The 50,611-nt window shown below is 35.8% G+C and overlaps 5 protein-coding genes and 1 non-coding gene across 7 annotated transcripts; 2 read left to right on the top strand and 4 right to left on the bottom strand.

Moving 5' to 3' along the window:
- Positions 1 to 217: 217 nt before the first annotated feature.
- LOC133863391 (protein FAR1-RELATED SEQUENCE 1-like) lies at positions 218 to 5,268 on the top strand. Its single transcript, XM_062299333.1, has 2 exons — positions 218 to 982; positions 5,083 to 5,268. Exons 1-2 carry the CDS (start codon positions 218 to 220, stop codon positions 5,266 to 5,268), a joined length of 951 nt encoding a protein of 316 aa, XP_062155317.1.
- A 952-nt stretch (positions 5,269 to 6,220) lies between these two features.
- Positions 6,221 to 8,257, bottom strand: LOC133864543 (uncharacterized). Its single transcript, XM_062300914.1, has 4 exons — positions 8,094 to 8,257; positions 7,804 to 7,871; positions 7,554 to 7,659; positions 6,221 to 6,876 (listed from the first exon to the last, which is right to left on the bottom strand). Exons 1-4 carry the CDS (start codon positions 8,188 to 8,190, stop codon positions 6,725 to 6,727), a joined length of 423 nt encoding a protein of 140 aa, XP_062156898.1. The 5' UTR covers positions 8,191 to 8,257; the 3' UTR covers positions 6,221 to 6,724.
- A 7,833-nt stretch (positions 8,258 to 16,090) lies between these two features.
- LOC133865070 (U12 minor spliceosomal RNA) lies at positions 16,091 to 16,242 on the bottom strand. The gene has a single exon (XR_009899606.1). It is a non-coding gene; the product is annotated as a U12 minor spliceosomal RNA (small nuclear RNA).
- Positions 16,243 to 17,144: 902 nt separating this feature from the next.
- LOC133863465 (probable sulfate transporter 4.2) lies at positions 17,145 to 29,416 on the bottom strand. Of its 2 annotated transcripts, none has more exons than XM_062299398.1 (17): positions 28,966 to 29,416; positions 27,856 to 27,904; positions 26,581 to 26,782; positions 25,879 to 26,047; positions 24,742 to 24,807; positions 24,554 to 24,661; positions 23,890 to 23,997; positions 23,727 to 23,792; positions 22,037 to 22,097; positions 20,363 to 20,490; positions 20,044 to 20,085; positions 19,757 to 19,873; positions 19,336 to 19,387; positions 18,584 to 18,722; positions 18,335 to 18,423; positions 17,879 to 17,955; positions 17,145 to 17,770 (listed from the first exon to the last, which is right to left on the bottom strand). In XM_062299398.1, the coding sequence occupies exons 1-17, from the start codon at positions 29,281 to 29,283 to the stop codon at positions 17,450 to 17,452; spliced, it is 2,112 nt and encodes a 703-aa protein (XP_062155382.1). In that variant the 5' UTR covers positions 29,284 to 29,416; the 3' UTR covers positions 17,145 to 17,449. The 2 variants fall into 2 exon arrangements, with proteins under 2 accessions (XP_062155382.1, XP_062155383.1); XM_062299399.1 differs by having other exon boundaries at positions 26,581 to 26,786; positions 28,966 to 29,042.
- Positions 29,417 to 32,210: 2,794 nt separating this feature from the next.
- On the bottom strand, positions 32,211 to 36,652 carry LOC133862347 (metal tolerance protein 11). The gene is made up of 6 exons (XM_062298132.1): positions 36,257 to 36,652; positions 35,269 to 35,378; positions 34,922 to 35,167; positions 33,713 to 33,793; positions 33,319 to 33,552; positions 32,211 to 32,765 (listed from the first exon to the last, which is right to left on the bottom strand). Exons 1-6 carry the CDS (start codon positions 36,420 to 36,422, stop codon positions 32,418 to 32,420), a joined length of 1,185 nt encoding a protein of 394 aa, XP_062154116.1. The 5' UTR covers positions 36,423 to 36,652; the 3' UTR covers positions 32,211 to 32,417.
- A 3,490-nt stretch (positions 36,653 to 40,142) lies between these two features.
- Positions 40,143 to 48,060, top strand: LOC133862346 (beta-hexosaminidase 1). The gene is made up of 15 exons (XM_062298131.1): positions 40,143 to 40,622; positions 40,701 to 40,784; positions 40,998 to 41,033; positions 41,262 to 41,373; positions 41,482 to 41,552; positions 41,695 to 41,825; positions 42,300 to 42,316; positions 42,530 to 42,578; positions 43,148 to 43,248; positions 43,640 to 43,699; positions 44,446 to 44,479; positions 46,317 to 46,415; positions 46,732 to 46,791; positions 46,883 to 47,133; positions 47,600 to 48,060. Exons 1-15 carry the CDS (start codon positions 40,260 to 40,262, stop codon positions 47,773 to 47,775), a joined length of 1,644 nt encoding a protein of 547 aa, XP_062154115.1. The 5' UTR covers positions 40,143 to 40,259; the 3' UTR covers positions 47,776 to 48,060.
- The last annotated feature ends 2,551 nt before the right edge of the window (positions 48,061 to 50,611 follow it).

The raw sequence follows: 50,611 nt of genomic DNA on the forward strand, positions 1-50,611 counted from the left end.
ATTATTGAGGAGTTATCATCTTCACTATAATGCATGGTTGCGTGAATTATATAGTGAAAGGACATTTTGGGTGCCAGCATACATGAAAGATACATTTTGGACAAGAATGAATATCACACAGCGAAGTGAAAGTATTAATGCATTTTTTAATGGTTACGTGCACTCACATACCACATTGAAAGAATTTGTTGATCAATTTAATAAGGCTTTAAAGAAAATGGTCGAGAATGAGACATGTGCTGATTTCGATTCTTTTAATCGCATGATCTCATGTATAAGCCCATTGCCTTTGGAGAAGCAGTTTCAAGATGTTTACACAAATGCAAAGTTCAAAGAAGTTCATGAGCAGTTTGGAAAACTTATGACTTGTAATAACTCTCTTATCAAAAGTGAAGGTGCGATTTCTACCTATGAAGTTATTGAATTCATTGTCTCTGTTGAAAGCCACATGATAGAAAAAACATTTCTTGTTTACTTGAATGAAGATGAATTAGAAGTGAAGTGTACTTGTACGTTATTTGAATTAAGAGGCATCTTATATAGGCATTCTATTTCTGTGTTAGTGACAAAGAAAGTGAGAACGTTGCCATCAAGATATTTTCTTGACAGATGGAGGAAGGATATAAAGCGAGAGTACTCTATGAATAAGAGTAGTTTTGATGCTGTTGATGATAATCCTAATGCCCAAATGCATGACAAGATTATAAATAATTTGGAAGAATTAGTATCGCTCGCATCAGGAAGCGTAGAACGTTGCATGGATGTGATGTATAATATTGATAAGTTAAAAGAGAAATTTCGTGAATTAAACCTTGCGCCAAGTCACTCTTCTCATAGCATTTCAATTGCTGTCGCATCTTCTAGTTGTAATGAAGTCATTAAAAGTGATAAGATGCTTAGTCCTATTAAGGTTAAACGTAAAGGGAAGCCACCAACAACGAAAAAGGTGCCCGTTATTGAGAAAGTGCCCAATAAATCCCAAGTATTAAGCAAGCCATTGATAGACAACAATGGCAAACAGAAAAGACAAAAAAATCAGGTTGCTAAATTTTTTCCCCCTCTTCTACTTAAAAATATGTGCATTTCCCCTCATAGATTTCTCTTGCATTACGCTCTAAACACATTTAGACAACCATTTTTAGTTGTAGGCTTTCAAAGCAACAGAAGATCAAGACAACATATACCAAACTTCATGCCTTCTGCAGCTCACAATCATATAATTCATACTCAGGTGATTAACTAACATATCTTTATTTATCAATTGATAGTTGATAATTATGTGATATTTCACGTACTTATTTAGCGTTTGTTTATGCAAGATTTTATCGCTTCAGCATCGACATTGGCTCAAACCTTGAGTGGTCACCATGATTTGTATTCTTTCTCAGGTATAGTTTACATGTATTTTTTAATTCTTTGTGCTGGCATTCCATTTATGTGGTTTAAATATTAGAATTTCATATGCCTACAATTAGGGAAACAAATCATGGAACCTTTGTAATGTGTACATTTGTTGAATTTGCCGGTTGATCTAACAAATGGGTTATCCATATTAGTAAGCCAACACAAATACAAAAAGGCTTTCACTACAGCCATGCAAAGATGTAATGTATCAATTGTGAACTGGCTATGCTCCCAGGTAAAGTTGTCTAATCTAATTAAGTTTAGAATGATGTGACTGTATTGTGTTAGATATTAAAGATTATATTTTTAGGTTGATCTACAACGGGTCTTGACTATGGATCCTCTCCCTTTGAGCCAAGTAGTATTGTTCAACTTGTTGCGGCAATTACCCTATTGTATCAATAACAACCTAGCCCAAATAGTTGCTTGGTTGACATACGTTGCTAATGCCATAATTCCAAGTAACCCGGTGATTGCTTTACATGTGTGGCCAATCTTCAATAAAGTTTATGCCATACTCAACTATCAAAGTTTCCTGCCTACAATTATCGATGCTGAGGGCTTAAGTATTCATCTTCTAATTCAAGCCATTACTTTCCACATTGGGTTTGAGAGTTTGAATTGTATATTTGGTTGATGAATGTTGATAGGTTGAATTGCATATTTTTGAATCTTTTTTGTGAAGAGTTTTTGAAAGGTTCAGCACTAAATTTCATTTATGAAACTACAGTTTGTATCTTATCTGTTTCTGTTGATGAAACAACCTGGTGCTTAAATTGGTTAAGAAATATTGTATATAAATTGATGAAAATGAAATAGGAAAAAACAAGGGAAGATGTTACTTCATAAATGTTTGGTGAATCCCCTATTATTTTGAACTTGGATAATGTCTGGTTATCTTATGCATTTGTTGAATGTATGAAAAACAACCGGCATTGTCAAACATGATACTCTGTTCCGATAAAATCCTATAAAGAACCTCATTTTTTATTCATTTTTTCACACATCAAATGCACCAAAAATAGGAATTGATGGGTTACTAAACAACAACAACAAACGAGAATCAAAGTAAATAACCTCAAATTAGAAGTTGTTAACATGGACATTCAAGAGCAAATATAACTTAATAGGACATTGAAGAATTATATGAACACTAATCCCAAAATTTCTGTTGAAATCGATACAAGTCAATACAAAGTTGAGCACGGACGTTAATACATGTCTTCAACTACTATAGTTGCGCACACAGTAATGCAACTTTAACAAAACCAATTTAACTGAATTATTTTTCGTAAGTTCATTTTTCTGGCCCTCTGATTTGGCCTTGAACATTTTCTCTAGAGCTTTCCAAAGAGTTCGAGAAGTGGAGTGGCCAATCACTTGACTGAGTACAGTCTCAGTCAAGAAAGAGAGCAGGACAATGAGGATCATTTGATCCCGCTTCCGCCATTGTTGATAAGCTGGATTTGGAACTAGACTTGATCACGGGCCAGATATTGTTTTTGGTGATGGTGGGATACTGCCATCCACATAACCCAAAAGATCTTGGCTTTCCAGATAAGGTATTGCCTGGAGGTGCCACACCAAATAATTTGTTAGTATGTGCTTTGTTTGGATAGAATGTTGAAGAGAAACAATAGAAGAGGTGGAAGCTGATGGTGCGGATGGTGGAGCAGCAGGCCGGTGGTGCTGTTGGTGTGGGAGCAGGAGCAAGCAGCGAGTGGTACTGTTGATGTGGAAGTAGGGGCAGCGGGTGGTGCTGTTCTTGTATTTTGTTTCTATAAATTTTTCAAGTCTAGCAATTTTGGCCCGAGTTCTTTATTCCGGGTCTTTTAAATGTTCCATTAATTTTTTTTTTTCGTAAGTAGACATTTTGTTATCAGCCTACCCAAAAAAATCACAATCACCAACGTTCGACATTGCTTCCCTCAGAAAGTTAGCCCCATATTTGGTTGATGGATTGCTCACATTGAGTCGGTGGATTATATAAATGTTATATATGTGCTAAGTTACACATTAATTTCTTAATTAAAACTCTAATCATAAATTAATTAGTGTTTTTAAAATGATAAGCATAAATATACTGCTAGTACTTTTTTTGTTCCTGACATCTAGATTCCAAAATAATAGAATTCTTCACTCTTTTTTGGCCGCTAAACTTTAGATTGATATGCTCATATAGCTTAGAAGCCATACATACAATGTATACATGATACATAATTGGGATGCACATGCACCCATGCATGCTCTCCTCCTCCCATATGCAACATATTTCACCGCAAGTTTGAAATTATTTGAAGTGAAGTTGATGGTATAAGTACTGATTTGAGACCCCTGCCTCATACACAACCGCTAAACATCACCCTCACTCGCCAAGAAAAAAGTTCATGCCCGCGATGAAGGCCGCTTAAGTAGTCCCCACTAATTTATTCGCTTCATTCGATCACATGCACGTGATTCTAAGTGTCTCTTTATCAAATTCGATCACAAACCCTTTTTTTAAAAATAAAAAATAAAATAAAAATCACAAACCAATCCCAAACTTCATTCAAATATCAAGAAGATAATTGATTTTTTATTGGGATAACTTTACAAAAGGGTATCGAAGTATACGCCGTTTTGAGATAAAGGTAACGAACTAGCAAACATCTCAAACTATGGTATCCATATTTTCAAACGTCTTACTTAAAGGTACTCCGTTAGGATTTGCTGTTAAATCTTAACGAAGTACCCAAAATACCATTTTTTTTTTTTTTAGGAAAAAAAGAAAAAAAAATGCTAGAATTTAAGTGTTGATCAAAATTTAACGGAATTTGCAAAAATACCCATACCTGAATCTTTGAAAATTCTTATAAATTTTCTTTTTTTAAAAAAAAAAAATATAGTGGTATTTTGAGAATTTTGATAGGATTTAACAGCAAATCCTAACCTTTAAGTGAGACGTTTGAAAACGTGAATACCCCAGTTTGAGACGTTTGCTAGTTCAATACTTTTATCTCAAAACGGCGTATAATTCGATACCCTTTTGTGAAATTAATTATCTATTTTTTATTTTATTTATTATTCTGCTAGTGCTATTCTTCTTCTATATATTCTCTCATATTAAAATTTAACCAGAAAATACAATTAACCCCTTCAAAGTTTGGCCACTTTTTTAATTTTGTCTCCAATGTTTAAAACTTTTCAATGTGCTCCCAATGAAGTTTCCAAATTTGTCAATGTGGCTAATCTGTTAGTGATTTCCGTCTGTTTTGACGAAAATGGCCTCACGTGCTCCGTACATGATTTTTTTTATACAAGCTTCTCCATTTTACCCTCAAGCGGCAAGAACGCAAAGCTATTCCTCGGCAGCCTTTACCGCGCCGGGGATGAAATTGACCCAGGTGCTGGCTCAATCGAGAGCAATCCTCACAATAACATCCACTTATGGTGCGGTGATAAAAACATGCCTAATTCAGAGGACATGGGCAACTTTTACTCTGCCGGTAGAGGTCCAATCTTTTTCTTTCACCACTCCAACGTGGACCGTATGGTATACGCTGGGAGGGAAACAAACAGATTTCACAAACCTATATTGGTTAAACGCTAACTTCATCTTCTATGATGATAATGCTCAGCCTGTTCGTGTTTATGTCAATGACTGCCTTGACTCTACTAATCTGCATTATGTCTATCAAGATGTGGATATTCCATGGCTGGAATCCGGCCGACTCCTCGCAAATCCAAGCTCAAGAGAGTAGTGATGCTTTTTCCTTCAGGACGTGGGGTGTAGCACTTGCGGCTGAAAAGCCTGCAAGCATTGCGTTTCCGGTCGTTTTGGACAAGGTGATAAGCACTGTGGGTAAAATGGAGAAGCTTGCATGAAAAAATCACGTACGGAGCACGTGAGACCCTTTCCATCAGAGCAGACGAAATTCACTAAATGATTGGCCTCATTGACAAGTTTGGAAACTTCATTGGGGCACATTGCAAAGTTTTAAACATTGGAAGCAAAATTGAAAAAGTGGTCAAACTTTGAGGGGATTAATTGTATTTTCTCCTTAAATCTATATGACTCACATAAGACTTACGTGTGGAGATACAGATCTGATTGTTAATTTTTAAAATAGAAAGATCAGAAAATGACCCAAGTGTACTAAACATGCACATCTACATTACTCTCTTGTATAAAAAATTGAAAAAGAATAACAATACTTGGGGCATGTTTGGCAAGTGAGTGAACATAACAGAATAGTGGGAAAAGAATTTTTGAGTTGGTAAAAAGTGACAGATGTGATATAAAGTAAAAATAATTTATATAGAAAAGTGAAAAAGTTTTGTATTATAGTGAATTTTTTTATTTGAATAATAATAAAAAATTATTGATGTGATATAAAAAGTGAAAAAAGTAAGAATATTTTGATGTTGATTGTTTTAGGAAAATGTGAATAAAGTAGGGAAAAAGACACACGTACTACTCTGTTTTGGTTTGTGTGCTGCCAAACACTGCCTTAAGCCGTTAAGCGCAGGCTAAAAAAAAAAAAAAAAAAAAAAAAAAAAAATCATTTTTCCTTAAATCCAAAAAAATAAAAGGAAAAAAAGGGTAAACCAAAGATTCCCATTTCCCAAAATTAAAAAACAAACCTAAAACTCTAGGAAAAAAAAATAAAACAATGAAAAAAAGTGTACAACTGCAAAATGAATGGAACAAAAAAAGAAATTAAAATTTATATAGTATATTTCTTAATAGAGAAAAAATTAAGCAACCAAATTAATTCATAAATTTAATTATTTAATAAATGACATAATAATTAATACCACATGACTAGTAGGCTAATTTGTAAAGAAATTATAATTAAAGGTGTAATTCCTTTAGCATAATATATATATATGCCACATGGATCATAATAACAAATGGGAAGTAATCCTTGTACAATATATTTTACACAACATACTCACATGGAGTGGAACCATATGATAGATCTCACTCAGATAAGTCTCACACCCTAATTGATCAGTTAACTAAATCACAATGTTCCCGATTTATTTACCCAGAGATTAGATAATACAGTAACGCGGCGTCTTCTGATTCGTCACTGCAAGCGAATTATTTGGGGGTGGGGGGGGAGGCCGGGGACTGCTAAATACTCCGTGATCTTCCGTATAAATTGATATAATATGCATGGGGGAGTTGAGGACCAGGCGCGGTAACAAACAAGTACTGATCACTCTAATACCTTTGTGTTTGGCTCTATGTAAAGAGTTTTTAAGGTACTGCAACCAGCTGGCTGGCTACCAACCAGAACACAAAGGGAAGGATATATCGTTTTCATATGGCATGTCAGTCGTCGGAATCCTTGGTCGACGAATCCGATATCATCTTCTGGATCATTCGGCTTGTCTCTTCCTCCGACATTCGGTCGTCTGCTTTGCTCTTAGACTCAGCATAGGCCTCAAAGAATTCCTTGTTTTCTTTCTCCAGTTCATTCCACACTGCATAGTGCAGATGTATATATATTATTGATGCATGCATTATTGGCTGTAACGTCATCATTTTTCCAGTACTACATTAATCTTATCTCCGTGTCCGTGTGTGTGTGTGTGTGTGAGTTATATATATTAACGTTATCATTTTTCCAGCACAAACCGAGCTACGTTAGTTGCTTCTGCTCAGAACAAGTTTTTACAAACCAAAACCTAGAGCAAAGCCCAATCTGGTTAGATAGGCTCATCAGATGATCTAAAGTATGGTCACTTCGTATATTCATTTTTGTTGGGACAAATTTCAAATCCGTGTGGCGTGTAAAACACTCCCTCCACACAGATTGGATAAAACTTCGACTTTGTCTACCGGCATAGCCTCAAAAAAATTGTTTGTACTCAAAGGTCACTAAGATATATATTTGACTGAAGTTTGAGATCGATCGTGCAAACCATTAGTTCAAGATCATTCAAGAGATAAATATGCCAAGCTAATTAAATCCCTATTTTTGGGATCTTGTCAAATTTCGAAACAAGCTTAAGCATTTACAACTCAACTAATTATCAAGCTTGTTCTTTTCGCTACCCTCTCTGTCTGTCTGTCTCTTACGTGTGTGTGTTGTTTGTGAGCTTGTGATGACTAGACGGGCAGGAAACCAATAAGATCGAGAGAGTTAAAAGAAACAAACCAGTGGAGGTGATGACAGGTTTGATGTTTGCATGTTTTGAAAGGGCTTCCATGCACTCTTCTTTAGTCATATGGAAGATCAGACACTTCTCTATCAGGTGCTGCACCTATACATACAAGTAGTTCCGATCATCACCAACAACAATAACAAAAACAAAAGCTCAATCAATTAACATACTGCAACGGTCGAAAATATGACTGAAATCAGACACAACGATCGAGCTAAAAAGTTTTATATATATCTCAGTTACCATGTGTATGTATGAAGCACTAGAAGAGTCCCCCATGATCCTATAATCTCTGATCTTGATCAGCAAGACTATATATATATATATATGTAACCAAGAGAAATACAGGAAGCGGTTAATATATATGATCGGAGATTAATCTGAGAAAGAGAGAATAGGTGCAACATGATCGAAGCAGCATAATATAGTATGTAAAAGTAGAAGGGGTGGTGGGAGGGAGTGGGGCCAGGAGTCCCACGTGGGAGATAGATGATAATTGGTTGGGAGGAGATTAGAGGAGATTTGTAACTGACCATTTTTTTGTCTTGTAGGATTGCCATTAGGCTGCATCTTCCACGTGATAAGTGGGTCATACCAACTACAAATCCTCCTAAATGACAAACCCACCATCACCCCTCTCGATCATCACAAAGCACCACACACTAGCAATTAAACGGATCGGATCGGATGTTTCTCGGTCTTTCCATTGAAATTTGAAAAACGAAGGGCCGGGTTTGGTGATCATTGATCAATTCAATTCCTATGCTTTCGAACTCGATCGCCTTCTCTCAGTTTCTCCAAAGAGCACCTGATCAATGTAATCAACTCGATCGCTAGCTCGCTGTCTTGTCTAGCTTTACGAAAAGGGCCAGAGCTTAATTTGTGTCCACTCTAGGATCTCAATTCTGCTACTTTTGATGGCTCTATCTTCTCTCGGATTTCTTCTTGTCAGCTAGCTAATTAACTTTACTTCTATTCAATTATTAATTCTTCGCCTTATTAATGACTTAAGTAAGGCTCAATTTGGAGGACAAGGATCACCGGAGAGAACCGGTTAGTTTAAGGAGAGGGGTACACTTGTTATTTTACTTCTTTTTAGACAAATTTGCCCCTTCATTTCAACTAACCGGCTCCTCTCCTGTTTAAATGAACCGGAGAGGATTCAAATTCCAATTTGAAGCACTCTTAGTTACAGGGGTTGACAGAATTTTCTTTCAAATTAGGTTAGATGAAATTCTTCTAATTTAATCTATAAAATTGTCATGTATTCTTTAATACATGATAAGCAAATGTTTTTTTAATAGCACTTGAAAATAAACTTGCTTTTTTAATAGTGGTGTACCCGAGGATAACCCACTCACGGCCCAAACTGGAGGCCAATATGGTCCATCATAGGTTAAGTCAAACCCGATCCAGCCTAATTGTAACGTCGACCCCAACTTTTGTACAAGTCATATATATATAGTGGAATTGTACGTCTAAATTTCACGTAGCATCTTCATAAACTCTTTTATATAAGTCATATATATAGCGAAATAATATATCTAAATTTCATGTAGCACTCTCATACACTCGCCAAAGAAGAAAATCTAGTATATATAAATTTTTCTTTTCTTTTTAAAACTTTTTCACAACCTTTAATTTTCACAAAGCTACACTTTTGACAAAATCATATTTTCCTTCCAAACCTCGTTATTTTTTTAAAATTCTTTTTCTTTTAAATTTGTTTTTCATTGAACACATATAAATCACATCATGGTAAAATAGTTTCATATTTGCATTCAAATATTCAAGGCTCAATATCACCAATAAAAACATATATATAATAAGCATTTGTAAAATATTCAAGTGCAAGGTCAATAAGTTTATACTCCCTAACTTTGGTTTATCTCCTGAACTATAGTCTCCAAGTGTGTTCCCTGCAATTACATTTCTCTATTAGCCTCTAGTCTCAACTAATAACTCTATGGTTTATTGGACTAAATCTTAAACGGGTGTCATAATTTTGTTTCTAAGTAGCACGTCCGGACGGCCCACCCAATGGGCTACTGAACAAGGCATTCTTCCTCATATATAATACATCTTGTGCGAACAAGATTTCCAAATGAAGCCCTCTATGCTAACCTTAGTCTGAACAAGTTATTTAACGAGGCTTACTGTTCTCTGTTTACCACGTAGCTCATCTGGGCAGATTATGAACAAGTTCGAACGAGAATTGTGTTGAGTTCCAAAATTCTCCATGACTTTACTAGTTCTAGCTCTTCCATAATTATTCTTTATCTCCGTGCAATATTTATATATCACACAAGCGTGTAAAAACATCATTTTTTTATGTGGAACTTTTCCATTTTAGAGAAAACCCTAGTTTTTTCTTTTAATAATCAAACTATATCCTCCACATTTGAGCACACCATACAGTACCCTTAATTATCCCAACACTTCGATAACAAATACACTACCAATAATTTTAATTAATTACTTGAGTATCTCCTCTGATATAAGTATTGCTATATATTACGATTTTATTCTACTTTACTGATATAATATTATCAATCAATCATTATTTTTTTTTAAAATAAAATAAAATAATGACAAATAAGCAGCAACACGCCAATAAAATGAAATGTGATAAAAGTGTGATGAGAAGGATTCTTCTTTAACCTATAGTTTGTTCTTAAGTGCATCAGCTTTTGTGTTCGTTCTTGACAGTTTTGTCTTGTTTCTTGTAGTTCAGCATACAGACCGTCAACATATTTCCTCTGAAAATAAAAATAATAAAAAGAGAACAAAGAAGAAAGAAGAAAGAACAATTAGGCTCTAGTGGGCACAATATATAGACCCGGATACATCCAGAAAAATGAATTAATTGTTGGATATTTTCGTCTACTGCACACTATAAAAACACTAATACTGGACCCCTAGCCTACACACTATACAACGTTATATATTATCATACGCGAGCCAGTGCAGGAACCTCCATGCAAGATGAACCCTAATAATATAACTATATTATTGGAGTGAAATAATCTTTGAAATGACCAATGAAAAAATTGTTATTTTATCACGTGGCCTTTGGATCGATCACAACAATGTTATAATTACATTACATGACAACATATTTATCATGTGATCGATCTCATTTTCATCATTAAATCATATATCCAACATCGTTAAATCCACTAGGGAAAGAAATTTTCTGTGTGGTCTATGGAACACGTTTCTGTTGTTACCATGCACATGCAATAATGATGGATAATACGAAATCTAAAAAAGAGAAAATTGAGATAGATTTACGTGCTACGTCCACAAGAATGCGACTATATATATTTTACTATATGATTTAAGGTTACAACATAAAATACTTATAATTAAGAAAACTCAACATGCATGCATGTATACAGATGTATTTTGAAAAACTCCTAATTGTCAGAGCTCCGCTCATCTTCAATAACCGGCCTCTATACTAATATATTGTATTACTCTTTATGCCTACGAGAATATAAACAACTTTTTTCATCAGTTTCCTAATAATCACAAAATGTAGATCGAGAGCATGCATGTGCGCACCTCAGAGGTGCACATGTAAATGTAACGAATGGTGCCGCAACAATTCAGCCGGTTTTGGCTTGTCAACACATGCACGTACACAGCGATGGCCATGATCAGATATCATTCTAGATTGAGCTTGATGGCGTGTCAGATTATGATTGGTTTACAATCACAGAAAGTGTAAGGGGCTTTACCGGCCACCATCTTTTATACATTGAATATGAAAGGTCATTGGTTTACCGTACAATAGAAAAAGATGCATATTGCTCCAAGGGTAACGGGACAAAAGAAATCAGATCGATCGAAGTAGCTAGCTATTTGTGAAGCACGCTCGCTGGCGTTAAGATTGTCTTTGACAGCTGTGTGATCAATTATATATGATCCAAAAGCTCGCTCATATCAAAGACGTACGTACTATCAGTCTATCACGTCCCAGGCCCCCCTCAAAAAACAAAAAACCTATCACGATTCACAAGGATGTTACAAAACTTACACCTCATTCGATTCCAGTCATTTTTACTTTTCAAAATTTACTAGGTGGGTTTACAGAAATGGAGTACGGAAAAATGAGAATCATTTCTCAACAAATCAAATCAAAAAAGTATTTTGGTTTGTTTGGTAAAGAGTCTTGAGATGAAAAATAAAATAAAATTGATTGATGTGATATAAAGTAGAAAAGAATTTGTTGGGAATAATTCCATTCAGACCGGCCCATATAAAGAATCATGGGCATTCAAGTCAATACCGACTTAAGAAGGATTGACAGTAGAACTCCCGGGAGATAGATACTAAGTAGCTGAGACTAGGGGTGGGCAAAAACCCGCCCACCCGCACCAACTGGCATCCCCCACCCCGCCCCACCCCGCCCCACCCCGCCCTGCAAATACTGGTTTTTAAGTATTTTTTTGCGGATACGAGTTGGATTTTGTCCAACCCATGCGGGGCTGGGCGGGTTACAGCTTGGGGTTTTAAAAAACCCCGCCTCGCCCCGCAAGTTAAAAAAAAAAAAAAAAAAAAACAAAACAAAAGAGACCTAACTTCTAGTCTTCTAGACCCTTCATTTTCTACTTTTCTAACCTAGCGCCTCCAGCCTCCAAGACTTTCATTTCTCATCTTCTCTTCGTTTTCTAACCTAGCGCCGCACGAAGATCTAGCCTCCAAAACTCTTCGTTTTCCCCTTGTTCTTCACCGGTTCACCCTGCCGCCGCTCTTCATCCTCGTTTTTCCCTTGTTAGTGATCTTTGAAGCCATAGCTGTGTCGTGCATCTAATTGTGAGCGTCGAGCGGCTTCGTCCAGTACCAAAATTTTATTCCGTTGTTTTGTTTCTTGTTTCAATGGGTATATGGGTTTTGTTAATTGCCATGATTTGGGTTTTGTTGATTGCCAGGATTTGGTTTTGTTTCTTGTTTTCGTCTCTTCATCTACTTCGCCCAAACCCGCCCCGCACCGCACCACACGGATCTAACTCATCTTTTACGGTTCACGGGTGGCATTTTCCAAAACCGCAGTGTTGCGAGGCAAGGGCAAAAATGGTAGAAATTCGCCCCGCCCCACCCCATGCACACCACTAGCCAAGATAGCAGGACTCCCGGACAAGTCCTATCCCGAGAGATAGACACCAAGCAACTATTCCCGAGAATACGCAACAGAAAGTAAATCCAGATTGAGTCCCGGGAATATAGACAACCAGGGATTGATAGTCAACTCAGTTAGCCAAGGCCCGAGACAAGCAAGTTCCAAGAAATCAGGTATTAGTTATCCCATGAAATCCAGATTAGGACTCTACTCCAAGTTGAATTAGAGTATGAATCATAATCCGATCAGCAATCCGATCCCCAGTAGAATCGGGATAAGACTCCTAGTCCAAGTCCAGTTTGATCAGTAGTCCTATTCCCGGTAGAATCGGGATAGGACTCCTAGTCCAATCTGATTCTGGATTTTCTTGGATCAGATCAGATTATATGTCTACTAAAGGATTAAAGTCCAAGTAAAACTCTGATTACACTCCTAAATCAAGGAGCAGTTGATTTCCATTTTTTACCTTTTTGCCTATAAATAGGCTCATACCTCAGATATAAACTCAGACTGAACTCTTGTGCATTAAGCAAAATTTTTCTCACATAAGCTAATTTAGGCATCAGAGCAAGACTCCTAAAGCGTGAAGAACGTGCAATTCATACCGTATCGAAAACTGTACCAACAAAGTTTAATTTAATTTTTTTGTAAAAAAAAAAATAAAGAAAATTATTTAGTAAGGTGTGCAAATGAAGTTAACTTTTCTTAGAAAAAAAAAAAATTAGTTTGCTAAACGTAGCCGTCATAGATGCAAATTATAAAGATATTCACACAGAATAACACGACTACAATTTGAGTTACTCACGTCTGTTATCTATCACCTTAAATAAATTAATCAATTTATAATTTGAGCTTCTCAAATTATTTATAAAGTTTAATCTCACGTAGTAAAAAATTAATGTAGAACTTAACACACATAAACACATTTATAATCTGCTAATTTTTTGGGAATTAATATGAACAATTCATCTACCCAATATATATGAGACTAAATTTTTGGGATATTACAATATTGTGACACCTGGGTGGATAGCTTGCCCACATTGAACGAGTGAGAGCTAAGTCCGACATTGCTTCTCTCAAAAAGTTAGTCCTATATTTGAGGATGGATTGCCAACATTTAGTTGGTGAATTATATAGATGTTGCATGGGTGCTAAGTACGTTGCACATGAATTTGTCATTGCAATGTCAATGATAAATTGGAAGGACACTGCAAAAATTAAAAGATAAAAAGAAAACATTACAAATTTATTCTTAGTTAGAAGGGTTAAGTATAAATTCCCCCAAACACAATATTTTTGTCTCTCAATGACACAGTCAATGTGCTCCAGTCATCTCCTTCATCATCTTTATTTTTATTTCTGTAAATCATGTATTACATGACAAAAACAAGGAGGTAGGGAAAACATAGATCCACATTTTGCAGGGGAGGATTAGCCTATCCTATCCGTGTTGATGCATGCTGCCGACTCAGCTGGGATATTTGCCTTCGCTCCATGCAACAAAACCTCAAATTCCAAATCTTGGAAGAATAATGCTAGACTCACAACTTTTTGCTTGTTAACACGTGATTGTCATATGGTTAAATACTTGCGAGAAGACAACATACAAATTACAATTATCAAAATTGCAGATAATTCAATTGAGTAATGTTAGAAACCGAGTTTGTATCACATAACTATCTATCTCACAATGCTGAGGTGGTAGTTCTAACCGATCCTTATTTTTTATTTTTTAAAAAATAATAATAATGACTGATCTAAGGATTAGTTGAATTGCCATATTAATATTATGGGATAGTTATTGAATAATGATTTGATTTCTAGTATTACTCACTGGAATTATAGAGAATCTTAACCCACTTGCTCCACATGTGTAGACAAAAGTGTCGACTTTCTTTTCAGTCCATATATGGTACAGAGAGTTTGGGTTTGATACGCAATTAATGTAGAGTAAATGGACCACCTAAATGATATGATCAACCAAGTGGGTGTGCTTATTATGATCAACTAAAATGTGAATGGCTAGGTCAGATATTCTATCCGTTTGGGTGTGCTGATGATCGACCAAGTGGTTTCTCTTAGCTTTGAAACCTCTGTTCTTCATTCTTTTCATCACATGAACCACGTTGATCAAAAAGGTTGCCAAATAAGACGGGGGGACATTTTAAAGGACAGCAAAAGTAGGGGTGAGCAAATTATCCGATTACCGAAAACTCACCAACCGCCTTCGACTGCTAACGTAAAATAAAAAAAATCGTAAATCAGAATAAAAAAATTTACCAATTTAATAGTTGGTCGGTAATCGGGTAAAAGGATATTTATGTCAGGTTTCGACCAGACCCGACATTAAGCAAAACAGTGTCGTTTGACGCGTTATCAAAAATACCCTAAAATAACAACTAAAACGACACCATTTAGCAAGCTTATATATACGAATTTTTCTCACTTTTCAAACCCTAGAATCATCTCTACCGTTTCCCACTCTCAGTCTCTTAGTCTCTCACATTCGCCGATCTCCCTCCCTCTCCAATACCTGCTGCTGCTCACGCCTCGCACATTTGCTGCCCTCCTATTCCGCAAGCCTCCACTGTCCACATGTACCATGAGATCCACGATGCCACGTCCGGTCTGTGCAGCAAGAAGCCAAGAACTAAGAAGATCATGATTCACAAGGACCACGAGCCAAATAGCCAATCCTGTTGATTTGGTACCTGGGTTTATTTTTTTTCTTTGATTTATATATATTTTGATTTGTGGGTTTGATTATTGTTGAGTTTGAGAGTTTTGAGTTATTGTGGTTTCACTGGTTTGTAACGTTTGTTCAACTTTGTTGGAAACTTGAAAGTTTAGGCTGAAATCTTGTGATTCTTGTTGAATCTATGGTTGAATTTCCGATTTATCCAACCGAACATTATAGCTTTTTTCCTTTTTTTTCTTCGAATTATTCGATTTTTTTGAAATTATTCCTTGATAGAATGAAGTCGGGTAACCTAACTTCACCGACAAGCACAGTCGGGAATCGAAAACACCATTTCCGACCCCAACGCCCACCTGTAAGCAAAAGGATGAACAACGCAGTTGATTGGAAGGTTGAAAGGTAGAAATTGAATAACGCAAAGAAAGGGACAAAAATTACAGCACATGCCCTTTTTTCAGATCTCCTTTATGTCACTCCTGTCCGATAAACAAGAAAAATCCAATACGCACAACATAATAGATTTGGCTATTTTGCAGAAGGAATATATACCCATGGCCCACAACCTGAGGTTTATAAAGTTAACCAAGTGACCGTTACGGTCCCACATCGATCAAGTGGGATTTTTTCCAGGCACAAATTATTGGAAATTTCCGAAAATGATGCAACAAAAGATTTGGGAAACGAGTATTGGGGGATGGGTAATTGGGAGGCCCGCACAAGCGAGTTCTGCAAAGTAAGCAGCGTCAGCGCTTGGCCAGCCTATCACCCCTCCATAAATTCTTGCGCATGTTACTGTGGGCGCTGCGAGCGGCTCCCACCGCGCGCTTTGTTTTCCTTACTCATTAGTTTAAGGCAATTTGTTTAGTCCCACTGAAGTCCTATTTATATGGCTCCACCTTGACGAGGTTTTGGTGAATTTTCGATGTGGGACAATTTGGAGCTGGCGGTTGCAAGGAGTCAGGACAGAGCAGCCCACGTGCTCAATGAAATTTAAACAACACCAAGGATTATGATTTGTTTGAAACGTCAGAAGTGACTTTGTTAATGTATTTTAAGACTATTTTTGTTTAAAAAAAGTATTATGACGTGACATAACATAAATGTCAAATCAGCTTATGTATTTTCAAAGATATTTTGTTTGTTTTGAAAAGCGTTTTTGGTTGTTTGTTAAAATTTTTGTTTTGATAACCAAATAAATAAAGAGTATAACAAACGGGCCGCTATATTTTCTTGTTAATTAAAATGTTTAGTTCCACTTACAAAAACTTGTTTACAAAATGTTCAGTCTAGTGAAGGGCCAAATAATCAAGTCGGTATCATTTTTCAAGGACGAAATGCTTGAAACACAGTAATGATCTCTCCCATTTCGATTTAACCTCATTATTTTGAGTACGCTTCGGATCATCTTGACAATCATTTCAGTCCAAGTTTTCATTATTATGCAATTTTTTTTGCTAGTATAAAACCGTGTGGCATAAAATATGGTATAATCATCGTTTCACTTAATTGCCTCTAATCTAAGAAGCAATAGGATCTAGTAAGCTTCAAACAAAAAAAAAAATTGAAGAAAAAAAAATGGGGAAAATGCTTTAAATACTACAACTTTTACTATAATTTTTCTACACAATTCATAATTACTAGCAAAATTTTTACTTAACCATTTAAAATTTGTGGATTACCATACCAGTTTATCAGAAAACTTGTAGTAAAAACTGCAGTACCCTAATAGCACTAAAAAATTGATGAATTCAGGATCCATGACTTAATGTGGCTTTAAAATATGAAGCAAATCACGCTTATTTCAACTGTGACTAATATACAGAAGCAGATACAGATGGGGAAGGGAAGGGACATAAGTAGCCTCATTGCATACAAGAAACACAAGTAGCTACATAACCTACCTACCCTTTGAACCTCATACAAACAAATTGTTTGTATAAATTACATTGCAAATGAGCCTAATTACAAGAAACAATCTAAAAATTTGACATATATATCTAGTGGAAGCACTGCCTCGCAAAAAATAATGGTATTATTGTATTTGTTGAATAATGAAGCAATTCTCAAGATTTCCGAGACAACAATGGCTCCAATTGAGGGTCGGTGTCCTTGGAAGTTAGTGATGTTTGGTTGCCCGACTCCAGGTCGGTAATAGACAAATCTTCCCCTCTCTGTTTCAATAACCTCTGAAACAAACTCAGTTTTTTATCTTCAGGAGAAGGATCTGGTGTCTTAGACGTTTGTTTTAAGCTCTGAACATGCTGAAGACAAACTTGAACAGCGTCATGCACTCTCACAAAATACCACTCCTTACCAATCAACTCTACAATACCAGATCTAGATAAGGTAAGCAGAACTTCTCTGTTTGGATTGGAAATGGCAATCTGCAAAGAACCCGGACATATCCAATAACATCATAGTTAGGGTTTCGAGAGATTCGAAGTGTTCAAAAACAAAAACATTTATTGACTGCATTGAAACGGCCGCTCAACCTGGATGTCCCGTAATTTGTACTCCTGATGCAACTCTTTTAAAGCTTGTACGGCACTGGAGTCTATATATGTTACAGCTGCAACAAAGATGAAATAACATTTCAAATCTAAAAGATTGGATAATTATTGGAACCTAATGTGGAGGAACCATATAAGTAAATTTGGCAGGTACAATGAAAGAACAACAGACCTAATAGAAACTGAATATTTATGGATGATACCAGCTGAACCATGTAAAGTAAAATATCATTTAGAAAAAGCTTAGAGCTTCACTAAATCAAAATAAATATGTTGTGCATAAACCATTTGAAACTGCTTTTACACTCAGCAGTGGATCTTCCTTGCTTTTGATAAAGAGTTGAGAAATGTAACCATTTCTTATTTGTTAGGATAATATGGAATATTTCTAAGGACTTGACAGCAGATATGACTCCAAAGCAGATGATAAAGACTTACGTGCCATCTCTATAATCACGAAATAAATTCTTTCAACTTCTGGTCCACGACTAGTAGATCTATCAACATCAACTTCATATTCCCGTAGCCTGACAGACAACATATGGATGACTAAAATTTTTTTTTTTTTTTATTGGGAACTTGGCAAGTACAACTCAACTGTGTATATTAGCAATATTAATTAACATGAGTAAAATGGGAAAACCACTATTTTCGGATTAGATCAATACAAGGAAGCTTGAATCTCACCTGTCTTTCATGTAACTTGTGTTTGCGAAATATATGGGAGCATCAATTCGAACAATCACAATTCCATTGTATGTATATGCTTCTGGATACTGTTGAATGTTTCTATAAACAGTGGTGCCTGGAAGACGCCCCAAGACAGCTGGAGTACACCCCAAATTAACAATTAGAAGATATAGGTACTAGAATACCCTGAAGTATTCAAAACTGAAGCTAAATATGATTGCAAAGAGAAACTATGCCATTACTGTGCTCCAAGCTTTTATTTCTATCCCAAACCCACCAAGGAAAGCAAACTTTCTAATACCAAAGCCAACTAAGGAATATGCATTTTAACCAGCAAAGACGGAAGTGGTTCCGAAATCTGGTTTATCAAAGTTTATAACATTCGGTCATGTAAACTTAAGACACCACCAAAAAGAATGAGAAACCGGATTACTGCAGCTGATACAAAAAGATAATGAAAGATGACAACAATTAATTTTTTTGTTTAAGTAATTGAAATATCATTAAAAGCGTAAGGCGCCCCATGTACACAGAAAGTATATAAGAGAAGCCGCCTAGGTAGAAGGGGCAAAAGAACAAGGAATTCATAAAAACTAATCACTAAAGGAGACTATGATGAATACAGGCTTCTCAATTATCACTCGAAGTTTTAAACATGAAGCAAGCACATGCATAATATGGTGTAATACAGAGAGCACTATGGAACATTTAAAATATGCTTAGACCTTGTGATAAATGCAGCCACTTACCAATATGTGGATTTGCTGATTCATAGATAACAAAAGCAAGGGAAACACCAACCTACAATTTGAAAATCACATTATAATTGAAACAATGAGTTTCTTACAGGTTATCATTGGCAGTCATGCAACCTGGATATAGTCGGTCTTTATTAACTTTAAATGCTTACAGTTGCGAATGCTTGGGCATGAAGAGTTTGAACAAAAAAAAATCTTTTTTATAAGATAGAGTTCAAAAAAGAATTTCAAAAAATATGTAATGAGATTCAGGCTACTATCAGATGCAATATTCTAAAAGCTTCTTCGGATGCCATCTTTAGTTTAAAGAAAAACTCCAAAAAAGTGTTGCACAAAGCTTTCAAATGTATTGCACTGCTTAATATCTGACTCTAACTACAAACTAATATAGCAAACTGCTTCAGGTTCTCACCCCAATAAGGACACCGATCTCAATACCAAGGAACAGTGTTGTAATGCAAGTAATGGTCCAAAGAAGAAAATCTTTCTTATCTACTCGCCATAAAAATATTGCCTCGTTGTAATCCACCTGGAATGATACATCCAAAAGAAAAAGGTAAAAAGTTGTGATCTGAACATGGTGATTACCAGTCCTAGTCTGATGAATGTCAACTTATATACCTTGCAAATTTAATTGTCTAGCTATAACAGCAAGTTGATGATGTAAACATCCTTGGTATGGAATTATATAATACTCACCAGACCCATTACAGCAGAGACTACGATGGCGGCAAGAGCACACTGAGATGGAAGGGACCACAAATCTCCCAGTTAGCATTACAATAATTGCACTCCTTAAAGTTTGAAATGTAAAAGTGGATAAAACAAGAGAACAACAAAAGCAAAAAACAGTAGTAAAGGTATCATATCATGTTTTATAAAATGTCCAACTTCCTAGGCCTTGGGTTCCATAAAAAAAGTACCTATAATCTAAACTATGCTGTTCAAACCAGGAATCGATAAGAAGAACAGACTGCAGCCTAACTGAGAAAAGAAATGCATTAAAGTGGAAACACACCTGTGGTATGTATTCAAACAATGGAGTCAAGAATAAAAGAGCACAGCCCATTATGATCCCAGTAACAATTCCAGATAAGCCAGTTTTTGCTCCACTTTCATGATTCACAGCAGACCTAGAAAAGGAACCTGCATGGAACATTCAAAAGAGATTAATCAAGTTGTTTAGGTAGGTATTTATAGTAAAAACTTTTGTGATAAACAAAATTATAAAGAATGAAAGGAAAGAATGAAAATTATTGAGAAGGTTGAAAAACGGTTGGCTAGTTGGAAAAGGTTATACCTATTTAAGGGAGGGAGAGTGACCCTTATCAAGAGTACACTCTCCAACTTACCTACGTACTACATGTTTCTGTTCCCTATTCCGGTGAGTGTTGCTTCTCATATTGAGAAGTTGCAATGCGATTTTCTTTGGGGTGGCATGGGTGAAGCTTTTAAATACCATTTGGTGAGTTGGGAGAAGGTTTGTACTCCAATTTCGAATGGGGGGCTTGGCATTAGGAAGTTGGTTTAGTTTAATCGCGCATTGCTAGGTAAATGGTTATGGCGATATGGCATGGATAGGGATGCTTGGTGGAGAGTCCCGAGAGGTTGCTGGGGCGTTTGGAGTAGGGTTGTGGAAGTTTATAAGGAAAGGTTGGGAGAGTTTCTCCAAACTCCTTAGATTTGAGGTGGGGGAAGGGAGTAGGATCAGATTTTGGCATGACTTGTGGTGTGGAGATTCAATTCTGAAAGAAGTGTTCCCTGATCTCTTTGGCATTGCTCGGGTGAAGGATGCCTCAGTGGCTGATAATTTGGAGAGTTTGGGCGGGTCCATTCAATGGAACGTGAGCTTTATTAGATAGGCTCATGATTGGGAAGTCGATGTTTTTGCCTCCTCCTTCCAGATGCTGGGCTCCACCAAGGTGAATATGGAGAGGGCAGATTGTCTTAAATGGGTCCCAGCCAAGAAAGGTGTGTTCAGGGTGAAGTCATTTTTTGGTTCTATGATGTGTGCTGGAGGTACTCGGTTCCCATGGAAGTGTGTGTGGCGATCTCAGGCTCCCCCGAGGGCAGCTTTCTTCACTTGGTCTACAGCTCTAGGCAGAATTTTAACCTTGGACAATCTTAGGAAGAGGAACATAATTGTTGTGGATAGATGCTGTCTTTGCAAGCGGGATGGGGAATCAGTGGACCATATTCTTCTGCATTGCGATCTGGCCTCAGCTCTATGGAACAACATTTTCTCACGCTTTGGTATTGCGTGGGTCATGCCTAGGAGTGTGCTTGACTTAATTGCTTGTTGGTGGAAGTCTGGGAGATCTGGGAGCGCTACTTCTTGGAAGATGGTGCCTATTTGTATTTTTTGGTGTATTTGGAGAAAAAGAAACCTTAGGTGTTTTGAGAATCTAGAAAGCTCCCTAGAGGAGGTGCTAGAGTTGTTTCTCCATACTTTGTATGTTTGGTCGATGGCTTATTTGTACCATTTATCTATCAGTTTTGCTGAATTTCTTACTTCTTTTTCGCTTTCTAGTTAGGTGTTTCCTGTTGTATACTTCTAGTGTACGTAGGGGCGCCTTACGCTTTCAATAAAACTTTCATTACTTATCAAAAAAAAATTTCTGTCCAACACTCATAGTTAATTATGAATCATGGACTCGTGTTTGAAGCTCTTAAAACCTCACATAAGTATAACCTGTGGTAGGATATGCTGAAAAGAATGCACCCATAATGTTGGATACTCCAAGACCGAACAACTGTTTAAAACATATAGAAGATTCATTAGATATTTATTTGCTCAAAATAACAATTACATAATGTCCAATTGCTAAAATTGCTAATTACCACCACAAAAGACCAAATCACAACCCAGTTCCTTTTTCTTTTTTGAGTAATGCTACACATCATCCCCTTGTCCTCCTTTTATCCTTCCAAATTTGATGTGGCTCTTAAAATCACCATTGAATTTATGATAGATTATTATTGAATTTTGATCTAATGGTGATTTTAAGAGCCACATCAATTTTGGGAGGATAAAAAGTGGACAAGAGGATGATGTCTAGCATTACTCTTCTTTTTTTCCTCAGTGCAGAATATAGCATTCTCTTTTAAAATAAATGATCGTGTTTAATACGTAAACTTTCATAACAGTGAAAATACAAAGTTCATATCTTTCTCATCTTTTATTAGATGCATGGTGCATTTCTAGGTATAAAAATGAGTCACAAATGGTAAATATATAGCAAATTGATACCTGAAGCACCATATATGATTTTTATGACACCAGTTTCTGTAAAGCCAAACTAGTTCACTCAACTGAACCTCCCATTTTAATTTACTGGGGAGAAAAGGAACAAAAACAAAAATAAATGGGAGACTCTTCTCTGTAGTAAAAGATGCAGAAAATAACAAAAACTTATTCTTTTATGAGAAAGAGAGGTTCATCAGCACAATTAAGAGACCAGGTATTCAGTCCATCAAACCCACTCATGACAAATATAAAAATTGCTGAAACTTCAGTCCCTCATCCAATGAAGTCATTCCTTTTACACTCCAACCTAATGATGACATTCACTACATGAAGCTAAGGGCTATGGCAAGGAACACACATAAACAATGGAAACTGATGACAAAAATCTAAGAAACAAACATGCCAGGAAATTTCAGCTTTAACTATAAGGTGCTTAAGTTTTCCTTTTAATTTTTTGTATGATGCAGCCTAGAACTTATCACCACATTATATGAACTCAATGAAAACATTTCGAAAGAAACTGGAAACCAAATGAATATAAATACAGATCTTGAGAGTCCCAATTCCCACACAGCTATGGAAGTCTTATTTTTAGGTTCAGTAGCAAAATGGAACATGTTGTTGACATTATTCTTGTAAAATGAGTATCTGTTTAGGTTTTAGTAGTCAAAACTTCATTTCCATAAACCAATGAAATTATTCAACCACATGAAGCATGGCAAGGAACATGCTTAAAAACAGGAATTGATCACTAAGATTAAATGAAAGGCAAGCTTCCAAAAGTTGAGATTTGACTCCTAGTTGTTCCAAATGATACAGTCAAAAAGTTTGATCTCATGATATTCATACAAATATCAGCTGATTTGAGATCAATAAACAGTCTGAAAAATGAACAAAAATGTCTTGATTTTGAACATCCCATTCCCCATCTAAGCACTTATGAAAGAGAAATTAAGAATATTGGTCTACCCACAAAGTGCTGCAAGTAGATGAAACCCCACAGGGAAAATAAGATTTGCTATAAATGGCTAGCGGGTAGAAGGGAGGGGGGGGGGGGGGGGGGGGGGGGTGTTAGCTCTCTGTGTGTGTGTGTGTGTTTAAAAGACATGCACGGTTATGTTTTTCAAAAGCATACCTCTTGATTTGAATCCAACTCGTACCCATTCTTCGCTGCTAATGCTTTTGCAATTCCCACAGATTCCTAGAGTTCAAGATGTAACATGATTGGATTGGTAACTATAGTTAATGTCAAACTAAGAAAAATTTACAAGATAAAAAATCTAGACAACTTCTCTTACCAATATAGCTACACCAGTGATGAGAAATGCAGTTGGAATCAAAGACGTTACATACCCAAAACCTTTAGGTATAGAAAATTTTGGGAGGCCCTGAGGTATATCTCCTACCTAAAACAACGCCAAGAATCCTTTATCAGTTTTGTGAACGAATTAGTGGCCTAAGTTATATACAATTTGTTTTCGCGAAAGAACATTAAGACAGCTAAAAGGAAACATAAAAAATAAATAAATAAAAAAGAACAATTGACCAACATTTTGATGTGAAGCTTTCTGTCTTTGACATTAATAGCAAATCAATCTTAAGACAGGGTTCCGCATTAGACCATGATACAACTTCTTCAATATGTTGAGGTAGTGAAGGATATGGAGGATATTTTTTATTAGGAATAAAGACATTTGAAGTGCTAATAATCTAGTCAAATTACAACTGGATCCAAATTATGTAGATGACAATTTCAGGGAACAGATTAGTTTTTTTTTAAAAAAAAAAAGAAAAAAAATTAGATTCACGATTGCTAATTTAGGGCTGATATCATATGAGCAAGCATGAACAAGTCTTAAATTCATTATTCCAGATGCATAAAACTAGAAACATCATTTCCATGACCATATTACTAGATCCAATACCAAATAATTTAGAGTGTTTAATATATGCCATTCTCACCAAAGTTATGGAAGATGGATGAAATATTTTCACGAAAGTTGTACCCAAAACGACTCCTGTGAGGGGACCTGCAACTCTCAGGAATCGCAAGTACTTCCTTGATTTTCCCTATATGTGAAATATCAAAATCATAACTAGATTCCAGGTGAAGACAGATATCCCTTCAAAACAAAAACAAATACTCATACCAGGTGCTTCATGACCAGAAGTATTGCAAGAATAATGGATCCCATTAGAAAAGGGGGCCATGAAAACTACAAAAGGAAAAACTTCCTGTGGTTAAAAAAGGGAATTTATAAGCGAATATAAAATAAAAGGCAACACAGACGATGTTAAACTGAATACCTTGGTATGAAAATATTCAGTTATGCATATTAAAGGGCTTATTGAATGCTAAAACCATGACCAGTTAGGTACTAGAGCAGAGTAAGTTGGCAAATTACTTGTGCAAAAAAACCATAACGTGAACTGCACCCATTTTCCCAATCTTTTAAATTCACTTTGGCATTATTTTAGTGTAATTCCATGTTTCAGATCAACTTGTATGACTTCTAACGTTGAAAACTAGGTTTGATGGGATTAGTGTTATATCCAAGCTTTAATCCTAAAAGCCTCCACATTTCATCTTAGCCTTAGGTACAAAATGTTTACAACCTCAAAATTTCTGACAGGTTCATATTAGTTACTAGCCACTGACTGCAATGGGTCCTCTTCAATCAAACTTTGTCTCTAACCTAGTATATTCGGTAGTTGCGTATAAATGCAGAAAAGGTACTGAAAAAAAAAATTCTGAATCATTCCCCATAGAATATGATGACAAAACCAACATAAATTTGACTACACTCAACTGATTCAGAAATCCAGGAGAAGATTGAATATATCTACAAATTATAGTATGTGCAAAACTATGTTACATGCATAACTGTCAGATTCCAAGAGTTTTCTGATCCCTCAAAAGAAATTACCAAAGAGTGGCCCAATCTCAACACACAAGTGCAGATATAGACTGTCCTGTATCACTGTAGGGGTAACAACATGTGAAAGAGATACTTTCCAAAAGGATTTCACTTGGTTACCATGGCTAGACACATTACAAATAGAAAGAAAATAATCAACAAGATTGCACTCAATAGAACACACAACCTAAAAATTTTCTTCGAAGTCAGATATCAACTTGTTATTGCAAACCAAGCTCATAAAAAAAGTATATCGCGTTTAGTAGTGAATCAAATAAATGGGCAAAATCAAACACATTTCCATAGAAACGGCAAATATATAACTAGATAATATGTGAAGGATATACCACTTGGGCATGCAAAGCATACCCCATCTGCTCCAGCTATGATGCTCTTAATCAATGGCACAATCTTGCTACTCCGTACTATATCATATCCCAAAAAGTATTTTGCTTGAGATAGTGCAATCACAATGGCTGAAGCAGTTGTAAAGCCAGAAATTACAGAGTGGCTGATGAAACGAAGAAGCCACCCGAGCCTTAAAGTTCAAAGAATAGATTGCAAAAATTATAAAAGGCATAAAGAAAATCACAGAACATACTTATCAAAATGAATAAAAAAAAATCAAGGATTAACTTAAAAAATTAAAACTATTCATTTTTAGGAAAAACTAAAAGTCAATGGCCAAGGTTAGGATCCATGTAAATTTTCAAAATTTGCCCACTCTTCAAAATGAAGACAAGCTAGATGCTAAGTGGCTGGTTCACATGTAATAATACAGAACAGTTTTTATCATCTACCTAACACGAATGCTCTATACCTCCAAAAGTTTCTCTTTGTGAGATAGAAGACTGTCATTATACAGCTTAAGAATAACTTTTCAAAGATATCATACCCACACAATCCAAGGATCAATATTGGTGCGTAAGATATATTGTTCTATCCCCACAACACTTTGCATGATTCAACCTGCTGAGGTTTTTAAGGTATAACAACAATAAAGTCTATAAAAAAGAAAACGATTTGCAAGCTTTAACAATTTCTGTGAAGAGAAAAGATAAGCAGAAGAACCTCAAGAGCCCCATTATGCATTCCAATATCCCGACCATAAGCGCCAATAATATTGCAAGTTCTGTGTATAGCTCATCAGATGAATCAGAAATTTCACTTAAGACATTGGAGACCAGGAGAGAAACCAATGCTACAGGACCAACTGCAAGCTGACGAGAGGACCCAAATATGGCGTACACAAATAAAGGCACAAAACCAGAGTCTGCCTTGCAAAATCAGAAGTTATAACACCAAAATTAAATAAGCAGATATGATAAAGAAATGAGGAAAAGAATGAGCATTTACGTAAGTAGAAAAGGTAAAATACAGGATAAAGGTTTTTTTTAAAAAATAAAATAAAAGAAAAAGAAAACAATACAGTAGCATTTTAGCCAAATTTTCGGTACATAGCACACAGTTCTATCATTGAACCACTACTACTTCAGCATACGCCCCAACAAGGCAACAACCAAAAAGAATTGTTAGATGAAGATTGAAGACAATTTCTTGGAACTCAGTATGCCTTTTCTTTTCTTTTCTAATTTTTTTCAAAACTCTTTTCCTTGTTCTTTTTGCTGCTTCTAGTTAAGTGCTTCTTCCTGTATATTTCATGTGTACTTAGGGGTGCATTTACGCTTTTAATGATATTTGCCGATTACTTATAAAAAATAAAATTCAAAACTCAGTCAAACATATCATAGGTAGTTTTCAGTGTCTCCTAGAAACTTGCAAATGTAAATTTAAGAATTTTTATTCCTATATCAGGTAGAAAGTATAGTAGAGCCAAATCACATATAAAATAATGAAATTCAAAACTCCACATTTTTAACAGAAAGAAAGTTACTGAATTTTCAATAATAAGATACTCAACTCCACTCAACTAAGCCTAAATCGCAATTGAAAAAGGCTAGCTACATCCAATTGGATCAGCTACACGGATCTTTTTCACCATTCACTCCATAAATATCATGCTCACTCTCACATTAGTAAAAATCAGCTCAGTTTGCTAATGCTTTTTAGAGGTCTTCTATTTGTTTCTAACTTGAAAAAGTGTTCTAACGTGAGTCACGTGACATAAAGGTAACAGTAATTTTAAGTGTTTTTAGTTGTTTGTTAATGTTTTTGTTTTGAAAAGAAAAAATAAATGGGAGAAAGAAAGAGTATTATCAAACAATGACGGAGAGAGTTGAATTCTCTATCATAATACAATAATAATTATCAAAATGGATCAAAGCAATATCTCTACAAATGAAATCCAGAAACTTTAATAACATAATAATCTGGCATTGAACTTACAAAGCCCATATATTGGTTCAAGCCCAGCTAACTTTGCATAAGACATCGCCTGGTCATTCACAACAAATAGTCAAAATACTGAACTTGCATCCAATTTAATTACACATCCAATCCATGTAATTAAAATATCTAACTCAACCAATACTACACCAATAAGGTATCTCTAATATGACACAGTACAATCAACTAGCGTAGATGCTTCATGTGTTCAAGCAGAGTACAAAAACAGTAACCAATTGACATCAAAGCGATGACAGTTTTTCTACACCATAATTGGCTTAGAACTTACAGTCATTGGAATTTTCAACATGGGTCTGTAATAGTAAATAAACAGTAAATCAAAACATAATTTTCACGGAAAAGAAAGAAATAATGTATCGAATCATCAATAGTTAAGCAAATGGCCCAAACCTATCATATCAAAACAAAGAAAAATCGGACTATCCATAAATACGAACTTTTAGTAATTTCAACTTTAATTATGGCAACTGGGCTATGACCTCGCAAGATCACCGACTAGAATTGTAGAAATCAGTCCAATCATCAAAAAGTTAAGTGCTTAATTCTATTCTGCCTCCCGTTCAGTAACCATAAACACGTGAAGGAAAGCGTTGAAAATCCGCAAAAGAAAAAGCAAAAAATTCAAAAGAAAATGGACATTTTCAAGTACTCCGTTTGGTACCTCAGAAATCGCAGGAAAAAAAGGAAGAATTCAGTATTTAATGTCGATAAATTTTATTATTCACAAGCAAATGAAGAAGATATTTTTTAAAGGAAAAAAATCCACTCGATTAATTGATCGTAAAACAACAGTCCAGCTTTGTTGAGCTGAGTCCTGTAGCTTTCGGAAACAGAAACAACATAAATTCAATAAAAAAATTTATACCAGAGGGGGAAAAAAAACAGTCCGTTTTGTTGCTGAGAAAGAAGTAAAACTATCAATGTAAAAGAACATCAATTTCTTTCGGAAACCAGTGGCCGTAATTGACTCCGGTTTTATAAACACTGTACATAATTCTCGAAAACTTTCTCTTCCTTACTTTTAGTTTCTTTTCTCCAGAAACCAAGCAAAAGAAGAAAAATGAATGAAATGGAGGAGGGTAGGATCACCTGCGGGACGAGCATAATACCGACGGTGATGCCGGCCATGAGATCGATCTGGAAGTACTCCCTCCATCTGTAGGTATTAATCCAGCGGTAGCAGGGGAGGAAGAGCCCGATCCACTGGGGCCAGGTCAAGCGCCGGAGCTTCAACGTCCACCTGGAGAAGAGACCGCTGGGATAAGAGCCGGAAAAGGAGGAGGAAGACGACTCCGTGTCGGGATGCTGCAAGTGGATGATCTTGACTGGCCGGGTCGAGCTCGCCATGGAGGAGTCCGATTCGGAGATGTTCGGAGCGCTGGGGGACGCGTACGTTGTTATCTCCATGCGCCCGGCAGTCCACTTGGGTCACAATAATATAACCATCCCCCCTCCGTTCCGTGGCTCGGGCCGCAGCTTCCTTTTTGGGTGCCCGAGGATGGTCAACCTTTATGATCAAAACGACAAAGCTCGCTTTCCCACATGGGAAGTAGAAATCCACAGCTTATTTGGTAACCCATCCAAACAATTTCAATTCCCATTTCACTTCTCCCAAAAAAATCAAATCAAAAACATTTCTACTTTTTTACATTTTTTACATCACATCAATAATTTTTTATTACTATTCAAATAAAAAAACTCACTATAAAACAAAACTTTTTTACTTTTCTATAAAACATTCTCAAATTCTATATCACATCGATCATTTATTACTACTATTCAAATAAAACATCCCGTTTTCCGCGACTTACCGAACAGCTTCGATTCGGAATAGTCCAAGTAGAAATTCTTAACTGAGTTAATATTACCAAAAAATTGAAAAGGGAAAGAGAGTGGGAAAGTACATTAGAACGTAGGTGGACGGAGTTTGGGTCAGATTCACGACGATAAGGTGATCTGACTCTGACACAATTCGGATGCGTATACGCCATTTGTGATTTGTGTTTGACTCACTATCCAGCTATTATTAACAGCAAATCACGTGCATATCATACCTTAAAGCCTTAAGGAATAAGGAGTATCTCTCCTATAATTGGATCTCCCCTCTTTACCGGAATCTGAATTCCCGAGTTTTTTGGTGGAAATTCTTCCAACTCTCTTAAATTTTACAGGGGATGTGAGAAGGGTTTGTGGAGCCCTTTGCTTTGGACCCTGAACTTCCCCTCAGATAATTTTTGTCTTTTTGTTTTTTACCACATAATGGCCATGAGTTCCCCCATCTTTTTTTAATTTTTTTTTTTTTTTACAGTTCCCCATCTTAAATCATCATTTGTGCTCTGCTTATTCTAAAAACTTAAATGGATAAAAAATAACACTTTTTCATATAACTTTTTCTCAATAAATGAGGCCTAAAATATAAAATATTTAATTAAAATTAGGTAATTACAAACGCAAAATTTGAACTCAAAATATTTGCTCTGATACCATGTTAAATCATCATTTAATTAATTAATATTCTATTAAAAGTATGTTTGAAATTGCGATTTCGTAAATAAAAAGTGTGATTTTAAACTAAATCGCAAAACATAAATCGGCGTAAAAAATTTATTTTTTCAAATCATAGGTAAGTGTTTTTTTTGAAAACGTAAAATTTTAATAATTAATTTGTAATTTTAAAAGTTAAACTGTGATTTTGTCAAACGCTTAACTGCGTTTTTTTAAATCAATTTTTTAAATTGCACATTTTAAAATCGTTATTTTAAATCGTACTTTTTAAAATCGAAAACCAAACTGATGAATGCTCTAAAAGAAGCAAAAGCTTGCTTTGAGAACTTACCTTGGAGCGGAAGAGTTGTGAGGTTTTAAAAAACAATCAAGATCTAAAAACTGAGAAGTAATTCTATATATCATGAGAATTAGAATTACCAAGGCTAACGGCTGAACGGCAGAGACAGGTGGTCGGCACGTGCCATGGCCATAAAAAAAAAATCCTGAAAAAAATAGCACTTACAAAGAAAAAGATAAAAAGAAAAAAAGAAAAGATCGAGAAAAGGTAGTTGGCCATTCCCCCAAACTAATTTAATATTGTCAAAATTATATTATTTCCATTTGTTTCAATTAGTGTTGTAATAATTATGTTGTCCTAATTTATTTTATACTCTATTTGTTTCAGCATAAAATATTTTTTGAAAAATATTTTCGACATTTTTCAATATTCGGTGGGAGCGAAAATAATGGTCAACGACTTTATGAAAATTATTTTCAGCTTGACTGTAAAAATCTCTTTAATTTTTGTAAGTACGTTTGTAGAAATCCGCTACCGCCGCACTTTGGAGTTTGTTGGTAGCCCAACTTTACAGTCGAAGATCCCTGAATTTTGGTACCCGATTGCCGGAATCCAGCGACAGCGGCCAGACATCGCCGGATTCCGTTTTACGCCGTTAGTGATTTTTTCGAACGAACAAAACGCCAAAAAAAAAAAATTCAAGAAAATTATCTTTTCTGAAAATTGATTTCGTTAAAAATATTTTACGACCAAAAACATTTTACGTCAAAACAAACGAAGCATTAGTTAAACGACTTTAACCAATTTTGTAATCTTTAGTGTAGGGAACTAGGAAGGAAACTTTTCTAAGCTCTTAAAGAAAAACAATTTAAGGAAGATTGACTAGGATAAGGAGATTGCTTGTAGAACGAATTTTTGTTTGAAAATGTCAAGAAAGTATATTTTTGTGTACGTGGGTACATTTCTAGGAACTATATCAAACCTCTTGTGAATAAAAATGTTTATTTAATTCATTTAGACTTGCGTGTTCTTTATTATAAAAGGAATGATTTATGAGGCTGAACAATTTGCAAAATATAATCCACAGGAAAAGCAAAGAAAAATAGAGGGAGGGGGAAAGAGTTAACAGAGATGAAAAATTTTCTCTCTTTCGTCAGTTATTCCGTTTGTTATGGGAAAATATTCTTGCACAATGTTGTGTTGTGCAAGAATCACTTCTCGTGTTTGTTATACGTACCAAAATGTTAGGGCATCTATTTATTGGTTCTTGTTCAACTTTTTCTATATATTGATCCAACCCCGCAGACTCAAAAGTACAAAACCTGGCTCAGTATCGAGTAGCTGGGTGTGATGACATTCAAGTGCAATAACCTACTTCCCCAACAATCAATGGGCTTTTAGTCTTATAGTACTTATCTTTTAGAGGGGAAGAATTGATTTGGGGGTTAACCCATGTTTAGATGTTTAAAATTGGGTTATTCTAACATTTTATCCAAAAAAAAAAAAAAAAAATGTTTATTCTAGGTTGCCTCATAAAAAGTTGGAAAAGTTTAGCAATTTGCTCAGACATTTTACTACTACAACTATCAAATGTTGTTCCGAAATATAGACATTTCGACACAAGTCTTACAGCTTCAGATTGTTCTCAATAGGAATTAATATCACATTCAAATAGGAGCAAGAGCGTGTAGAGTGGGGAAAAAAGAACAAGAAACAACAGTATGATAGATATAGCATCTGACTTTACTTTTTTGGACTATGAGTGTGCCCGAGTATGCTCAGGTTTGTGTGTGTACTCGTAATCCAGATGTACAAAGGCGCGCTCAATCTCAGGCAGGAGCTCAAGCTTTTCCTGCAAGGATTCCCCAATGTCATGCGCCTCTTGCAAAGGCATGGCTGCCGGCAAAACTATGTCAACCTCCACAAAGTAGTGCGACCCAAAGGTGTAAGCCCGGACCGTATCAATATGTCTTATGGCCTTGTGGTGATTCCAAGAGAGGTACGTGAGTTTCTGTAGATATTCTGGAGCAGCTGATCTTCCCACAAGGGAGTTCACATTTTCCAACACTGTCATTGACCATGTACGGATGGTGTACAAAGCCAGCTGCAGCAAGTCCAAAGTAATATATGTAAGTGCAACAGTGCTGAGGGGGAGAGAGAGAGAGAGAGAGAGAGAGAAGAAAAATGAAATGCCAGCAGCACCACAACGCTTCAAACTATATCAGCATTTGATGGATCCAAAAGTCTTCAGGGTGTCAATTGACAAATAAATCAGAAGCTTATCACCATATTACTAAACACATTTGTTTAAAAGGATTAGAAATGCCATGTTATTGGTCAAAAAAGAGAGAAGCATAGGGGCATAAAAACATATGCAGAATTGCCAAGGTGCATATACTTGGACAGACTGTTTCTTGAGAGCACTAAGACAGCCTTTTATCTATTCCCTAAAATCCTATGACTAAAGTTGTAGAAGATTGGTAACTCCAATCAAGAACCAATATATGGGGACCTCTATAGCTGTTATATGCAAAAAGAAATGATATGAACATTTCCTTCAGCATAGATGCAACTATAACTCCATACACTGAACATATAAGAAGGAACAAAAATTAAAAAATTAAGAGAGAGATAGAGATAGAGAGAGAGTCCCTTACAATGATAGCTCCAACAGGGTCCATCCAACCATCAATATACTTTGCAAGGAGAGCAGCAATGAGTCCAATGATGTTGGTGATAACATCAAAAAAGTGATCTTGGGCATAAGCTTTGACAATCTCATTAGTGAAAGAGCGACAATACATAACCAAAGCGAGTTTTACCAGAGTCACAGAAAGCATAATGCCAACAAGCCATTGCTCCTGCTTGTTGGTCAAGTTGAATTCCATGTCCTAGGAAGCACATAAATATTGAGAAGCAACATTAGAGACAGTTTGTGCTCTCGAGACACAAATATATCCAGTAATTCCAAGAATCTTAATAAAAATAGAGAAACAACTCCATGAAAAATGGAACTTTAACACATCAGGAAGTCAACTAGCACCCACTTACATCAGATAATAGTGTGCGCACTGACTCCAAGATAATCTGCAGTCCAAGAGTCGCCATGACAGAGGCAAATACGAGGATTCCCTGCAAATTATTGTTGAGATGTATCAAACTCTATGATTGTAGTATAAATGCAAGTCACAGCAAAACTTTTTTCTTTTTCTTTTTTTTTTTTAAGGGGGGGGGGGGGGGGAGATTGAGCACCAATAATTTTATTTCAACTTCGAAACAAGAAAGCATATCATGAAAGGAGTTCTTTTTCCTGTTACAGAAAGCAATAAAGAGTTCCAAAGAGAGATTGTTTAAAATAGGAGGAACAATATAAAATGACAGGGGTATGGGACTGCTGTTTTTAATGCTTCAAAAGAGCATTATAAGAAGAGATAACTATCACCAATTAGTAACTGAGTATTAGTTCATACTGCATGGTTCAGTACCACATGACAAAAACAAATTAGGGAGCTGTGCAAGGAGGAGACAATATTTAAGTATGGACCCAGAATATAGGCACACATGTAAGAACACTTGCAACGACTAAGTTTATTTTAGTAGAACATGAACTTCTATGATTTCATAAGTATTTGACACACTTTGACTCATCATAAAATAGTTAACTTTCCCTTCCTTCCAGTGATAATATCACAAAAGAACACCACTTTTGCATTAGGCGATGTCCATTCAAACACATACAAGTCAAGTAATATTCATTTACAGTTGGTGAATGCAACTCTAAAACTTGATCTCGCCAATTATCAGTCATGGATCATTTCACAGAATCCATTTATGATTTGGAGAGAATGGATTAAGAATATCAAACTCAAAATAGTGCCACTTTGAGACCTGTCCACATCCTTCCACAAAATTGGTAATGCAATTGGAAAATAAGTTTAGGACAAGTTTGAATTGGTAGTGCTGGTAGAAATGGGTTCACATACTCGGATTAAGAATAACCGTAAGAGGGCATGCATGAGAAAATTGGTTATTGGTCATCTAATATGGGAACATTTTTGAATTACAGTGATATAAAACCAAGCAGAAAAATAATTTGACAAAGACAAGGTGACAATGCATATCAAGCAGGCAACACTATACATGCATGTACAAGTATAACAATTTAGCATAAACTTGAGTTCCATCAATACTACAATTATCACATGTAAACTTGAGCAAATAAATTAGACTATCACGCAGACTAATTGAAGGATGACTGACCAATGGCTGCATACGTTTCTTCCCAATAGGATACTGATATGGGCTTGGAGTTTGCATGGAGAATGCAGTAAACCAAAGGATGAAGCCAGACAGAAGATCAAGAAGCGAGTCCAGTGTGGATGCAATGATGGCTAAGGAACCACTTCGGACAGAAGCATAGACTTTAGCGGCAAAGAGAAACATGTTTGCAACATTTGATATTCTAATGGCAAATGTTTCACTCTTAGCTAACTTTTCTTGCTCTTCCTGGAACCATAACAATAGCACCATTTCAGTTTTAAGTCCACATCCCCCCCAAAAAAAAACCTTAAAACTTAAGCATTTGGCAATGCAATGTTGTTATGAACCTTTGACAGCGGAGGAATAAAACCACGCTCTGCTAAGGCATCCATTTCATTAAATCCCTCGAGCATTTCTACCTGCTGCTGATAGTACTCGGCCACATTATCTTCTGGACCTGCAGCCATAAAGCAAAATGATTGAGATGGGGTTCCTGCGATATATCTCAAAAGTTGGTTGTGTGTTATATAATTCCTAGCATCTACCTCTCCTACTACTATTTAAAAGTAACCAGTGACAAACATAGGCCATGCAATTCACAACTTCTAAATCCTTTACTCAAAAATTAGTGACTTCAAAAATGCACAATGATTTTGAGGGAAACCATTCTTCAAATTCTATCATGCTGAACTTCTAGTTAATCTCTTGAACCTATAACACAAAAATGTTTTCGGTCCTTCAACCTTATCAGCTTATAAGATACCATCTACAAGTCAAATTTCTTTCTTGTCTTAATCTGTGAATAAACTATCAAACATTTCTAGACATACACACATACAAAAATGAGAAGCGCAGCGAAACTTACAATCTCAACCATCCGGAAAGAACCCGAGACAGCCAAGCAGCCAACTACAGAGCTCAGAACACCCAAAAAGAATTTCAAATCTTCTTCAATCATATACGATTCCACACATTTCTCTGCCACTTTCAATTACTCTTTTTTACGGCCAGTTCACAGAGCAAACTCAGAATTTGACCTAATAAAACAACTAGTACCACACAAAATGAATGGCAAAGCATAGCAAACTGAAGCTCAAAACACTCACACCCCTTACTCCCCACCCAACAACCACTAGTTCATACGCATTTAAACGTACACTGAAACACTAAAAATAAATAAATTCTCAATGCCTGACAACTAAAATTAAAGCAAAAAAACAAAGCGAAAGATACAACAATCTCACTAAACATAACTATTACCAAAACTTTTGCTATTTCAGACCAAAAGCGAGATATAATTAAGAAATCATCAACCAAAAGTGACAGTAAAATCACCTAACACCCCAAGACAGTCGTGGAGGCCACGAGGAGGCTTCTTCTCCTTGTACTCCGAGGACACCTGGAATCCATCGAAGTTCAACCGCCACGACCGGTCAGTGCTGCTAGGCTGAGCTAACAGCAACTGCTCCTCGTCGTTCTCGGGCGCCACTGGTTCCGCCATATTCCGGTCACCCGAGAGTTGGGGGCAGTGTTTGGAAATTGAATGGTAACGAAAGGCTTTTCCGTGAAGACTTGTAGAGCACTGTTGTGGCTGCTACGGTTGGAGCGATATGAACCAGGGGAGGAAGAACGAAGACGCAAACAAATCTCAAAAAATGGGGACCCGCTTCTTTGTTTGATCGGCGGTGTGGATGACTTGACGAGTGTTGAGAGGTGATGGTGAGAGTTTCTGGGGTTAAATTAGGTACGGGAATGTAGGGACCTGCGAGAAAGTAAAAGATAGCGCGCATTGGACGGGCAGATGAGCGTCTGAGATCTGCCGAGTAGAATCATGCTGGAATGATATCGGCCGCACGATTCAGATCAATTCAATGAGGTAGTACGTCCCGTTTGACTTTTGTATCTAAATAAACCATTGAGATGTGGTTCTGTGGAGATTCAATCCAATCCAAGCCTTGGCGGGACCCAGGAATCCCCGCTTCATAGTTCATACAGCCACATCGTCAATTTGACTCAATTGTCACAATGGGGCCGCAAGCTGCGTCATTTCTAATCCACACACAAGCTCACTGCAACCTTGCTACGTGTTAATAATTCATTCGCTTCTTTGTTTAGCAGTAACATATTAATGTTCCTCCTGCGTCAATGTGGTTTCAAACTATTAAAAGTTGTTAATATTCTTTCTAATAACAAAATTACCATTAATAAAAATTAAAATAATGATGTCTATTTGAAAAATTGTTAAAGGCATTTTTGTCTTTTTGCAAGATAAAAAGGTAAAAAAAATTAAAAATTAAAAAAAGGTGATATTAACAATTTTAACAATGAAGTAATAATTTGACAAGAATATGTGATTATTTTTTTCAAAATAAAAAGTAACTTTTTAGTTATTTTTAGGATAAATTATAATTTTACAGGTTAAGGTGTAAATAATAATAATAAAAAAAAAAAACTTACACTCTTCTAGTTTTGTACCCTTATTAAAATTAGATTTGGCTTTTTAATCATTCATATTTTGATCCCTTTTGATAAGAAACCTTGATTCTGTTTCTGCTAATTGATGTTATAGAAAGAATAACTTTTAGAATGATACGAATATAATGAATGATTTTTTTAACTTGGGTAACGATATTTTAAACAAGTCCAAAATATTCAAAGATTTTATACATTCTATGAAATACAAAAAGTCAAATGAAAACCATAATGGGGAGAATATGATTGAGAACAGCAAGCCCTAACACATTTCTCAAGGCCTTCAAGTTTTGAAAAGTTAAATTTAGGGGTTAAGATCTTCTTAAATTATATATAATTTAAGAAAATTCGAACAAGTGATTATAAGAGACTGTTTATAGAGCAAGTGAAAAAGGAATGTGCAGAGTAGGCAAAGCTTTGAACAAGAACATCTTCATGTATCATCATCATGATTCATGTATGGTAATTATAGGTGAAGATCAGCCGCCCGAATTTAGACACATGCCAATTAGCCAATTTGGCGAGATTTCACGCATAGTTTAATGCGCCTGACACGTTCTTGTCGGACAAGGCCTGATCTTGATAGAATAAGATCAATGAGTTTTTCCTTTTCCTTCGTCCATAGCCGAGAGAGAGAGCTGGGGTCCTGAGGGTGAAAGAAAGAGAAATAGAGAGGGAAGGGAATCAATAAAGAGAGAGAAAGGGGCTTGAAGGAGGGCTTAGGAGCATAAGCTTGCTAAGGTAAAGTTCTAACTTCTAACCTTTTCCAGCCATCTTGATTATGGAGTTTTAGTTAAATGGTGGATTTTGATGAGTTAAATCATATTTTAGTCCTGGATGGATGGATCCCAGGGGTGGCCCATAATGGTCCAACTTCCAAGGTGTTTGGGAGTTGGCGAGAATAAGGAGAAAAGTGATTGGATCAATGGATCATTATGAAGAGTGGCTTTAACTGCGGTTTCAACTTTCAAAAATGGTTCCAAAGGGAAATTATCTTTGCCAGCAAGCATTTGGGGATTCGGTTAGCTCTTTTTGAGTCCAGGATGGAGCTGGGGACTGGGGAGGGTGATCGTCCCCATTGAGAGGTTCAGTACGGGACGTATAGCGCTGTTAAAGCGTGTCGATTTGAATTCACTTTCGGCCCGAGGGCGAACCATTGGTATTTGAAGGTGATTCGGCTATCTTTCATTTGGCCAAATGGATGGTTCTCCACTTTTTTAATTTTTTTTTTTTTAAATATATTTATAGTTGTTATATAGGAAAAATCACTCCTACTCTCTTCAAACTATTACCAATAATATCCTTAACGCTACCAAAATAACCAAAATAAAAATAAAAATAATATCATAAACTATTTGCTGTTTTTTATGCTATAATAAACTCTCGTAACATTTTTATATCACAACGAGAGTATTATAAATTAGTGTAACTGCAGTGACTGATTTTACATTTTCTTTATAAAATAAATGAATAATGTTATTCTTTATATCTATTTTATATTTGTCGATACCTTGACATGATGATTTTCTTATTCTTTTTTTGAAAGGACGATTTTTTTTTTCTTTAGTTGAATAAGGAAAGGGTTACGGAAGATGATCATTTTCATTTCTGATCTAAATGGAAGAACGAATAAATGATTCTAAAAATGAAAATGGGGTGGGTTCATCAACAACAGATCCAAAACAAACAAAAAAATCGTGAAAATAATTACAAAATATAGGAAATTGATCAAATAAGTAACTCGATCATCTCAAAGGGTCGCACAAGGCGGTTACAGAAGCCAAATGGATATAGATTAAGACAAATTTATTTGAACCCTCACTTGAAAACAGGAACAACCTCCGGAAAGAAACTAAAGTTGATGCATTGTCGTCGTCCAATGTAGGGATATAAGGAAATAAACGAACCAACATAAATTTGGTTACAAAAGTATTCACAGTAATAACAAATCGCCTAAGAATTGGGAGACATGAAACCAAAGAAAAAAAAAAGGGCAACACAATACAAAAAGAGCTATAAAACACAAGGAAAATAAAAATATAAGGACAAATAAAAAAGAAACAAACATGAAAGGGGAAGGAGCGGGGACGAACGGCAGTGGAGGTAGAGCCACTAAAGTTGTTGAACCGTGAGAAAAGACAAACAAGAAAGAGAGAAGAGGAAAATAATGGGGAAAGAGAGAAGATAAGGAAAAGACTCTATCCCTCCTAATTCGGAACAACCGCACGAGGCAGTAGAAAACCTCAAGAGGAGGTGGTGAGACTTCTACCAAGAGACGTGGAAAAGCTTCTCTCTCGGTTGAGAGAGAAACATATAAGAAGACTATAAGAAACTTAAGAGTATTCCCATCCGATTATTTATTCTCGCTTTTAAACTATAATAGATAACAAAAACTTCAAAAACTCACTCCATTGGATTATCTAAATAAAAGTTAGAATAGATTTTTCATCTATTTGTGAACAAGGCAACTCCACACATAGCTAAAATTATTTTATTGTTTTTATTTCATCTTTTGTCTTCTTTTACAATTAAAATAATATTTAATTGATAAAAATGCTTATTTTAATAAAAGAAAAAAAAATTTAGATAATCAGATAGAAATACCTTTTAAAACGCTTTAAGTAAATTAAATAAAATAAATTTTAATTAAATATTTTAGACTGAGATATACAAAATGATGAGAATACTCTAATCACAATAAGTATTTTTAGTAACTAAGTAACATTAAACGACAAAGCAGACGGCCGAGAATCTATATCCGTTCATCACGATCAATCGTGGGGCCCAACTGTCTTGTTTCACCAGCTCCACCTGTGGACAAGAACTGGTTGGTGACCGTCTCACTTCCCCTAAGCCCCGATAAACCATGTTAGCCGATTCCTTCAAAATCTCCCACGTCCTCGTCCTAATTTTCGCTTTTGCCCTCCGTGATTCCCAATCCCTAAGGCTCAATTCGGCCCCGGAAATCGATGACTCCCTCACCTACGTCTGGCCTTTGCCCGCCGAGTTCACCTCCGGAAACGACACGCTCTCCGTCGATCCCGGCCTCTCGCTCGCCGTCGGCGGCAACGGTGAAAACTCCAGCATTCTCAGGGCGGCGTTTGATAGGTACAGAAGGATAGTGTTCAAGCACAGCGAGGGGGTTTCTGTGTTTGATAGGCTTAGGGGAAGGAGATCGGTGTATGATATTAGCAAGTTGAAGGTTATTGTTAACTCGGATAGCGAAGAAGTGAGTTGCTTTGATTAGAAAGTGAATTTTTGGGAGTTTTGATTGTATGAATTTGATAGCATTTTTTGTTATTTTCAGCTTCAACTCGGTGTGGATGAGAGCTATACGTTGTTCGTGGCCAAGAATGACGGGCAGTCGATTATAGAGGAGGCGACGATTGAGGTAAATTTGAGGGTTAGAGATTGTGGGTATAGCTTCTTTGGTGGTTTAAAGCTAATTGAATGAACATTTAAGTTAAATTTTGTTGTTCACTTGATGAATCAGACGGGTTGGGTACTATACTTATTTGTGTGATGCACTATGGAGTCTATGGTATATTTTTTCTCTAGGCAGTCAGTCATGAGATTCAGTGATGTTTAATACTCTTTATTGCAGGCAAATACTGTTTACGGGGCGTTGCGGGGGTTGGAGGTATGTATGATTACCATTGAAGCATACTAGAGTGTTCATTAATGCTTTTTAGGCCTACGCATTTTACAATCATGCATTTGTGGCCCATCTCCATTTCACTTGAAATGGAGAGGATCCCTCGCGTTTGTGTTATTTGTATTTAACTGGCAGAAAATATTGACTAGCTTATGATTGTCTCAAGGCATATGAGTTTTCCCTCATTGATTATTCTCTTTTGTAATAATGCAGACATTCAGCCAATTATGTGCTTTTGATTATGAAACTAAGTCAGTACTAGTATACAAGGCTCCTTGGTACATCCAAGACAAACCCAGATTTTCTTATCGTGGGCTTCTGTTGGGTAGGCAAAATTTATTTTATCTCAGGGAAAAGTAAACTTGGAAACTTTATCTATTAGTTTATACTAGAATTTTGCTTGATACCAATCTTTATTGGCATTGTTTTGCAGATACTTCAAGGCACTTTTTACCGATTCATGTGATTAAGCAGATAATTGAATCCATGTCATATGCTAAACTTGTAAGACTTTTAGCTCGGTAATCTTGTCAAAGTTGTGTTTCACAATTGAAATTCAGTTTAGGACTCGTCTGATAATTGTACCGTCCTTTGCTTCTCTAATTATGTCGCATGTAATTCTGATACTGAGAATTGCACTCAGTAGAATGTCCTTCATTGGCACATCATAGACGAGCAGTCATTTCCTCTTGAAGTACCTTCATATCCAAATTTGTGGAAAGGTTCATATACGAAGTGGGAGCGTTACACGGTTGAGGATGCATATGAGATTGTCAAGTAAGATTATCTGGAGCAACTTTAAATGTCTAAGTAACTCATTAGCTTTAAATACACTCAATAACTTGTCCAAGTATCCCTGTTAGATTCTCCAATCAGTTGAAGTTTCTTATCTAATAATCCTACAATCAGATTGATTGCAGTTTATTAAAATAGATAATTATCCAAATCATATGGTGCTACTCATTCTTTGGATTGAGGATATCAAAGCTACTAAATAGATAGTATAAAAATATAACATGATGGTATTTAAAAATGAAGATATAAAATTCCAAATGATGCTTTCAATATGTAAAAAATTTATGGCCTGCAAGTCATTTCACCAAACAAACAATTTTCTTTTTCTTTTTTCTGTCCTCTATTTACATGGCTTTCTACATGTTCTGATTATTTTGCTTGTCTTTTTATGTTTCCTTAGTCTGCCATAGGCTAACAGTGTCTTTCCTTTTCATGTTTCCATTCATCAACTTGAAGCTTTGCCAAAGTAAGAGGTGCGTTCTATCTTTATTTTTGTTGAAGCTTCAGTAAGACATCTATAAAAAAAAAAGTTTGTATGAGATTGAACTTAATTTTTCCATTTTCAAAGTGAATTTATGCAGTAGAGAAACAAAATTTGTAAATGTCTTCGTAATATATGCCGTAGAACGGTTTCAGCTATTAAATTAGTATTTATGGGGTTGATTATTTTACATGGTGCATGACAGGTATCAATGTCATGGCAGAAGTTGATATCCCCGGTCATGCAGAATCATGGTAAAGCATTGCTGTTTATTTTAAGCTAGTTTTAGCTCAAATGGTATTTCCTCCCTTTGTAGCAAGGTTGAGGGTGAGGTCGTGGGTTCAAGTCCCAGTGGGTGTGTGTAACTTACCAATAAAAAAGAAAAAAAGTTATGATATAATCATTCAAGCTATGAATTTCCCAGTATCCGAAGACCGAAAGGGAAACTTTTTTCAGGTTTAAGAAATCTTCTAGTTCCAGCTTAGATTTGGCCTATTAGTGTGTCCTAACCAATAGAAATGATATAGCTTTCTGGCCTTCAAACCACAACTCCATAATGGTTTCTATGAGCGGAAGAAGGGAAAGATAGATTTTTCTTTCCAATATCATAATCATGGATTAAATCCTGCTTTAGAAAATCTTATATTGCAAGTTTGTCTGGTGTAGGTGGGAATTCAGAATTATTCCTTCAAGCTGTTTCCTCGAAGTCATAGAAGACATTTGAATAAAATCAAACACCAAAAGATTAGAATTTTCCAGCTCTTCATTCTTTTATTGATCTATTTCCTCAAAGAGATAAGCATGCTATCTGCCTTGAATGCAGGGGCACCGGATATCCTGATCTCTGGCCTTCTCCTTCATGTAGAGAGCCACTTGATGTTACAAAAAACGTTACTTTTGATGTAATTTCTGGTATTCTGACAGGTTAAGCTCTTTTCAAACCCTTTCCCTGATGTTCATTCAGTTCTCTTTTTTCTTCTTCTTCTTCTTTTTTGCCTTCTAAAAGTGTGCAAGATTTTATATGATATTTTTCAAAAATAGCTCAGTTTGTTCAGATGCTGTTAGCTGCATTTAACCTGATGGATGTCCCACATAATTCAAAGATCAAAATGTGGAAGATATCAAACACACACATGCAAATGTATGTGTATAAGAAGTTCATGGTCGCATGAAAAGATGTTTAGTAAAATTTTGGAAGGGAAAGAAATAAAAGAGTAATACTTTTTGCAATATGTATTACGTTATTGTTAGTGTTGTTGCATGTATTATTTTCTCTTCTCCATTACTTTATTTATTTACAATTTCCATTTTACAGATATGAGGAAGATTTTCCCCTTTGAGCTCTTTCACTTGGGTGGTGATGAAGTTAATACAGGTTAGTTTTAGTGGCTTCCTTGTTGCAAGATAAAATTCTGCTATCACTATGTTGACAAAAGAAACAATATAAATAAATCGAAAATAAAATCTTCTATGCTCTTATGCCACAAGAATGTATGGGAATAAAATAATTTAGCACCAAAAACTTAATTTATGCTAGTAATGACCTATAGTCTCCTTTTCTTTGAGATTACAATTTGTTCTTTTTTTCTTTTCCATTATTATGACAAGCTTGAGCTTCTTGCTATTATGTCTTCATTATGAGGAATTATCTTGGCGGAGATGAAAATCTTTAGGCATTTAGGATCCCTATTTATGACCTCTCATTGGAACCGTGCAATCTCAAAATCATTGGAGATAACAATTTCAGTCTGTTTCTCCAAATACATATGGGTATGTTTTCTGCAATGAAAAAAACCTTCTAGGCATTGGAACAACTCATAGAAATGGTGTCTTCATGAGACTTGACTTCTCAAAAGATATAACATCTGCCAAAAACTCAAATTCATGGTTAGAAAGCATAATGAACCAAAAGTATTACTTGATAATAAAGTTCATCCTTCTTTATCCCTCTGTGCTTTTTGAAATATACTTTTACTTATCAAAATAATAATAATAATAAAGTACATCCTTGTTTACTTGATAGGGTATTATGTATGTGTCAATTCTCTCTCTCTCTCTGGTATTACTTTTGAGCTTCTTGCCTTCTGATGTTTGTTAATAAGAAATCGTTTTATTTGACAGATTGCTGGAGCTCAACTCCACACGTGAAGCAATGGTAAATACCTGAATTGTTTTGGTTAAAAATCTTGTTAAATGACGACTTATGGTCCATTAAGTCGTATCAGTCAAGCTATATAAGGAATGAAACATATACAATAATACATAGTCTAGCGCTTAAAGGAAATGGCACAATGTGTAATTACAGAGAGACTTCATTTTGTTGGTCATTTTGACTTTTATGCAAATCTAATAATCAAGGGTAAAAATTATATCCTGAGGTTTCACTATCACAATTACTACTATTTGTGGAAAGTGTTTTGACATATTCAACATAAAAATTTCATAGTTTAATTCACAGTATTTTACATGTTGCCAATATACCCTACAATAATGTCAGCCTTTTTCTAATGCTTACTTTTATCTGTGTGACGCTTGTAACAGATGATTATCATAGAAGATAAGACAAGAAAATGCAAAATTAGTCAACTGTGGGTTCTTTGAAGTCAGTTTGGATGCTATAGTGTTTCATTTTCAGGGAAAAAACTAAATTTAGCTTACGAAATTGTTCTACTAAGACATTGGCTCAGTGAGAAAGTATGTCTCCCCTTCCCCCTAACCCAAAAAAAGACCTATTATATGAAGGTCCTCTCAATTATTTTATTCTTTTTGATTTAGCTCACTGACTGATAATTTTGTGGGCCGATCTATGGTTACATACTTGGATAACATTTTTTTTTTCCCAATCAGAGTTTCATCTTCCTCATAATGATGGATTTGGTTTAATTTTTTTTCTCATCTATCTGCTACAATATTTTGAAGATAGTGATCTTAGAGTTTGTGAACAGGAAAAAAAGTGAGATGGGATTGGTCTCTCCCTCCCTCCCTCCGTGTGTATTCGGATACCTTAATATGTCAATATTGTGTGGTAGTATTTCTATTTTTGTTATCGAACGCATGATGGAGTATTTTCGTAAATAGCGCAGAAATGATGATTGTCATACTGAAACATTGAAGTCAAGCCTGTTGAGCAAGGGAATGACGGTCACTTCCCATTTATAGTAGCCCTTGAATTATAGGGTTAAGAACTTATCCTGATCCAATGTTTCCATGTTTGAATTAAATAGTGTTTATGTGATCGTAGAGTTTGTGAACAGGAGAAAAGGCGAGATGGGATTGGTCTCTCTCTGTATTCGGATGCCTTAAATATGTCAATATTGTGTGGTAGTATTTCTGTTTATGTTCTCAAACACTTGTTGGAGTGTTTTTGTGAATAACACACAAATGATGGTTGTCATACTTGAACATTGAATTCAAGCCTGTTGAGCAATGGAATTCTGGTCACTTTCCATTTATAGTGGCCCTTGCATTACAGGGTTAAGATTATATGCTGATCTAATGTGATGGAGACACCAGATACAGGAATGCTTACACGTGTTTGGACCCTGCTATCGGAGGATGGGCCAGCCTTGAGAGCATAGAGATATTATTATGGGCGCTTTTGTTATTTTTCGCATTTTATTTGTTTTCATTTATTTTTCAGACCGGTCATGTTATTTTTTTGATTCTAGCTTTATTTTATTTAGTGGGATGTTAGAAGTATCACTAAGGTGTTAGGGTTAGGGTTTAATCCCTAGGCTATTTGAGCACAACTTTGTACTGTGGTTTGTTGTCTTATTTCTCCTGATTTTCCTTCCTTTTTCCCTTCTTTCTTCTTCTTCTTCTCTTACTTCTTTTCCTCAGCTTCTTCTCTCTTCCTTCTACTTTTCTTCTCTTCTCATCTATTCTAAATCTCTGTTGGTTGTCCCGCATCACAATGTTTCCATGTTTGAATTAATTAGTGTTTATGTGACCTTGATTACGTTGACTCTTTATATTTACTATCTAATGTGCAGGCTTCAAGATCGGAACATGACTGCTAAAGATGCCTACCAATATTTTGTACTAAAAGCTCAAGAAGTAGCAATTTCAAAAAATTGGACCCCTGTCAATTGGTATGTCCTAATTTATGTCAATGACGTTGTTTGCTATGTAAACTTGATTTTCCTCTTGTATTGTCTGTGTGTGTGTGTCTATATATATATATATATATATATATATGGGGTCTTTTTTGGATCTACTTCGTTTGGAAAGTTCTAGGATATCAGCATAAGGTATGCAAATGGAAAATGCTTGAGAAATTGAAATTGGAAATGCATAGCTTACATAAGCCTTAAGCAAAAATGTCCACTACTCTGCAACTATCCATAAGTTACTGTCATTTTATTTGAATACTGAAGCATGTGACAGATTTGAATTTTCACATCTCAGGGAAGAAACCTTCAATACATTTGCTTCAAACCTTAATCCACGGACTATAGTGCATAACTGGTGAGTTTTTCCCCTTGGGAGCAGTTTCACATTGGTATAAGCCAAATGTCTGACTGTGTGAATCTAAAAATATTTTGCTGTGTTGCTTTAGGTTGGGCGCTGGGGTTTGTCCTAAGGCTGTTGCAAAGGGTTTCAGATGCATTTTCAGCAATCAAGGTTTTTGGTATCTTGACCATTTGGATGTCCCTTGGGATGAAGTCTACACAGCGGAGCCGGTTGAAGGAATAAATGATATTTCCATGCAAGAGCTCGTGCTCGGAGGAGAAGTTTGCATGTGGGGTGAGACAGCGGATACATCAAATATTCAGCAAACAATATGGCCTCGAGCTGCAGCGGCTGCAGGTATGCCATTGGTGAACTTAAATCATTGGTTAAGACTTGGGCATTGACATTGTTTGCCCTTCTTGGAGTTAATGTCTTTGAACCGGCAACTGGCGTCCCCATTCTCCACCAGTTGCAGTTGTGGAATGTCAATGGGTCTAGTTAGTCGTGACTAATTTGGAAGTTGAAAAACTGAACTGATTGGATAAGTAAATGCATTAGTTTCATTACAATTCAAATTGTATGATCTGAGATACATACACACACCAATAGACATGCATACACACTAATGAGTGATTTGAGTTTGCAGTGATGCCTGAAGGGTGAGAGTTCATCCGATGTTTTCATTTTTATTGCTTCCCTCGTCTTTAACTTTTGCAATATATAGACACGCTCATGTTGATGTCTTAAATATGCGATGCTTTTTTTCCCCCCGGCTATTATTGGCTCTTAAGCATGCGATTGGACTCCACTTTTTTTCCTACAGAGCGCTTGTGGAGCAGGAGGGACGCCATATCCACCAGAAATATTACCTTAACTGCATTACCCCGGTTGCAATACTTCAGATGTCTCTTGAACAGGCGTGGGGTTCAAGCTGCCCCAGTCGCAAATAAATATGCCCGAAGCCCTCCGACTGGCCCAGGGTCATGCTATGAGCAATAATACTTCTATTGGGAGATTAGGTGGCTATACACAGCTCAGGCTGCATTTCTGTGCATAGTTTTCAAAGAATGTAAGCAATGTGGAGAAGTCTTTTCTTGTGCCACACTGATGGGTTTGGAAGCTTGGGCCTGTAAAAGTTGAGATCAGTGTTGACTGTGAGGTCAGATGAATCTCAAATCTGTCACTGGTGATTTGGTGTGATTGTATTCGTGCTGTTGTTGTAATTTACATTCCTGTTAGAGACATCTTATTATTATTATTATTTCTCTGGTACTCTTTGCTAAATTCAAGCTCTTCGGATTGGGACTTCTCTTGCATTTTAATAGAACTAATGTATTAGGCTGTAAAACCGTGCTCTATAGATGAGCTTTCATTGAATATATATAGGAGTATTACAAGAGATAAACATATACAAGGACTCCTATACATAATTGATCTAGGACTTCTCTAGCTCTCAAATAACTAGAATACAATTTATCTTAGAACTCTCTCTTCAGATTAGAACTCTATCTTCAGATTAGGACTCCGGATAGGATTAGACCTCTACTCAATAGTCTTTGGATTATGTAGTGCCGCACAAGACTCATAAGTGGATTTGGAGTCTTGTAGTTGTTATTGGAGTTGTGTTAATACATTTTATTGTGAAGGAAAATTATTGCCTGTGAAATCTATGCTTTGCGAATCCTCGGCCCTCAAATGTGATCGTCTCTTTCCATGTCATTGGGAATAATATGTCCAATCTAAGGAAAGTTACATTTTTTTGACTTCATGGGGAATATTTGTGTTTCATACTATAGGGGGGCAGATTTTCTTCCCCCCGTCAGATATTCTGAAGGAAAACTAGGGAAGCTATTAGAAAAGATGACAACCTAGGCTGAAATATTCAAATCTACTGGCCAACTTTCCAAAGAATCAGAAAAAGACTAGCTGACGATAATGAATAATGATGCTTTTACTGAAATTCATATTCCAATTCTATGCCTATATGCTCTCTTGAATTCCACAAATTGATCCGGACTTCTTGTTTACACTTGCTGACCAAACCTCGTACCTGGGTATTGCCAAACCCTAAATCAATGCTAAGTTCAAAGGTTTCCCTCCTCATTCTAGAAGAGTATTGCTATACACCGTCCTTTTATTTCACTTTGTTGATATACCACTATCAATCAATTATTGAATTAGCCTTTGTTTTAAAAGTTAATGACTGATTGACAGTGCTACATGGCAAGATAAAAGTACGATAACAGTGTGATATATAACATTTCTTATTTTAGAAAGAGTAATACTATACCTACTAACTCTTTTACAACTTATTGACATGTGTCAACATGAGATTGGAGTTACATCGGTCGCTAAACAAAAATTAACACACTTTAATTACGTGCTTATGTGTATCAATAACTTGTAAAAGAATTGTTAAGTCTAGCATTTTTCTTTTAAAAATCAAGACTTGACGTAGGGCCTGGTTGAAGATAACCACTGAGTCATGAAGTTATTGCAAACTAATCTTGCACGGCTCCATCTCTGCCCCTCATACACTGTTGTCTTACTTGCAAGTTAGGATAGTGAAAAAGACTTTCAAAGTTGAATGAGTACAATCCTAATAAAATGCTGGGCCCTAATACATAATGAGTCTCAGAGGGTCTTCATTGCTGAATTTTATTTTATTTTTGTGAATGTGACACATGGGTGTTTATATTCAACATATTATGATGAGTTATTGTCATAGAAGTGATGAGATATCCTTCTTTGAACTTCTTTGTGGTTCGCCTTTATTCTCAATATCACACATAGCTTACCTTCTTTATTCAATACCAAATATCTCATTTGCGCTCATAAATGCATGAATTGAAAGATCTATATTTGACTTAAGTGCTGTAAAAAAAAAATGATAAATTTTTTAACGGTTTAGATTTAATTCTAAATTTTCTATAAGAAAAGACACAAAAGTGTGTGAAATTAAATCCGAACGGTTGAAAAATACTATATAAAATCTTCGTGACAACACCTGAAGCTAAATAATTAAAGCATAAAGGATATGGATCAAAGATTAGGCTTAGGATTAGTTTAATCCATGTCAGTTTCCTCCTTGAAAGTCAAGAGTAGCAGATAAAAGGGTTGTCATATATATTATTAGTTATTTTTTCTCATATAATAATTCAACATCTGTTGAACCACTTACTATCAAGTCAATCATCAACGATGGTGCTTAGGTAGGATTTCTAAATAATTCAATGCTGACAAAAAGTCATTTTCTTTGCATGCATTATCAATCACATTTTTCGTTTTCTTATCTAGAGTCCTCATTTTATTTTATCTCCTCAGATCTAAGCCAAGCAGTTCCAAGGCCCTCTAAAATTTGACCTTTTTGAGGGAAAAAAATGGTTTCTACTTTCCAACATTCTATCCTCATTCCTCCACAGTCCACAAGAAGGGAAAAAAATAAAGAGTTGAATTGGAAGAAACAAGGATAGCAACATTGAACATTATCCTCCACTATTTTTAAATTTCACCTTTCCTTTTTTTTTTTTTAATCTTGAGATTTATTTATTAAAGGGAAAAATGATTCAGTTTTGCCTAGATTTAACCTTTATTAAATTGTTCTCTAAACTTAAAGTTATTAAATCACTCCATAAGGTTTGTACCGTCACCCAATAAACTCTTGGTTTTTTATGTTTATTGAACTTTTTACAGTTTTGAATAACATGTGTCTATCAAGCCACATCATGCACATAGAAAGAAGCCACACCATGTTAGATTGCCATGCTATTACATATTTCAAGAATGAGACTTGCTACTTTTTTAACTTTGTCTAACACTCATCCAACCTGTTTTC

The sequence above is a fragment of the Alnus glutinosa genome, chromosome 3 (genome assembly GCF_958979055.1).
Source record: "Alnus glutinosa chromosome 3, dhAlnGlut1.1, whole genome shotgun sequence".
In the NCBI taxonomy this organism is placed as follows: Eukaryota; Viridiplantae; Streptophyta; class Magnoliopsida; order Fagales; family Betulaceae; genus Alnus; species Alnus glutinosa.

Excerpts from the sequence above, each read along its gene's own strand:
- LOC133863465 (XM_062299398.1), bottom strand. The coding sequence starts at position 29,283 with ATGGAGATAACAACGTACGCGTCCCCCAGCGCTCCGAACATCTCCGAA. Across the intron at positions 26,783-27,855 it reads TGAACCAATATATGGGCTTT|ACTCTGGTTTTGTGCCTTTA; the intron begins GTAAGTTCAATG and ends TTTGCAAGGCAG. Across the intron at positions 22,098-23,726 it reads AGTTGGATTCAAATCAAGAG|TTGTTCGGTCTTGGAGTATC; the intron begins GTATGCTTTTGA and ends TGTTTTAAACAG.
- LOC133863391 (XM_062299333.1), top strand. The coding sequence starts at position 218 with ATGGTCGAGAATGAGACATGTGCTGATTTCGATTCTTTTAATCGCATG. Across the intron at positions 983-5,082 it reads AAGTGCCCAATAAATCCCAA|ATGTGGATATTCCATGGCTG; the intron begins GTATTAAGCAAG and ends ATGTCTATCAAG.
- LOC133862346 (XM_062298131.1), top strand. The coding sequence starts at position 40,260 with ATGTTAGCCGATTCCTTCAAAATCTCCCACGTCCTCGTCCTAATTTTC. Across the intron at positions 41,553-41,694 it reads CCATGTCATATGCTAAACTT|AATGTCCTTCATTGGCACAT; the intron begins GTAAGACTTTTA and ends TGCACTCAGTAG. Across the intron at positions 42,579-43,147 it reads CCCGGTCATGCAGAATCATG|GGGCACCGGATATCCTGATC; the intron begins GTAAAGCATTGC and ends CCTTGAATGCAG.
- LOC133864543 (XM_062300914.1), bottom strand. The coding sequence starts at position 8,190 with ATGGTGGGTTTGTCATTTAGGAGGATTTGTAGTTGGTATGACCCACTT. Across the intron at positions 7,660-7,803 it reads GTGCTTCATACATACACATG|GTGCAGCACCTGATAGAGAA; the intron begins GTAACTGAGATA and ends TTGTATGTATAG. Across the intron at positions 6,877-7,553 it reads ACCTGTCATCACCTCCACTG|TGTGGAATGAACTGGAGAAA; the intron begins GTTTGTTTCTTT and ends TGCACTATGCAG.
- LOC133862347 (XM_062298132.1), bottom strand. The coding sequence starts at position 36,422 with ATGGCGGAACCAGTGGCGCCCGAGAACGACGAGGAGCAGTTGCTGTTA. Across the intron at positions 33,794-34,921 it reads AGAAACGTATGCAGCCATTG|GGAATCCTCGTATTTGCCTC; the intron begins GTCAGTCATCCT and ends AATAATTTGCAG. Across the intron at positions 33,553-33,712 it reads TGCGCACACTATTATCTGAT|GACATGGAATTCAACTTGAC; the intron begins GTAAGTGGGTGC and ends TGTGCTTCCTAG.